Source organism: Vicia villosa, linkage group LG2 (assembly GCF_029867415.1).
Source record: "Vicia villosa cultivar HV-30 ecotype Madison, WI linkage group LG2, Vvil1.0, whole genome shotgun sequence".
In the NCBI taxonomy this organism is placed as follows: Eukaryota; Viridiplantae; Streptophyta; class Magnoliopsida; order Fabales; family Fabaceae; genus Vicia; species Vicia villosa.
The window spans coordinates 226,654,625-226,726,713 of record NC_081181.1 but is presented as its reverse complement, the minus strand read 5'-3'; the positions used below and the strand labels follow the sequence as shown (position 1 = coordinate 226,726,713).

At 34.4% G+C, this 72,089-nt stretch overlaps 2 non-coding genes across 2 annotated transcripts; one reads left to right on the top strand and one right to left on the bottom strand.

Moving 5' to 3' along the window:
* Positions 1 to 36,571: 36,571 nt before the first annotated feature.
* TRNAD-GUC (transfer RNA aspartic acid (anticodon GUC)) lies at positions 36,572 to 36,643 on the bottom strand. Its single transcript has one exon. It is a non-coding gene; the product is annotated as a tRNA-Asp (tRNA).
* A 27,842-nt stretch (positions 36,644 to 64,485) lies between these two features.
* TRNAD-GUC (transfer RNA aspartic acid (anticodon GUC)) lies at positions 64,486 to 64,557 on the top strand. The gene has a single exon. It is a non-coding gene; the product is annotated as a tRNA-Asp (tRNA).
* The last annotated feature ends 7,532 nt before the right edge of the window (positions 64,558 to 72,089 follow it).

Genomic DNA, 72,089 nt, shown 5'->3' with positions numbered 1-72,089 from the left:
TTGTTGTTTGCCCTATACTGCATTCAACAGCCTGCCCATGTTTGGACCGAGTTGTGGGTTTTATTATCAGATGGTTTTTTGCACAGACAAAAACAGTTGGCCAATAACACAGTTCAGGTTTACTTTTACTATCAATGCTTTTATTTTTTTTCCTGGAATATGGTAATATACATTGTAAATAATGAAAAATTATGTGTTATCACTATCTGTAACACCCGTATATTTTAATTTTAAATTTAAATGGAAATTTAATTAATAATTAGAATTATAGGTGGTTGTGGAAATTAATTGGAAAAGGATGGTTTATGGTGTTGGGCCAAGTGTGATGTTAAGGAATGAGGAGGTGTTATGTTAGTAAAAGTTTTATTCCAATTAAAAGGTTATTTTATAAAATAATAAGGAATTGAGAATAAGAAAAGGAACGTGAAAAGCAGATCAGAGGAGATGAGAGATTGGAAAGCTGGTACGTGAAGAGGAACAATGGAGGGAGATACCAATCAAGAATCTTTGGCTAAGGTAAGGGGGGACTCTCCGGTTATCATCTATTATCGTGTTCTTAGATAATAATATTGATTAGGGATGTTGTTGAGTCAATTGGATTATATGTTGGGTTTAGGGAGGTTATGAATTGATGAAAATTGCATGGATTATTGGTTGATTATGTGTTGTTTTGATGTGTGATGATGAATAATGATGCAATTGATGATTAACTGCCTGTATATGATGTTTAGAGTCAGTTGTGGACTCAAATTGGGTGAGATCGCAGGATCTGACGCAGACCTGAAAATCTGTGAAATCGCCAGTTCGCGCCGCGTCCTAGTGTTGGCGCCGCGAAGGCGTACTTGTTTCTCGCATCGCGCCGCGTGCATAGGTTGGCGCCGCGAACGTGTTTGTGTGCTTCAGGTCGCGCCGCGAGCCTTGGTTGCGCCGCGTGCTGTAGCGATAGTTGTTTTCTTGAAAAAGTTAAATGATGTGTAACTTTCAAACCGTAAGTCTGTTTTAGACGCCGTTTTGGACGTTGTTCCTTAAATTGAATACTCTACCCTAAGAAATAAATATAACAACAATAACTTGATTTTATTTTGAAAAGTATCGTTTTCTTCAAATCTGGTTTACTCTTGTTTTGCATAAATGAGGAGGTGCAATGGTTTGTTGCTTGCATAATTGAATATGTGCAATGATGGGTGTTGTTATAATATGATTGCTCCTGCTTGTTATGCAAAATGGATGTTGTTCATGGTAAATATGGTTATCATGTGTCTTGATGAATGATGATGTAAATGCTCTGCTATTGTTGGGTTGATTTGTTGTACTTGGTACACGATTGTGAGGGGTGCTATTGTTGTTGCACTGTGTGGTGAATGTTTTATCTGTTATGATGTCGTGGTTGTAAATGGTAATTGATATACATATATTGTTGATGTAAAATATGTATTTATTTATGGTTGAGAAATAGCATAACTGTGTGTGGCTATTGATTATCGTGGTAGTTGATGATTATGACATTTGGTTGTTTAATGTTGATGGTGAGCATGTTATGGTTGATACATGCATTTCATAATCATGTTGTGGGCTGTATCCCTTATGGTGGTGGGACAGCGGTAGCTAATTCCCATTGTGTGGAATTGGTGAGAGAAGTAGCCGAATCTTTATGGTGGTGGATCGGTGAGATGGGTTATCCCATGTTTGGTACCACATGCATATAGTTGCATTTGCATTAGGTTGTTGTGTATAATTATAACATGAATGGAAGATTGTCCAATGTTATAATATTTGATGATGGTGTAATTGTTATGGTGTTGCCTTTTGGTGATGTATTCTATTGTGTTGTGTGTTGATAAGTACTTCTTGACAATCTGAATATGATAAAATTGGGTGAATAATATAACTATGATGTGTTGTTATTTAAGATGCAATAACATTTGTTAACTGTGATGAGACTCACCCTTACTGTTGACATTTTCAGATTGGCGAATAGCGGCTTGTGGCTTTGGTGAGGATAGCTCATAGGCCAGTTTGTTTAAGTATAGCGTCGGTGTCATGCTCTGATATTGTAACACTGGGGAACGCTAGTTTAGAGTCTATGATGTTACTCTATTGTGTTGTTATTGTATTAATTTTGTGGGATATTGCATAGGTGATGTTATGCTTATCCGTATGATGAATATTCCGTTGTGTATAAACATGATTTTGTTAAATTGATGATTCGTTCCTAAGTGAAGCATGACAATTGATTTATGATGATTTGTTTTAAATTGAATTGTGGCACCCTTGTTTTCATGTTTTACTCTGAAAATTATTTTATAAATTTACGCGGGGTTTAGAAGGGTGTTACAATAGTGGTATCAGAGCCTGGTTGGTCCATCCGGCCAATTGTTGAGTCAGTTGAGTTGCGCGACAGTTGTATATTGTCGGCATTTTATCCCTTGGTACGCGACATGTGAGTGAATCACTGTCGGTACTTGGTTGTTTGTTGCAGGTGTTGGGTTGAAACAAGTGGGGGAGAAGTTTCGCTTCTCAGTTATGTTTCAGTTGTAAGATGATTGATTCAGTAGGCTGTTGTTGGCAACAGTGCAAGCGTTGTGGAAGTTTGTTGTTTCCCGAATTGAAGGTGACTTGGAACTAGGACTTGACTAGTAATTGAGTTGGGACATCTTGAAGGAAGATGATTAGAGTTAATTGACAATTATTGTAAGAGAAGGAAATTAGAAAGTTGCGATGTGTCAGCTCTACTGGTGTACTGCGAAGATGTCAGTTGAGTAGCCTTACGTCTCGGAAGAGATTCGGCTGCAAGTTTGCAAAGAGGGTTGCTGTCGTAATGTTCCAGAAATCGCACTTCGGCGATAGGATGTGTTGCTCAAGTTATAAGAATGTTTGGAAGTGAAGAGATACGATAAGGGGCTGTTTGGAATATGATAGAGTTGAAGAGAATGAGTTTTGGAGAGAGACTTTCGTAAGCAAAACGCAGGAAAATTGCTGAATAGCTGCGGAACTTCGAAAATTCATAACTGGAGTTCTGGACATCCGAATTGAGTTCCGATTGAAGCGTCGGAAAGCTAACGAAATGAACTTTGTTATAAAAATAGTTGCAGCAGCTGTAACATATTTAATTGTGACAGGATGACGTTGGAAAGAGGTGAAGTTACGGTTACTCTTGTTCTTATAACTAGACTTGTTTATTGGTGCTGCACGGGATGTCAGTGTCAGTGTTGGATGGATCGAAGGAATAATTAGAAGGTTTGTTGAGGAGTAATTTTAAGAATTGAATTTACCAATTGAGGAGTTTTGGATATATCGTATAGAGTTTCGCTGCATGATGTCAGTGTTGCATTTTTGGGCAATAATTGGAAAATTCATATCTTGAGTTCCGAGTGTCGGATTAATATGCCGTTTGAACCTATAAAGAGGAGAGATTATGTTCTACATTATGGGAGAGTTATAAATACAGTAGAGGTGATCCTATGAGAAGATATTCTGAATTCGGTTAAGGAAGCGTGAAATTTGTTGAATAGGAATGCCTACTACCGCGATTGTTTGAAACGACGTTGAGTAGAATATGTTGTTGATGAATAAGTTGATGAGAGGTTCGGTAATAAAGATGAATTGAGTACCGATGGATTTTAGTGAGAAGCGAATTAGTAGTAAAGATGGAATAAACTTTAGAACTATTGGAATCGTATTTGTGATGGCAAAGTAACGGTAAGTATAAAAGAAGAATTTTAGAGGATTTCTAACATCTGTTGATGTGCGGAAGACTTTGTTGAGATTCCGAGTGGAATGATATTTGGACGTGAAGGATGCCATGGAATTTGGATTAAAACCACGAGTATGAATGTTGTGTTACTGCGTTGAGTAGGAAGTCTTTAAATATGTCGGTGCTAATGGTGAATGAGTTGGATTTGATTGGACAATTTTGAGACTTGAGTTGGTATGTGAAGGCACTCCTAATAGTGTTAGATTGGGTATGCTAAAGATGACTAATGGTATTCTTGACGAGATTAGAGAAGGTCAGAAAAATGATGTTGAGTTGATCGATAGGTTAACTTTGAATTACCAAGGTAAAGGCGGTGAATTCAGAATCGATGGGAATAATATAATGAGGTTGAGTGATTGGATTTGTGTTTCTGATGTTTTGAGCTTCGGAAGAATATTCTAGAAGAAGGACACTGTAGTGGATTATTGAACTATGACGATGTTAATGAGTTTGGTGCAAACTCGGAAATGGACACTATTATGTAGTAACAACGGTTTATGCTTAAATATGATTTTTAACTATCTATTGATAAATTGAGGACTTGATCACCCTTAATCTCTTGTTGGTAGTAGACGGAAATCATATAAATGAGATGAACTTGTTTTGTTACCTTAATGGTATAAGATGTGATGAATACTAAGCCGTGAAGAATAATCACTCACTATGTTGTGTGGACTTATGAAGAAGTGAATATGAAAGAGTGCATCATGGTGGATGATGACTTAAGACGGGAAATCAGAGTCACGCAGCGAAAGTGTGATGTGGAGTAGTGTTATGAGTACTACTCGCGAGAAGTAAGGAATTAATATGTCGGAAGCCTACATAGAGAATATGTATTGATCTATATGTTGGATTTAGAATCCAGTGGATGTAAGGATGTCGTGTCGAAGAATTATAACTCTTTTGAATAATTGCCGAGATGATGAATATGTTATTACGGATGTACGTAGTTAACGAGTATGTATTCGGCGAAATTAAAACGAAGAGTTGATGCTATATGACGTTGTAATAATTTTGTGTTGTTGTTAAGGGGTTATTGTAGATTCTAGATATAATGAGGAATTATACTCTATGAAGGGAGGGATTGATTTAATTCTTAGAAAAGAGCGAAACTCAATTTGAGTTGTTTTGTAAGAAATGGCGTATTGAGGCTGATGAGCGTGATTATAATTACTTGTGTGCACTTGTTCCGATGGTTAGGATGTTTTAATAGATGTAGTAACTCAGGAATTTGTTTTTGGAGTGCGAGTAAGTATTACTGAGTGGTAAATTGGTACCATGAATGATGAAGAATGATTCTTGAACGAATAAGTAAAGAGAGTCGGGATCGGGTAAAGCTCAGAAGTCTAATTGGTATAGATGATTGTGATGAGTAATCAGAGTAGTGCGGAAAAAGCGAAATGTAAAGTGTTGGATAATTGCTGGTGTGACTTAAGAGGAGTCAGATAACTGGAATCCAATGGTATAAGAATGTGAGTATTGAGTTGAAGGAAACGGTTGGTGAAAAGTGTAAGTATTATTTTATCGCTCAGATGGAAGAGTATGTCTAAGGTTGGTATGTTTGGTAGATGGTATACATTACTGCAGTGTTGATCAATGTGATCATACTATAGATTGTGTAATTGTATTCCTCGGCTGTTGAGCGTATTGTATAGGTTGTACCTCAATGTTCTGTTGTCGTTAACCTTTTGGAGATAAAGCGAGTGGTATACTTTTGGATAGTCAAATGCGACGCAAGAACTGGGATTTGAATGTTTGAAACATGTTTCCTGTTGGTGATGTCAGATGGATTTTGAGGATTTACCGATGGTAATGTTAATTGGGAGCTGAAGAGTCAGGTGGAGGACTCTTATACGAGCTGGTTACTTGAGGTATGTTTTCGAGGACGAAAACTCTTTTAGTGGGGGAGAGTTGTAACACCCGTATATTTTAATTTTAAATTTAAATGGAAATTTAATTAATAATTAGAATTATAGGTGGTTGTGGAAATTAATTGGAAAAGGATGGTTTATGGTGTTGGGCCAAGTGTGATGTTAAGGAATGAGGAGGTGTTATGTTAGTAAAAGTTTTATTCCAATTAAAAGGTTATTTTATAAAATAATAAGGAATTGAGAATAAGAAAAGGAACGTGAAAAGCAGATCAGAGGAGATGAGAGATTGGAAAGCTGGTACGTGAAGAGGAACAATGGAGGGAGATACCAATCAAGAATCTTTGGCTAAGGTAAGGGGGGACTCTCCGGTTATCATCTATTATCGTGTTCTTAGATAATAATATTGATTAGGGATGTTGTTGAGTCAATTGGATTATATGTTGGGTTTAGGGAGGTTATGAATTGATGAAAATTGCATGGATTATTGGTTGATTATGTGTTGTTTTGATGTGTGATGATGAATAATGATGCAATTGATGATTAACTGCCTGTATATGATGTTTAGAGTCAGTTGTGGACTCAAATTGGGTGAGATCGCAGGATCTGACGCAGACCTGAAAATCTGTGAAATCGCCAGTTCGCGCCGCGTCCTAGTGTTGGCGCCGCGAAGGCGTACTTGTTTCTCGCATCGCGCCGCGTGCATAGGTTGGCGCCGCGAACGTGTTTGTGTGCTTCAGGTCGCGCCGCGAGCCTTGGTTGCGCCGCGTGCTGTAGCGATAGTTGTTTTCTTGAAAAAGTTAAATGATGTGTAACTTTCAAACCGTAAGTCTGTTTTAGACGCCGTTTTGGACGTTGTTCCTTAAATTGAATACTCTACCCTAAGAAATAAATATAACAACAATAACTTGATTTTATTTTGAAAAGTATCGTTTTCTTCAAATCTGGTTTACTCTTGTTTTGCATAAATGAGGAGGTGCAATGGTTTGTTGCTTGCATAATTGAATATGTGCAATGATGGGTGTTGTTATAATATGATTGCTCCTGCTTGTTATGCAAAATGGATGTTGTTCATGGTAAATATGGTTATCATGTGTCTTGATGAATGATGATGTAAATGCTCTGCTATTGTTGGGTTGATTTGTTGTACTTGGTACACGATTGTGAGGGGTGCTATTGTTGTTGCACTGTGTGGTGAATGTTTTATCTGTTATGATGTCGTGGTTGTAAATGGTAATTGATATACATATATTGTTGATGTAAAATATGTATTTATTTATGGTTGAGAAATAGCATAACTGTGTGTGGCTATTGATTATCGTGGTAGTTGATGATTATGACATTTGGTTGTTTAATGTTGATGGTGAGCATGTTATGGTTGATACATGCATTTCATAATCATGTTGTGGGCTGTATCCCTTATGGTGGTGGGACAGCGGTAGCTAATTCCCATTGTGTGGAATTGGTGAGAGAAGTAGCCGAATCTTTATGGTGGTGGATCGGTGAGATGGGTTATCCCATGTTTGGTACCACATGCATATAGTTGCATTTGCATTAGGTTGTTGTGTATAATTATAACATGAATGGAAGATTGTCCAATGTTATAATATTTGATGATGGTGTAATTGTTATGGTGTTGCCTTTTGGTGATGTATTCTATTGTGTTGTGTGTTGATAAGTACTTCTTGACAATCTGAATATGATAAAATTGGGTGAATAATATAACTATGATGTGTTGTTATTTAAGATGCAATAACATTTGTTAACTGTGATGAGACTCACCCTTACTGTTGACATTTTCAGATTGGCGAATAGCGGCTTGTGGCTTTGGTGAGGATAGCTCATAGGCCAGTTTGTTTAAGTATAGCGTCGGTGTCATGCTCTGATATTGTAACACTGGGGAACGCTAGTTTAGAGTCTATGATGTTACTCTATTGTGTTGTTATTGTATTAATTTTGTGGGATATTGCATAGGTGATGTTATGCTTATCCGTATGATGAATATTCCGTTGTGTATAAACATGATTTTGTTAAATTGATGATTCGTTCCTAAGTGAAGCATGACAATTGATTTATGATGATTTGTTTTAAATTGAATTGTGGCACCCTTGTTTTCATGTTTTACTCTGAAAATTATTTTATAAATTTACGCGGGGTTTAGAAGGGTGTTACACTATCCTCCATTTTTGTCCTGCCTCTAATTCCTCTTTTGATATGCTAACCACAAATATTCACATGTGCTGATTTGGAGAAGATCAGGTGTTGAGTGACAATGAAATTAAAAATCTCACGTTAATTGAGATTGAAAAACTACTACAAGCCAATCACAGAAGTCTTACAGACTTCAAACAAATGCCATATCTGAACAGATATGTTCTACATCAATTAGAAATCGTCTCATATATGAAGAACACAGTTACGACATTTAAACCATGAAGGATGATTTTCAATCACTTCACAATGCTCTAACAAGTTTTTCCCTAAACTTTTATTTAACATTTAATTGAGCCATCAACCTTACATTCTACCTTTTTCTAATGTCTTTGTAAAGATGAGCAACGCAAAATCTATGGAAAAATTATGTCCGCCGTCACCGATCAAAAAGGCAGAGTTTTCTTCCTACATGGTTATAGGGGTACCGGAAAAACATACATTTGGAGGAAATTAGCAAGTGCCATTAGATCTAAGCACGACATATGTTTAACTGTTACAACACGTGAAATAACATCTCTGTTGTTACCTGGGGGTATAACTGCACATTTTAGGTTCAAAATACATGTCCCATATATTCCTCTGTCCATCGAGGGGGGATGCGATAGCCTTGATTGTCTGAGGTCACTAGATTTGGATTTTTGGGCCGGGTGATGAAGTTGTGAGGACCTCATCTTGACATGGGTTTATTCTTACGGTCGTACTTTCCATTTATCATGGATGATTGAAATTACATATTTTTCTTTTTCCCCGACTTTCCATCTTGTAAGTTATTAAAAAATATTGGGACGTTAGTTTTCGTTCCAATAGACAACATTGTTGTTCCTTCTATCTATGGAGTTTCCTCTTGGATATGGTTCAGTTCTGTTTGTCACTGGTCTTAAAATCGATCCTCTCTTGGTTTCCGTATTAACTTGGTGGAGGGAAGAGTACATGCACACTGAAGGGAAATCGCGATATAAAACACATCAGAAAACAAAAATTTCCCTTAAGTTGATCCTTATGAATGAACATGCATGATCAGTAATAAAAAATTTAACTCTTGTGGTGATTAACACCTTTGATGAAAAATCAAAAGAACGGTCACAAGCATAGAACGAAGAAAAACGATTATATTCATTCCACGTGAATAAAGTGCCTTCAAGCTCAATGCTAGCTATTTTAAATGAAGACATTGAGAGAGAGAGTGAGAGAGAGAGAGAGAGAGAGAGAGAGAGAGAGAGAGTGTGTGTGTGTGTGTGTGTGTGTGTGTGTGTGATAGAGAGAATACATCTAGGCTTCAAAACTGACTTTCATCAAGTGTAAAAGCTTCTACATAAGGGTTTTATTTATAAAACCACTTTTGTGGACTGCAAGCTGAAAAACTTCACTTAAGTGCACTGTACTTTATGGTGTATTGTATCCACTAAGTACACGATACCTTACGGTATTCCGTACCTTATAATGTTCTACAATTCATTTAATCACATTGTACCTTACGGTATTTCGTATTCCACTTAAGTACATTGTACCTTACGGCGTTCCGCATTTTATTAATTCATTATATTTCTCATCAATTTATCCTTATGTGTGTAACCTTGTAGGTCCTTGTGACATTGAGAATTATATTAAACTGCACATTTAATATAATAAACAATGAATAGTATCTAGCAACACATAACTACTATCCAAGTCACGAAAATTTCATGTGATATGACAAAACATTTCCATGATAATGTTTGTATGTACAATTATCATGTTGCCTTCATGTCTATATTAAATACAAGACATAAACCATGTCATTCTTATCCAATTCAATATTAGACCCTTAAACATTTAACATATTATGCTAGTATGACGTCTCAAATTCGATCCTTACAATACGAGAATCAAAGCCATTTACATACCCAAAATTAATCATACATTTACCACTACCTAAGAAACATTTTTACTAAATTTACCAGTATTTTATTATTTATTTACACTATACAACATGACTCGTTTTGCAAAAATGCATTTTAATTCCGCCACTTTTCAACCACCAAGCATACTAAGAACCTATATTTAAGAACCTATATTTCTATATCAAACCAAAAACTCATATACTATAAGCATATTCCCAACACAAAAACATGGAAACTCCATAATAAAAAAAATACAATAATAACAATTAGAAAATAACATCATATAAAAATTATTACAATCTATAAACTATCATCAAACACTCCATGACTTCAGGAACATCTCCACTCTTCAAAACAAATGTCTAACTATATCTCATAATATTATTAGATTATAATTATAAAAGAAAAAGAAAACAAATATAATTCCTATGTTGATCAAATAAAATACAATGAGCTTACACACACACACACAAAAAACCATGAGATTTATTAATATGATAACAGAATATAGTACTTCCACATAATACAAAATTAATTTGATTGTGCACATTACAAATCTTTAATATCAAAACCAAAGATAACTGATTGATGTTCAAACCATGCATGTTTAACCGAGTCAAATGAGATATTAGAGTGTCAGAATAAGAGCTGGAGCAAAAGATAGACAATAAGACATAGCCGTCCAAATTAATCTATATATGTATATGTATGAGGCTCTTCTGTGTTTTTGTTTTTTAGTTTTGTATATAGAAAATGAATCAAGGTAAAGCAGAATCTATCCATATCTATTATAAAAAAGTGAAGGACATGCACTATCAGATTCTTACACAATCACTAGAGAACGAATTCCAACCAGCCATGTTTGTACAAGTTTGCTCCTTAATCGATGGGGTGTAGATCTATTCAGTAAAAATAGTACATATATTAATAATGTTTTTAAAAAATTATTAAAGGTTTAATTAATTTTTTTATAGTAAAAAAATATTATCAAGAGATTGAAAGTTGAACTAACAATTTACGGCCATCTAACTAACACTTTTTAGTTGAAGTTTTTAGCTCTTTAACTAAATTATTAATTTTATAATTGAATTTTGTTAGGGTTTATTCTCATAAAAAAATTCATGTTAATTAAATTAAGTCTTTTGATTAAACTTTTAACAAAAAAGTTAACTTTGTATCCATGATATTTATGACAAATGACTCAACTCAACTTGATATAAAAAAACTTATTATAATAATCGAAGCACTAAATCTTAAACTTTAAAGATATAGTATTTTAAAGATAATATTGTTTAATAATTTAAATATGTAATTGATATATATATATATATATATATATATATATATATATATATATATATATATATATATATATATAATTTTTTGGATTGGGTTAAATATAATTGTGATGGTTGTTATGATAACAATGCTAGTGGTTGTGGTGGTATTTTCATAAACTCTCTCGGTAACTTTTTTTTAGCTTTTGCCGAGTCTACTTCAGATCCTAATTATATTCCTTAGATGCAGAATTCTCCACCGTTTTTAGAGCCACTGAGCTAGCTAGAGATAGAGCATCGTTGAAGCTTTGGATTGAGAATGATTCTTCTATTGTGGTCCAAGCTTTTTCAAATGATACTTTGGTTCCTTGGCAGCTTAGAAATAGGTGGTTAAAGTGTAAAAGTATTATAGGGAACATGTCTTTTGTGATTACTCATATCTTTCGAGAAAGTAACTCTTGTGCTGACTTTTTTGCTGGACTTGGTCGCACGGTTCCTTCTCTTACTCTTTTTGATATCATCCCTCTAGCTATTAGAAGTGGTTTTGTAAAAAATAGGTTGGAGATGAGCTTTTCCATATTTATTGGTCCTTGAGAGGGTTTTGATCTAATCCCCCTCTCGTTTTTGTGTATCTCTTTTTTATTTTATTATATCACCTTTATTCAAAAAAAAAATTTTCCTTTGTTTTAATTTATGCAAAATTATTATAAGATAAAATTAATCTATATAATAAGTAAAACATTTATTTAAATTATATTAATAATAATAATAATATAAAGACTAGAATTAAATATTCAATCTACTACATAAATTTAATTTTAATATAAATCAATTTTATAAAGACTAAAATAAAAGACAAATACCAAAATAAAATAATTAAATATTTATAAAAACTGAAATAAAAAATGATATATTTGTAGAAACTAAATACAAATTAAAACTTAGTTATATTTTATTAAAAAAATATGATATATTACTTTTCAAAATTAAAAAAAATGTTTTAGGAAGAAATATTCATTAATTAAAATAAAAATTTGTCACTTTACAATTATTTCAGTTAAATTCGAATTTAATTTCTTAAAATTACTAGGAAACTATGGCACATCAAATACTCTATTGAGAATTAAAATAATTTTCATCTAGAATACTTAAACAAAATCATTAAGACATTAGCACGTCGGCAAAAAAAAAACAAAATTTAAAATATAAATCTAAATTGATTAAAGTAATGTGAAATGAAGTGGGGAATATATACTTGTAAATGATTAGAGTGATGAAATAATAGTCTGAATTCTGAGCATATTGTTCTCTGCAACCCACGTTGTTGCAGGTTCCACAGTTAATAAATATCATGGTCGTTGATTTCATCCTGTTAATTAAATGTTCAAATTGCATATGCTCTTGTCCCTATGTCTGTTTTGTTTGTTGTTTGTTTGGGGTTTTCTCTTTCCCTGCCATACCTAAAAACTTTCCTTCTTTTCAATTAATTTCTTGATTGGATTATGAAATCAACCATTTCATTTGTCCTTTTCAACTTTTTTTATGCAATCTCATATAGGAATATTGTGACTCATAAATCACACAATTATATTTTTAAAAATTTGGCTTATACTTAGCATCTTCTAAAAATTAAGTATCTAGAGTTTGAAGCAATTTTAAAATGAATATTTTATACTAAACTCATTTATTTACTTACAGTATTAAAAAAATTTGAGTCATGAAATGTTGTTCTTTGATGTGTTTTTCTTCAAAAACTTCAAACTTGTATCTACAAAAGCAAACACAATAATATTGAATTAAAAAACACAAGCACCAGAACTATCACAAACTGATTCATAAAGCTTATACGTGAAGTTAACATTGTGATAGAGTAGTGAAATAAAAAAATTAACCATTCAATTAATTAACACAATTCTACATAGTTATAATTGAACACCATGCATTAAACCCTATATATCATCAAAATAAATAGAAAAAAATAAGCGTCAAGAGAAAATAAAAATTTAACAATCAAAGATCGAAATACTAAATAAAATAAAATTTAAAGTTGATCTGATGATAAATTAATCGAGATTTCTCAGCTTGAATCTACTTCATACCCTTAAATCAATTTATTGGAAAAGAGGATTCATTCTTGAAAGCATATACATATTAGTTTGGGTGACAAAGTGGTTTTTCTTATTTTTGGTGCTTAATGATATCCTTGTGTTCTTCTTGTCGTTTTTAAGATACATGTAAAAGTTTGGAAGAAACTTGTTAGATTACAAAGAAGGTTTTTTTGAGAGGGGTGAAAGAAGCTTCAAAGATATACAAGATTAAGTCGGATGATGTTTGTAAGCCAAAGAGTAGAGATGAGGGGGCATTAGGATTTAGGGACCTGCGGTTGGTTAATCTAGCCTTTTGGTGAAATAGCGGTGAAGGTTGCTTACATGTGCCTTAGGGCTTTAGAGTGTTATTTTTGTAGCTAGATATGGTGCTCCAATCGTTTTCTCTCTTTGCAGGGAAGGGCAACAAGTTTTTGTTCTATTTCTTCTTGGTGGAAAAGGATATCTCATACTAGTTTGTACGGTATCCTTAAGGGAGTTTGGTCGAACATCCAAACTTCTTTTTAGAAGGACCCTGAGTTAGGTTTCATTCCCTTAAAAACTAAGTTCGTTGGTTTATTCTCTAATTCTATTCGGTCTGATGGATTGGTAGGAAATATCAGTTTGGTGGTTAATGGGAACATGGTTTGGAATCTTAGGTAGCGAAGACCATTTTCTCATGGAGATACTTGTGTACGAGGACCGTCTCTCTCAACTTCGAGACATCACTCTTTTCCTAGATATAGATAAGTGAATTTTGAAGCATTCTAGAGACGATGTTTTCTCAGTTGCCTCTGCTTACCATATTTAGAAGATTTTTTCTATATCTACTTCAACTTCTCTTCTAGCTGGGAGTTCGCCTTTCTCTCTTCTATGGACTAATTGAGCTCCTTATAAGATCTTGGTCTTCTCCTAACAACTTTTGCAAGACATACTCTCTTCTAGAGAGAACTTTCCTAAACGAGGGGTGATTATTAATTCTAGTTGGATATCTTGTCCCTTATGTGCGGACTTGGATGAATCAATTTCCCACCTTTTTTTACTTGTGAGCTAGCTATGTCTTTGTGGTATATGATATTTTAGTTGACAGGGTGGCAGGTAGTTATTCCCGAAGAACCTGAGTTTCTTTTTTTAGTCTTTTTTCTTTAGGGGCAAGTTTAAGTATATGGATGACTTTCTTATGAATTGCACATTGTAGTATGATCCATTTGAAAAAGTTCATAATGATATCATCTTTAAAGGAGTTATAAAAACAATAAAAAAAGGTGGAGGAGAAGAGTATTTTTATTTTATTTTTTTGCTTAAAAGTAGTTTTTAGGTAGATCATGGGTGAACTCTTGCACTTTCTCTGATTGCCTTCAGAATCCTATCTTTTATCTGTACTAATAAGATAGAGTGTTTACCTTGATTCTAAGATAAGTATTGGCTTGTAATTTTGGTGCTCTCTTGATGGATTCTGATTTATTGATTGCAGATTTGACAATATGAAATCTAGCTAGTTTTCAACGAGGTTGATTTTTAGTTGCTTAAACCTTTATCTGTAGGTTCACCTTTGGACGTTGTGTTTGTTGGACAATTTTTTGATTATTCTTTTAATGTATTTCATTTGTTTCTTAGGAAGTCCTTTAGACACTTTTTGTGCTTTGTGATTATTGTTTTTGTACTTTTGTGATTTTCACCCCTTATAATAGATTATTTTGCCATTAAAAAAATCGAGAGAAAATGAAACTTTGAGAATTAAAGTAGAAAATAGAAGTAGATTAGATGAAAACTTACTTAGAACTTGAATTTTGAGATTTATATATATATATATATATATATATATATATATATATATATATATATATATATATATATATATATATATATATATATATATATATTTGACTATTTGACAACAAAATATCAAGAGATATATTTTGACTATTTGGTAGTAAAATATTAAGAAAGTGAAAAGGAATCGATGTGAGAGAAATTTTTCGCGAGGAAAAATTCACAAACAACGTCCTAGAAAAAATTTATGGTCGTGACCTGAGACAGTGTCGACAAATAATTTTTTTATTTTGTTTAAATTTTAAATTAAAGATCGTTTTTTAATTATATAATTTTTTATTATAAATATAATTTTTAAATTGTTTAAGACAGGCTATATTAATTTAATATAGTATAATCTTATTTAATTTGAAAAATATTTGAAAACAAAGGGGTATTAATTTGATACTAGAAAAGATACTAAACTTGAAACTTTGAAAAGAAATAAAAATAAAATTATTTGTTGCTATGTTATGATTAAGATAATCATAAGAGAGGTTTAAATGACTCCATCATGGAAATGATTGAAGTGCCTGCCTCAAACTAAAAGACAACTAACTCTCAACTTCGAACAAATAATTGGTGACACCATTCATGAAAAGAAGTTGCAAACGAAATGTTAAGGAAATTAATCTCTAAATAAAGAAAATGACTAATTTTGTTCCTACATAATACATTGATTAATATTAGCAAATTAATTATTAAAATATCACATACGTGTGACTCTTTTCGATGTATGAATTAATCAAGGTTGATTATGTTTAAGTGTTTTAATCAAATATTAATCTTGATATCCATATCAATCTAAATCACATGAGTTACAAAGATCTCAAGAGTTAGCTAGATGGATTTGTATTAAGATTTTGTGAATAAGATGTTTTACTTACACTAATTGAATAATTAAGCCGAATGCTATCATCAATTCACACCTTTTCAAATGATTATTAAGATCCAAACTATGATCCCACCACACGAGCAATAAGTCTATTATCAAGATAGCAGCATATCCATGAGTGCCAATTAAAAGAAGGATTGCTCTTCAAAGAAAACAAAAATAATTATTAATAATCACTAGACCTTTGGGATCATTGATTAATCAGTGGGTATATATTGTTAATTAATTTGTTAAATTTTAATTGATGTGTGTAAACTTTGTGGGCCTGTCTATACTTTGATTCCAAAGAAAAAGGGTGTAAGTTCCAAAATTATTCATATCGTTTTCAATACCCCGCGCGTATTGGTTTTATAATTGGAAGCAACGTCATTAGTGGCCTTTTCTATACTTTCATTCATTCCTATCTTTCTTTTGTTTATGTGTATGTGATAACCTTTAATTAGCTTTAGGGTCTTCATGAGTATTAGAAAGATCTTAAAGTTCCACATTGGTTGGAGATAGAGCATTGAAAGAGTATATAAAGAGTGACACTCCTCACCTTACCAACCGGTTTAGTAAGGATGAGTTAGGTCAACCTCTACTTGTCCCACATTGATTGATTGGAGATAAAGTATTAAAAGAGTATATATAGAGTGACACTCCTCACCTTACCAACCGGTTTTGTAAAGATGAGTTAGGTCAAACTCTACTAATGAGTTGGATTTGAGTTTTGCAATTCACAAACCCGTTGACCCAACTCATTGATGTCAAACAAAAATTTATTCTCCACCAATACTACTAGTAGATCAATGAATTTACGTAATTCTAAGACTATGTTGTTTATTATTTTCTTTTGTATCTTTTCCAACTTAGGTATTTTTTAAAAATATTGTTTCTTGGGGAATTTTATACTATTATCAAGCGTTATGTCATGTTGATGAATATTATTAGATATTATATGACGTGCTTCATCTATTTTGGGTGTTAGAAATGAGTATAAATGTATTGAATTGTGTTACAAATATTTTTAAATTGATTTTTTTTAATTTGAAACACAACCCATGAACCCAACTCAACCCAATCTATAAATGAATGGGTCGGTTTGAGTCGGTTTTGATAATGAAATTACGGGTTAGACGATGAACCCAATCCATTAAAGTTTGAACGGGTTAGGTAACGGGGTAGGTCAAACCTGGCCCAACCCAATCCATGTACACCTCTAATTAGCTTCCATCATATTATGATGTGGTTCATGTAGACATGGCAATGGTATGGATCAAAGACAGTTTCTATTTCTCCCAAACTCAAATTCGAATTTTCAAATAATTCTTGTTTCTCATCCGAAATTTAAATGAGGATGAAAAATTAGAAAAAGATAATAAACTAGAAAAAACAAGGAACGCAGGATCGAGTTCATTAAATGATGTGGTGTGATCTAATGGTTCAGAGGTGATGATGCACCATGGAAATCCTGAAACGCAACACACAATGTCCAAAATGCAAGCTCCACAGAAAAATAAAACATTTGACGCTCTATCATTGGTTAGATGATGACACCTCATCATCTTCAACCTCCAGCCACCTGATTCAAACCAAAAATGCGTGATTCTCATTTTGGAATCATAGAAGTTGAGACTTATACCATTAGATCGATCTCTTCATCGTCTTCTCAACCATGTGCGCCAAGAAAATTTATTCAAAGTGTGTGATGTGTATTTGGTGAAAAACCAAAAGAAACTCAAAACAATTTTTTAAAAATAAACTATGTAAATGGAACAATTTAAAGCAACCAAGGATACAATTAGCTTCAGCTTGAAAAGGCCTACATCTCAGTGTTTTATTTTGCTCAAAATGATGCTTTAATCTACCTAAACAAAGTGTGGAGATTTTACTCTGAAACTGGACTTGGTTAGCTCGATTCAGTGCACCTTAAGCTTAGGAATTGTTGTGTTAGATTCAGGAGATGTCAAGGAAGCTGTATGGATCAAGAGTTTGAGTGGAGATGGCTTAAATCACAAATACGATCTCACAAAATTTTGAAGAAAGTTCAAGCTTCTACAAGGTTTTCTAGCTCTCAAAAGCTTATCAAATGAAGGAGAATGAGTCTCTATTTATAACAGATGATGATGGAATGATGAAAGGGTGAAATGATCATAGTTTGATTGAATTCGTGTGCACCCTTGAAGTGAGAAAAGTGTGACTCGCAATCCATCAAAACACAACAATTAGAAGTGTTTAAAGGTCGTTTTCATCTTTGGGCACTTGCTAAATATGACTAGAGTGCAAATCATGTGGTAATTGAGCTTATAATTGATAATTAAGTGAAACAAAATTTTAATCATGGTGAATTTTCAGATTTCAAGTCGCCATGTTTGAACACACGTATCCACTTGCTCAAGAGGTTTTATGACCTCATTCATTTTCCACTGTACTCTCTTCATGGCAAAGACTACAATGAGCCAAGAAAGGTTCCATTTGGATGCTTGTGGAAAAATTTATGATCAATTGAAAATGGCACAAAAAACTGTCTTGACACTTAGAAAATTTTCTAAGTAAAAGTCCTTCAAAATGACCCATAAATTTTTCAAATCTTTTATGGCCTTATAAGCAATTCAGTCTTTGACTCTTGAAGGAAACTTGTAAAGTAAATCACAAAGAGTTCATAGTAAAAAGAACCACGTTAAAAGGTTGAAAAATGAATGAGTTCTGGTCTTGGGAAATTGGACTAAACTTACGTGAATCCACAAAATAACCTCTAATGTTTCACCATCTTTGATGACTTTCTATGCATAATTATCTCTTACTTGTGAAGAGAGTCATTTGCAAAAAGAAGCACTAAAAATGTTGAAGTATGAAGGAGTTACATCTTTTTGACCATATACTTGAAATGTTAACTTTTTAGGTCAAAGTACTTGAATCAACTTGCAATCTTTTGATGTTTTCTTTCAATTCAAGCCACGATGATGAACAAGGTAATAAAAACTAGACCGGACCGACCGATTCAACTGGTTAAACCGCAAACTGGACCTGTTTCCAGTCCTAAACTATTTACAAACCGGGATGTCCAAAAACCGAGAAAATGCTGAAAAATCAGCGAAAAACCAGCTAACCAGGCGTACCCGATGGTCTAGCTGGTTACTCCGGCTGGACTCCATTTATTTTAAATCTAATTAAAATAATTGATATTTTTTAGTGTTTGTTTGTTTCCATGAAAATGGGTAGAAACTTGAAATGGAAGTTTAGATACTGCTACGGAATGAAAATGAAAAGGAAAATAGAAATAGAAGACTTCTTTTGTATTCGTAGCCGCGAAATATGTAAGATGAATAAGGAGAGGCATCTCTTGAATCCATTAACGAATTTAGGGTTAAGTTATATTACTAACTGAGTTTGTGCTAAATTACATTTTTTAGGCCCAAGTACAATTACTAAAACCACTTCACTATTCTTATTATTCTTATTATGCTAGTAATATCTAAATCATAAAAACCAACTATACAATATATAGTATTATCTAAAACATAAAAATCAACGAAAAAAAATTACGGATTTTTTTATCGAAAATAAATAAAATTAAATATTTTTTTTCTTTTTCGCTTATGCATGTCATAATTTAATAAATCATTTTTTTCTACAAATCAAATCTCATGCTAAAATGAAAATTAAATATTATAAAATAATAGTTTTTAAATTTTCTTTATTATTTTATATTATTTATTCTTTTTACTAGAAATTTATATATTATTTATAAATCATAAAAGCTATATTTAAGTATAATCGGTTGAACTTCAGTCGAATCCTATATCGGTTTAATCTCCGGTCCAATTTTAATTACCTTGATGATGGATATATCAATTTCAAATGGTGATATATTGATTGTGTTTTGAGGATCTTGCAAAAAAATTGGAATAATTTGATGAACAAGACATGAAAATAAACACATGAATAAAGTATGCGCCCTTGTATAAAAAATGAAAAATTCTTTAATATTTGTGATTTATGACATTAAACAAAATTACGAAATTTCATGTTTATTAAGTATGGTGATAAAATATATTTAATTATGTAATAAAAATATATGTATGAAAAATCATCCATAATAATTAGTCATCTTTTTAAGTTATTAAAATTAAGAGAATTTCTTTATCCACCTTTCTATCTTCTTGGTGACCCTCAGCGAAATTTCGTAATTGCCCCTATATTTCGAAAAGCATTTTCAAAGTTGAAAAAAAGACTGATTTCAGAAATACATTTTCGAAATCACCTTTTTTTTATGTAAAAAAAATTTCGAAAATACATTTCCGAAATCAACATTTCAGATGCATTTCCGAAATAATGCGCGTTCTGCTGTTTAAACAAAACAGCCTCCCCCCTCCCCCAAATCATTTACCCTAAATCATTCAAAAATCCAAAAATTCGTCTGAACCAGTTGCATAACCACCAAAGGCAAATGCAAAGACCATCAAAGGCTACTCCAAATGCTCGTAAACTACTTCTAAAGCACCTCCAACAACATCTCAAATCTGTAAGTTTTCTAAACTTTCAATGTACGATTGAAATTGATATTAGGGGTGTTATAGTGTAGTTCATTTAAGTTATTACATGTCACTGGTGTTGTTTAGATAGGAAAATTGAGATTTTAATGCACTTAGGGCAAGCTTTTGGGTTTTTTGCAAAAACGGTGTCGCAGGTGTTTTTCCGGAAGTGCATTTCCGAAAACACCTCCCTAACCAGTTTCGTAAATGCACTTCCGAAGTTGACCCAAATGTTTTTTTTAATTATGTTGATTGTTTAGCCTTCTAACCTGTTCGCTTATGAATTTCAATTGTTTCAGGAAAATGGCAAGCAACTCAGCTAGAATTAGACAAGGGAGAGAGACACAGACAGCGTCGGCTAGACGCGAGCGGGCGGCGCAGCTTGCATCGACGCGGGGACGGAGTGGAGTACGAGCACCCGTCCAGACAGATGAGTCTGGTTCCTCGTCTGTATCGAGGAGTCGGCTGGCTCGGGTATCTTCTTCCCGTCAGGTGATGCGGACGGTGCAGCGGCATATAGGAGGCAGAGGAGGTCCTAGGGAGTTAGGGTTAGGCATACACAGTAGGGGTTCCGAATTATTTTTCTTGAATTTTATTGTATTCGGGTTGTATTTCTTGACACTCACGTACATTTTCGCACACTATTACTATTTTATTCGTCTTGTATATATTATTCTGCCTGTATTTATTATATTAGTATTTTATGTTGATATGTTGTTTATTTCATTCGGCGTTTTCGTTTAATTAAAAATACGGGACTGTTATGAAAAACATAAAAATAAACAAAGTTTCTGCATAATTCGGAAGTGCACTTCCGAAAACTCCCAAAAATGTGAAAAAGATGTTTTCGAAAGTGCATCTCCGAAAACACCCCACATTTGACATTTTCGGAAGTGCATTTCCAAAGTCTAGAAAAATCTATAAAAAAAATACTTCGGAGATACATCTCCGAAGCAGGGCCAACTTAGAAATTTCGCTGGAGTCACGCCATAGGGGTCAATAAAGAAATTCTCTAAAATTAATATAAAGAAGTTTAAAAAAAATAACATTAAACTTGGATAGTCTAATAAATGCATTTTTTTCTTTTTATATATTACATAAAAGAAAAATGGATGTCGACCATGGAACTTTTATTTTTCAAAGGTGTAATGGTTGGATATAAAATATTAAGCTACAAACTTCTTATTAAAAATGTATTATAGGGTCATATAAATACAAACAGAAAGAGTATAAACCAAACATAATTAATGGTACTACAAACAAATGAACCTAATTCAAGAAGCAATATGTCTATTAGGTTCCCCCAAAAATCAATATATAGCAAGTGATTGAAGCAGCTATGAATAGATAAGAGACCAAAAGACAAGACTACATGGTGTACCTACATCTAGAATAACACAAATGGAACATCATATCTCAATTAACCAAGTCTAAGGCAACAAAATCTAATCCATAGACATTCAAAGCAAAAGCAAATAAAAGGGTTTTAATGATAATAAAGTGGCCTGAAATCGCCAATCAAGTTACATATAAGAAGCAAACAAAAATTGGTAGACAACATGCTGGAATTGTGGAACTGATCATATAACAAGATTGAAACCAATATTTTCTATATACGTCTCATCAATCAAGAAAAACAACACGAAATAAAGTCGTTTGAATCAGTTTTTTCTTTCACTTTTGAATGTAAAAAGAGTGACATAGAAAGCATAGACAGAGGAAATTAAGAGATGTTGTCAATTTCACTGTTAATAATGATAATGGTGAACCCTCGTGTGGTGCAGGACGTGGAGAGGTAAATTTTTTTTTCATTTTAATTTCTAATATTATAATATATGAGAGAAAAAAATCAATATAGAAAAAAAATATATACACAGACAATGTAAAATAATTTTACACTGTCAACCAATCACGACCATGTTAAGTGTCAACTCACTGTTATTTTTAAAAATATATATGTGTAACATGATTGATTGATGAATCTCAATTGAATGACAGTGTAAAATTATTTTACGATGTCAGTGCAGTAGTACCTTTAATCTCTTAAAGTATATTATAACTAGGAAATATTTATCTTAATAAAAAAATCATATATAAATTTTAATGGAGTTTATAAGAGTGAGCTTGGATAAGGTAATTGAAATTTTTTAGAGAATTTAGAATTCTAAGTAATTTAAATTATTCAATTTAAAATCATTTAATTTTCAATTATTTTGTTTTAGTAGAGTATTAAATTTTTCCTTGTTAAATTTTTGGAATCATTTTTTTATAAGGTTTAAAAAATTTGGAACAAACAATTTTTTTATAAATAACGACCAATTTATAATTTTAAATAATTTAAAGGACTAATTTGTAAATTTCAAAATTATTAGGGATTAATTTGTAATTTTTTAAAAAGTTTAAGAGTCAATTTTGAAATTTTGAAAACTATGAGGATCAACTTGCTAAATTTGAAATAATAATAATAATAGGAAAATTGACATTCACATTATATGGAGTATGAGAGAAATTTAAAATTCTTTAGTTTCATGTGTCGTTTTAAAATCATCATTTCTATCTTGGATAAAATACTCCATATATTTTCATAATTTTAACGATTCTCCTTTTTGTTATCCAAACAATGTATTTTGTCCAAATTATTTTAAATTCTATCAAAATATTACATTCTCTCGTTAAAATATTTCGTCCAAACACTCTCTAAGTTAAGTTTATAGAAAAATGAGTACTATAAAATTGATGAGTCAAAATGAATATCATAAAATTGATAGAAATAGCTTAAATAAAATACAATATTATCACCAATACTCGACTTATAATAAGATATTGTATTATTATTATTATTATTATTATTATTATTATTATTATTATTATTATATTTTTTTTCTTGGAAGAAAATATGTATAAGTTACATATTTATGATTTAACATAAATATATCATTTAACAAATCAATGGAGATGCCCTAAAAAGAAGTTAATCATACATCTATAGATGGAGAGAATGGCAATAGAGTTTGTTTTCTCTGTCGATCATGAGATCCGCCACCTCTAACTCACAAAAAACAAACTATGACATTGTTGGTATTGGTTGAAAATATATATGTTGAAAAAGTCTCATATCGCTTAGTTTTGTAAAGGAGAAGGGAGTCAAAGATTATATAATGGACTCAATTTCTTTATTACAAAATACATCAATCAAAAGAATATTTAATTGATTTAACGTTTTATATTCTCTTTTACTCTTGTGTTAAAGTATTGTGAGATGTAGTTAAATATTTGCTTTAGAAAGTGCGGATGTACTGGGCATGGGGTAGTTGAGGGTAAATTACATGTTGTAATATTTTTCACATTGTGTTATTCTCTGGTTATCATTTGATAACGACTGTGATGTTTTCTCAGGTTTTGAAGTTTTCACATTATGTTTTTGTGTTGTGATTGTACTCTTTTATTTTCTATATGTCATTTTTTCCATAACTAGTATTAAAACTCTTGGTTCGACCGGAGTATAGGAGTTCTTATAATTCTATGTGGTTACAACTTTGTTTGATCTTCCACAACATAAAAGAAGGATAGTGTTGTGAAACAGTTGTTGAGTTGCATTCACGAGTACTGCTGTGTAGTTTGAGCTAGAAAAAATTGATGGAAGAATTGTTTTTGACATGTGGAAAGTTCAAGTCAAGATGTTTTGATACAATAAATATTACACAAGGTATTGGTTAGTGATTAGTGGTTAGTGATCAATGATACTATATATGTTGGTGATTAAAGATCTTTATGCTAATATAGAAGTTGCACCATAAGTTTTCAACCTGATTTTCGACATGTGGAAATTATTGAAATGGTTTACCTTTAATTAAAGTATCCTCTTTTTTTTGGTGGAGTATGACTATTTTTGAATTATGATTGTCGGTGAAGACAATGTAAAAATTATTGAAGTGGTGTAACTTTAAGTGACTATACTCGTTATGGTGGAGTGTGACGGTTCTTTGTAACTATTTATCGGTGAAGATAATGGATGGTGATCTACCAATTTCAATCAAGGAAGAGATTTTTCGTAGTGGTTTAAAATATACATGTTAAAGAAATCCCACAATGCTTAGTTTTGTAAAGGAAGATAAAGTTCACAGCTATATAATAGATTCAATTTCTTCATTACAAAATGCATCAGTCCAAAGTACGTTAACCTTGTATTTGACTTTTTCTATTCTCTTATGCTCTTGTGTTAAAGTGTTGTGAAATATAGTTAAATATCTGCTTTGGGGACGTGAATGTATTGGGGAGCCTAGGAGTGGTTGAGGGTTTATTATGTGTTGTAATAATTTTCACATATTGTTATTCTCTGGTTGTCGTTTGACAACAAAAGTGGAGTTTTCTCCTGTTTTGGAGTTTCCACGTTCTGCCCTTGTGTTGTGATTATATTCATTTATTTTCTCTATACCTGTTTCTCCCAACAGACATATATAAGCCACCTAAAATATCCTACTGGAACAAGTTAATTTGTACCACTCATAGCCTAGTTGCTCGTGAAAAGGAGGACATGATCGCCAAAAATTAGGTCCGCCTGAAAGTGAATGTTTTCTCTAAAAAAATGTGTAGTCTCTGGATCAATGCAGTCGTAGTCAAAATTTTAAGAAAAAATGGCCTAAAATACTCTAAGGACCGCCTCTGAAGAGTTTAGAAATTACAAGGAGGGCTTGAGATCATGGATATATAATAGTTTTGATATGGTTAAATTTGATCAAGTTGTAGACAAAGAACAAGTTATTTCATATGGACCCTAGATGATTTTTGACCACTACCTCGTTTTCTCCCACTAGACACTTGAAATCGCTTCTCTTAATGCAAAGTTGGAAAGAACTATCGTCTGCATGCACTTTCTAAGATTAAACTTTATTTACTATGACAAAAGTTTCCTAATGATTGTGGCCTTCGCCATAGGTCACCCGATTAAAGTTGATAACAATACCTTGAAAGTCGAGTGTGGAAGTTTTACTAGAGTTTTTGTTCAAGTGGGTCTCACTTTCCTTGTAGTTGGAAAGTTTGGGTCAATGCACACTGCTATAAAATCCAATATGAAGGACATAAATTATGTTCACTCTGTATGGATGCTATGGCCATATTAGCCTCAATTATAGCACAAAAACTAGAAATAATGATCAATATCCGTATCTTATTGTCCAAAACCATAAAAATACAACCTCCAAAAATTCAAACGCATATATTGTGCCTCACACGCCTGCCATGCGCACTTCGGGGGAACAAGATGCTCGACATTACCATCATTGACCATAACAATCAATTATCATGTTTACGCTTACTATAGAGTATACCCTCACTATATACATAACCATATATTCTCCCCTAACACTATGCAAGTCCAAACCCTTTAACTCACACATATATCTTGAATTCCTTTGTAACCTTTCTCAAGGAATCTCTAACCTTTGGCTTTTCATTAGTGACTTCAACAAGACTATTATCCTTGGTTACCAAAAAAAGACACCTTCAACCCTTCTAGAGCTACAATATTTGCTAACTTTTTTTACACTTGCAACTTATTGGACTTTTCCACTACACTAGTCACACTTTAATTTGCATCAGGATAATCATAGGTATAGAATCCACTCGAAAAATTTAGAACATGGACAAGCTAATATTAGTTGGTGTCTGGCTTTCCCGAAGGCCCTTTTTGAAGGTCTTTGTAGACTTCACTATGACCATAACCCCATCATCCTTTGCTTTGGTAGCTTTCCTTTAGCGAGGGGATTGAGGCTCTTCCATTTTTAGTCATCTTGGATTGATGAAGAAAATTATCATAATGTTATTGTCTAGACTCGGTCTTCCACCAACCTTAGCCTGACGACTTCCCTGAATAAAGTGCGGGAAGATTGCATCGCCTTAATCATAATATCTTTGATAATATTTTTCATCGGAAAAACATATCGAAGTCATGCTCAAGGGGATCCAAAACTAACTAGAGAGAGTTGGTTCTCTTTATCATGTCCATTTCTATAAACAACTTCAAAGGAATTATAACCATGTCATCTTCCATGAGGAAATCCATTGGATATGAAATTCTCATGATAAATGCATCAAATTTAGTGATAAAAACACTTTGTTATTTATATTAGTCATGAGACTCCAAACACAAGAGAGGGGTGAATTATGTTGGATTGAAAATCCATTTTTAAAACAAAATTGTTTGCAAAAAAAAGAAGTTAAAATCCTTTGGTAAAATAAACAGAGTAAATAACAACGGAAATAATAAAATGAAAAAATTAATAGTTTAGGAATGAGAGAACTGCATCAGAGAATTATAGAGGTTCGGTCTTAATGATGTGACCCTGTCCTCTCCCCAAGATTGTATTACTCAAAGTTTCCAATATATTGTGAGCTTTTTACACGCTTTACCCACAAACCACTTTTTATAAGGACTGGAGTTTTTCAATTGCATACTACCCAACTGTAATACGGTGGGAGAACTGGCTTTTTGAAATGTTGCGGATAGCAAGAGTCGCCACCGACTTTTATTTTATCCAATATATAGAAAGGCTAAAAGAACAGAAAAGACCTTTTAAAAGACTTTGAGTTCGGGGGTAAGTTATACAAAGGGAAGGTGTAAGCACCATTTGTATCCATGGTTATCCATGGGCTCTTAATTGCTTAGCTCACTTTTGTTTTCAAAAATGTTTGTAGTGTGTGAATAAGAAAAGATTTTGAAGAAGAACTTTAGCTTGTAAATAAGCGTAGTCTTTTTGATTTTTGAAAAGAAGTGGGAAAATATTCTTGATTTTGAATTTGAAAAAGAGCAAGCAATTAAAAAGCAATTACCCTTAAGTTAGAAAAATTGTTCTTTTAGACTTTAATGGGAAAGGGCTATCCATACCATAAAGAGGGCAGGTAGTCCTTTCATTGGATTTGAAAAGGCTCATCGGAGTTATCGTTCGCCACAAGACTGTCCATGCCATAAAGGGAGCAGGTAGTCTTAGGGAAGGATATAATAGTCATTTTTGGCAGCATGCGAGGATACCTTAGCAATGGGGACAATCATCATTTATAAGGCAACCTCGAGGGACAAAACTGATGATGATAATGAACTGAGGGCAACATCAATTTTGCTTAGGTATCCTCGGAATCGAGGGACTTGATGATTCAGAATCATAATTAAAGGCAACAGATAATAAGGCAACAGACAACAAGGCAATAAGAGAGGTTACCCCAAAGATGTGTGTGTGACACAATCAAGTGGTTAAATTCAGATATTTATCTTATAATTTAGGCAAACTAAATTTATTAGCAGGCTTGTCACTCCCTAGATTATTAACCACGCAGTTGATATAAACAAAATTAAAGGCAGAAAATACAAGTTTCAACGCTATTACAATAAACACCTGTGGGCAGAAAAATAAAGGCGGAAATAAAATGCAGAAATTAAAGGCAGAAAGGTAGAAAACTTTACAAGGCTTTGGTAGCCTAATTTAAATTAATTATTTGACTAAGAATATTAACCTAAATTAAATTTCATTAAGAAAAAATATTAATCCTAATTAACTAAGTAAAAAACTAAACCTACTTTAAACCTAATAAAAAACTAAGATCAAAATTTTTAGGGTTAATGGTGGTTAATATTAAAAACATAAAATAAACATAAATAAATAAAAAGGAAAAACCTGGAGGCGCAGGATCCAGTGTGGTGATCTCATGAGTGTCCATGGTGGAAGCGCTACTGTGGCCCTTTAGATCTGGTTTTGAAGGCATCTACCGGTCAGTGTCTGGAGGTGCATCATAAGTGTGCGCGCGCGTAGTGTACTGGATTGGCAAACGTGAAAATACAAACAAAAATTTTCACATGCCAGGGTTCGAACTCGCGTCCATAGGATGACAAGCAAAACCACTTACCTTCTGCACTACGCTGTTGTAAATAGGAAATAAAGTATTAAATAGAAAATTCCAAACCAAGTCAAACTGGGCCCCAGTGTTCCTTGCGTTCAGCCAATGAGAGAAGGAGGGAGGTGTTTGACGTTTTGACCAGCCAATGGTCTTCACGCGCGTGGAGGAGAGAGGAAGTAGAAGGGTGGACCGAGCAATAAAACCATGCCACGTACGGTCACGCATTCAAGGCCTACTGTTCACCATCTTCAAGCTCCAGCCCTGCGGATTTTTTTATGGAATATGCTTTGGACTTTCCTGCGGATTTCCTTATGAATAATTCTGCACTTTTGGAACCTGCAAAAATCAATTGATCTACACAAAGTAACAGCCCAGATATACTAATTATGGAGTTTTGAATCCAATGGTACGGTCGATGGGATTTAAAAGAGGCTGCAAATACAAGAACGAAAGCTTAGCTTTCGTGAGCCCTAGCCATGGTGTTTTGTGATCCCGACGTCTAAGCTCATGCCCAAGGGTTCAAATTCGCTCCAAATAACATTAGGAACTCATACATATCAACAAACCACGTTAAAAATCAAAGTTATGTGAAACATGAAATTTGAAAAATAAACCAAAGGTGATGAACATGGTGCATGAATTTTACACGTAATTAAGTGATACTAATTACCTGGGCTTACTGTATGGTCACTCAGGAGTTGATTAGGATTGATGATGGAGCCTGAAACTTGCTAGAAGCACTGATACGATTATTTGGTTGTTCTTGAATTTTACACCTTTTAGAACCCTATTCTCCTTGGCTTTTTTCTTCCTCCCCTTATTTTGATCTTGTAGAGTGTATATATGGGAGAAAATTAGGTCATGAGTGGGCTTGGGTTTTTAGGTTATTTCATGAGTTGGAATTTTATAAAAAGATATGATTTTCTTTCTAAAATTGGATAATATCTCTCATGACAAGGGCTGCATGTTTTTGGACCTTTAATGGTGATTATTTGGCTCTCCCAATGATTAACAACAAAGCCATATGAATTGATTCCATAACTTTATATTTTTATTTAATTTATTTGCTTTTTTAATTGAATAAAATCCGAATAAATATAAATAAAAATGATAAAAATATGGGAATGGGTTTAGAGGTCCTCATTTAGGTCAAGATCATGTTTGAAGTCCAAAACTTAGGCCCATTAGTCAAGAAACTCAAAATTGTCCAATTAGGGTTTCATGTTCTTCTTGAATTTTGCCCAACTTGTGCAAGCCATAACTCATTCAATATTTATCATATGGAAATGATCTAGGACTTTTTGGAAAGCCCAAGATGTCCTCTACAAGCCAATTTGGAACCTTTTTTTCATTTGGAGATTTCATCTTGAAGATATGGCTCCTGACAAAAAACAGTTTTTTGCGAGCTTCTAGAAGGACCTGTAATGTTTTGACTTATATCTCTTAGGCGGAAGTATTTCTTGACCTTGGGCCCAACATCAAAGTTGTAGATAATCAAATTTTCTTGAGAATGAGATTTGGTTGAGGAATTTCTGAGAAAGTATGAGAGAGATATGGCTGGTCAAAGTTCAGTTGACTTTTACCTAGAAACCCTAATTTAGCAACTTTGTACTTTTGTGGATTTTTTATCTTTTCTTGATGAATCATGATCAACCTTTGATCAAATGATGAATATAACATTAGAATGTTGATGTTGACCAAAAATCAGGAATTTTGACTGCAAGTTGACCACAATTGACTTTTAGGTCAAACCAGTCGACTATTGATCATTTGAGCAGTTGACTGAGCAATCCTATGAATCAGAGCTTGAAACTTGGCATGAGGACCCTTTGAAGCATATTAGAGGCCATGGGATCAATTTGAGGTCTTAGAAATTGATTTGATCTCGAGAGAAACAAAACCCTAGTTGTGGGTTGATTGCTTAGGAGATAAGTAAGTGTGCCCAATTCTTGCATATGCTTGATTAACTGAAGATCATATGAGTCAAGATATATTGAAATATGATGGGAAAATTTTGGGGTATGACACCAACCAATTCGGAGTTTTAAGTACGGATACATCCATGATAAACCGAGATATTTTAAGATCACACTAAGCTCACGTACCAACTAGGAGTTTTAAATATGGAGACCTCCCAACCAATATGTAGTTTTAACTAGTTTTGCTCAATAAACAAAAGAGAGCTTTTAATGGTTAAGCTTACAACAAAGCAACACCTTTTTACAAGGAAAATATTGCACAACGGATAGTACACTCGTGAGAAATTTACAAATTTACCCCCCCCCCACCACCACCACAAACACATACACAAGAAACGGTAAGGCTTAGAGTTACTCTCAAAGCACTAAGGCAAAACTAAAGTGGGAAATGAGAGATTTGTAGAAAAAAGAATGAAGAGTGAGAAAGAAGAATAAAAACCCATTTTTTGGATGATTTAAAATGATATAGGAGCCCACTATTTATAGGACAAATCATGGTGTAAATTAGGGAGAAACTCATAGGCTAATTAAGCCTCATAATCGATTATGTTAAGTGCTTAATCAATTATGCCCCCCTAAAATGGAATGTTAGGATTTCTACTCATTTACATCCATTCAGGGACTTCTCCAATCAATTTTAAGCATTACTAAGTGACATAATCGACTTTGCCAAAGGCCTAATATATTATCCCTTTGTAAAATACAATTTTAATTGATCAAACAGTTCCATAATCAATTGGCTAGACTTTTAAAATAATTTTAGGTCATTTTATAAAATCAAGATAGGCTTTACAAGAGTTTTATTTGTGTGTGTGTGATTTGTTATTGAGCTATTCATATGTGCAAGTATACACAGTCCAATAGTAACAAGTGCTTAACAAGTGCTTAAAAGTGCAAGTATACACAGTCCAATAGTAACTCATATCTCACATAGATTGTATTAACTTAAGTTGATTTTTAAATTAAAAAACTATGAATAGTCATGAGCAAAGGATAATGATAATTACTTGTTGTCGTAGATTCTAATTGACGAGTAACGAGTAAGATAAGAGAATTTAAATAGATATACGAGATATGTTGAGAAATAATGCATTCAATGATTTTCATCTAATGTGTTAGTGTGATGAGACATGTCATGACAGCTGAGGTCGGAACATGATTTAGTGGTGTATGTCTGCAACATAAAATAAATGCAACTAAGCTAAGGTACAAATTATAATCCTCACAATAACACTAATGCACATATTTATTGAGTTATGTATTTTCCAATGATTCTACCTCTTTATTCCTAAAACATCTAAATAACAAATATTCCTATTTACTTTTTTATCCATATTTATTATGAGTTCCACTAATTAAAAGATTCCTGAATATTAATATATTTTTAGTTATTTCTAAGATGATCAGCCAAAAAAATAGATATATAAGAATAAAACATATGATAAAATGCATCACTAAACCCACATTACATTGCACAAAAGATTGAAGGTGTGAGAAACACAAGAAATGAGGGGGTTTGAATTGGGTTGCACCAAATACAATCTTTTTGCAACACAAAATACAAGGTTAACAAGTGAATAAAAATAAATGACACAATTATTTTTATCCTGGTTCACTGTTAACGAAGTTACTCCAATCCACCCGCCAAGGTGATTTTTCCTTATCAACAAGGACTTAATCCACTATAATACAGTGATTACAGAATACCAAAATAAGCTTATAATCAAACTTGCTGACAATCCCAGCAAGTTTAGCTGATCCTTATCGTGAAACCATTTTGAATGCAGCCAAAGTCTTCTTGAGAATTCTGACTATCACTTAGTCCCCCAAGGCATCTATCAACCAACTTTGATTACAAGTGTGTACATAAATCTGCTTCTAATGAGTAGATTACACAATGTTTAAGTACAGCAACACAAAAGTGTTGAAAGTAAGATACGAGCAAAAGCTTCTTGCTAAAATACAAAACTATACAAATATTTTCTCAATATATATTGTGTAGCGCTTTGGTGTAGTTTTGTAGAAGTGACTCGTTGATTTCAAATTCTTCAAATGACTTCCTTTATAGAAAATGATAGATCCATTGAAGGGTAGAATAGGAAATACAAAGTAGAAATGTAAAGTCTCCAACGGTCATGGTGGGAATGGTAGATAACAAGTACAAGTTGGATTGTCCTTACATCACCCTATAAGAGTAGAGGTTACATTTTACATTATTACTTGTATACTCACCATCACACGCAAGCCTTTCTTGATCCTCTAAGTCTTCTGAGGCCTTTAACTGTATGTTGATTGAAGCATGTTATAAATGATCAGAACTTGAGTCTTCAAAACCTAAGTCTTTGAGTCTTCAGAAGTTGTTCAACAGAATATTGTCTTCGGAGTCTTCAACACATGGTCTTCAGAAGAGATGTCTTCAGATCTTCAGAACTTGTTCAGCAGAACCCCGTCTTCACCATCTTCAGAACATGGGACACAGAAGCAAAGCTTAGAAGGCGTCCAAAGTTTCATTACAAAGTCACGATCAGAACCTCTTGTACTAATGTTCCTTAGAAATGTTGCAAAAATAGCAATTCAGAATCTTTACTTCCATTGTAACACAACACTAGTATTTTTCTAAAGTGTTGAGTTCAGAACCTGATGACGTCACACGCCTTCTTACCTGAGTCAGAACCTGCAAGGAAAAATCCACACACTAGAAAGAAATTGTTCGTGTATACAAATGTTCTTTGAGATAACATGTAAAGTTATCATCAAAACTTAAGATCGGATGCAGAACCAATCTTGTTTTTACAAAGACTACTTTTTATTAAACTTCACATTGCTCAATATAAAGAGTTTAGGTCATGGTGAGCATGATAAATACAAAAAAAAAATGAATTCTTAAGCTTAACATTTCTAAATACAAATGAAAAAATATATAAACCTAACATTGACACTTTTACTTCTTGCAATCCTCAATAAGCAAGAGGCGATTTTTGTCACGCTAGAAGGAACATTATTATTCGAGAGGTAGGAGTAGAAAATGCCTCAGAATCTAACTAACCCTTCTTCTTCTCCAAGTAAGTTATTCCTTTGATTTTTCTTAAGTTTATATATAGTTTTGAAGCTCTATTCATTCCTCCAAGATGGTCCTTTTGTAGCCTTTTATGACATTCCATCATCATTGAGTTTTATCAATAGTTTTAGTGTTTGTAGTAGTATTTAAAATAGAATTACATGGTTTAAAGATGAATTTTGGAAATATTTAAGACAAAGAAGAAAGTTGTGAAATTTCAGCACATTTTACATCTTGACGTCTATAATATATTTTGATCATATCTAGAGCTCCGTGATTCAAATTAAGGTGGACCGAAGGAAAATCAAAGCTAATATCCAAAGCTATAACTTTAATGGATAAGTAAAAGTCTAAATCAGAATATAAATAGAAAAAAAAATTGTGAGTAAAATTCTGACGATGTTATAATGTTTAATTTTGTACTGGGTTTTTTCTCTCCATAATAAAAAGCCCAATATCAACTCATATTTAAAGATAAGTAAGAGAAGGGTTCAGAGTATGATTGAAATTAGATTTTAGAAACATTGATAGCTACAAGAGTTTTTGGAGTACAGATAGAAGCCTTTTCTTAATTAAAGATTAATTTTCATCTCCAAAGTCATGTATCTTTCACTAAATGTTTCGCTATGAATAACTAAATTATGAGTAGCTATGTTTTTTTAGATTAGGCCTTTTGAGAAGAATTTATTTTATATGTTTGAACCATGTAATTGACCAAGTACTATTCGATTAATTTGCAATTCTATGATTATTCAGTTGAATTTGTTCTTAATGTTTTTGTATGTTAACGAATATATGAATTGATCTAGGTTTTGATGATTATTGACTCTAACTTTTGAAATATGACCTAATTATCCTATGGTTCACCTGAAGGGATATCACTCATAATGAGTCCAATTTGTTACTCAGAGTGAAACACCCATTGTTACTCCAGTTTCAGTCATAGGAACTTTTTCACATGTTCTTTTTACATTTCTATTTATGTTTATCTTATTTTTTAACATGCATTATTAATGCAATGCCTTTCTTTGTTAACCATATTTTCCTCTCCTAACTAAATCCTACAGTCAATCGTATTTCATATTTAAAGGAATGACTACTTCGATGACTTCTTTTGGCATGACAGGGGTTCATTACTTGTAAAGTTATAATATATGCAAAGTTCTATTTAGTTTTCTTCAGGCTTTGTTTTTAACATCTTTCAACAGTCTATTTTTTTTTGAAGACTTTTGGTATAAATTTGAAATACGGATGATTAGGTCATTATTTATTATTATATTTATTTTCTAACACACGTGCAATAAAACTTAAATAGAAATTTTAATTAATCACTAAGAAACTTAAAGATAACCAAGTAAAAACTTAAGGTTTGAATAATGAAATGGTGTCCTTAGACGTCTTTGCTTATTTTTCTTGAGAAAACTGTGTTTAGAATACCTTGGACATGTTTCTTGTTATTGTATGGCTCTGTAGTACGGCCATGATTCTTCCATTAGGATCTAGAATGAATAATTTCCCATTGGGCGACAAGGATTCATCCGTGAGGATCCATCATGAGTATTGCCTCTTGGATGGGAATGATTCTTCCATGAGGATCCAAAATAAATAATTGCCTTTTGGGGGGACAGGGATTCCTCCATGAGGATCCATCATAGATAATTGTCTTTTCGCGGCAAGAATTTCTACATGAGGATCCAGCATAAAAAATGATTTCTTGGGCGGTTTTTATAAGATTCTCAATTCCACTTCTCAATATTCTCAATTCCACTTCTCAATAACAAGGGTCTACAAAAATTCAAATAATAACATGGAGCGCCTCATTAAAAACCCCAATGCCTTACTACAAAATGCAGGCGAAAAGAGTATCCCTCCACTCAAAATAAATAATGTCTTAAAATAAACCGTGCAATCGGTACAGGTGATACCCCACCTTAACTAATCCAAATGATAAACTTAAACTAAACAAAATAAGGCGTAATGCCTACAGAAATTAGTGGCTTTTGAATGGACTCTTCTTCAGCCACCTTCGTGATCCTTTGGAACATAATGGCACAATCTTCACCATCAAGAGCTATCTCTTGTGGTTATGCTTCTGGCTTTAAGTTTACAACATTCATTTCCCTTGCGCCAGGCTATTGGGCGTGGACCACAACCATAGTCGCCCTCTTTAGCTTTAAACTATTCAAATAACACTTCTTGATGGCTTCCTGGTTCCCCTGGATAACCGTTAACTCTCTCATTGAGTAACAAGTACTTAATGCATAGGTATAGTGTGGACAGGGCGACTCCTAACTAGTTAATAGTAGGCATTCATATGATCATGTTATAAGAAATTATGACCCAAAATAATTATCTCCCTCACCATGAAATGTCAATTTTTCAAATTCAATACCAGATTATCAGAAAACATGGACGTCACACACCTTTGAAAAATCGCAAGGGCATTGCATAATTCGGAAGACATCCTCTTGTAAGAAAACATCTCACAATGATAGATGAAAGTTGTTTTCTCTTGATCTCAAGTGGACGCGACAATATGTGTGTAACCGACCGTAATAAGCATCTAGGAAAAAGTATAAGGCATGTCTTGCCAACCTTTCTTGTTTGTTAAATTTATTTGTCCTAATTTTTAGGAAATAATTTCTCATCTAGTTAAGTCTTTCTTTAGAAAATTCTAGTCATTTCGTATGGATTATACTCTTGAAAAATAAATATGAGATTCAACGTGTACAAACTTTTATTTTTATTGTCAAGGTCAAAGTTGTTTGAGGTGACAATGAGTTTTCTATTGATAAATGTATTTGAATAAATAAATAAATAAAAATTATGCGCATAATTATCGTTATAATATACATAAAACTAAAAGAAAACACCTAAAATAAAACGGAAAGAATATATATTCATTTAAAAAAAATTATTAACTAAGTTTAAAAATTTGGAAGCTCATGAACCAAGGTTGTTTTAGCATATTAAAAATTAGTTTAAAATAAGTAGTAGTATTTTTGTAGAATTTTTCATAAAACATATTTTAAAAAATATAAAATGAGTTTCTTTTAATCTATTACAAAACCCATACATTTATAATAGTTCGTAAATGATTTGATAATTACAATTTTAAAATATACGAAAAGAGGTAGAAACATATTTATCATTAATATATAAAGAACAGGGGTATAATTTTGTTTAATGTTGTAGTTTATTTGTATCAAATGAAAGGAGAGAGTAAATTGAGCCCAGAATAATTGAAAATCCGGCCCAGTATGGTTGTAAAACGATTGAGCCCAGAATAGTTGAAAATCCGGCCCATTAAGGTTGTAAAACGAAATGATGGAAAAAAGAATTAAAAAAGCGCCGTTGCCGGGGATCGAACCCGGGTCACCCGCGTGACAGGCGGGAATACTTACCACTATACTACAACGACTTCTTGTTGTTGCAGTTGTGGTGTAGTATTATAATCATCATTTATTCCTTATTAACAGCTGAAACCAATACCATCCCATCTCATCCCCTTATTTCCTCTATTTATGTTTATTATAATAACATTTTCCTGTGCTTTTCTTTTTTCTGCTCATAACTCACTCAATAATTTCAATGTTGTATTTCTCGATTAAGATGTATATTACTATAATTATATTTTATTCATTTCTTTTTATCAATACTATTTAATATGTTTAATGTAAATTTTAAATCTATTTACTTTCAATAATAATAATAATAATAATCATTTTAAAGTATAACTTGTAAAAATATAATAGACTACTAAATTTAATATCTCACCCTATATTATTTAAAAAATCTTTTGTTACAAAATAAATCTTATTACTTTTTTCTTATAGTTGTTATTTAAATATACATTACAAAGTTTAAATGGGTCTTGTTTATTTTTGCATGATATTTACATAATAATTTATTTATAACTTTTACGTAATTTTGTTACTATCAAAGTCCAAAAGGGTCTAATTTAAATCTATCTGCATTATTATTATTATTATTATTATTATTATTATTATTATTATTATTATTATTATTAAAAATAATAAATCAATCATGTAACAATTATATTCTATTATATCTTTTTTCTTTAAATTTTTAATTTGTTATACAAATTATTATATTCTTTCTATTTTACAAATAATTCTAAATTATTTTAAATAAATTCATATAACATATTCAAAACTAAATAACATGTGCTCGCTTAATATTGATGTAGTTGATTTTGCTTGTGGCTTTTAGAAACATTCCTTCTAGGGGTCCAATAAAATTATCCTAGTACACAGTTCCTCAAACACGAGGCATTGAAAGGGAAAAGTAATTTACAAGTTTGGAGAAATCGATCCCCTCAAGGTGACCTCAAGGTACTCTTTTAGACTCTTCTATGAAAGAATAAGAGTTTTCTCTTCTTATGCCTCATTTTTAAGGGTGTCTCACAACCCATCCAGATCTTGGACCAACTGCCTCACAAGCTCTCGCCCTTTGGAAAGATTTTCTTTGGAAATGGCGAGTTTGGACTTCAACTCGTCCAGGGCTTGGGCGTCGTTTTTACTGAATATTTGCTTTATCAGTAAGCCCATAAGCATTATATTTTCCATCAAGTTAGAAAACTTGTGAGGCCCTGTAGTCACCAGGAGAATCTTCAGGGAAAGGGAGGCGGGCGCTAGTAAATTTTATGTCGTCAAATGTTTGATCGGTCCTTATCAAGGAATGAGGGGAGGGTCATCCTTGATTGGCGAAGGGTGTTCACCATATTTGTCATATTCTAGGACTATAATAGCATCATCCATTGGGATTGGAGAGGAATTTTCGTCTTGCTTCTGGCTTTTAGAAATATTCCTTCCATGTCCCAATAAAATCATCTCAATACATCGTCCATCTATCATGAGGCATTGGAAAGGACAAAGTGATTTTATCTAGGAGAAGGTAATTTCGTTCTAGGCATGACTGGGAAAATGAACTCTCTCGGGCGAGACTTTGTAAAGTCTCTCCGGTGAGACTTAGAAAGTTGAGTACCTCACACAAGACTTGATAAAAACTAGTCTCTTGGGAGATACTTAAATAGTCGAGTCTCTCTGGCGAAACTTAATAATCGAGTCCCTCTGGCGATACTTCGTAAAGGCGAGTATCTCGTACTAGGCTTAAATAACAGAGTTCGTTAGATGAGTTTGTAAACCTCTTGGGCCCTTGCTTTTGTTATCTTGCCACATTATAGGAGCTTTGTACTATTATGTTGTATGTTTATTGGTTTCATTGTGTAGCAACCTGCCCTAAAAATGAAGGTTTTAGAGTCGCCACCTATTCTGAAGGGCGAATAGGAAACCCTACGCAGTTTTAAAGATTCGGGGTAAGTTATTATAATCAGGTTGAGGGAAGGTATTAGGCACCCTCAACCCTTTCCTAAAGGCTAACATTGCAAAGATAAGGGTTTATGGCAAGGTTTATAGAGAAAGGTGACAGAGAGTAATAATAAGGCTAATTATATTGACATGATTAGAATTTAGAGGAAGTGGACTCGCCTTGTTACCAAGTGCCTACGTACCTCCTTATGGAGGATCAGAGTCTACGTAGTTCAGGGAGGGTTGTACACCCTTAGAGTTGAAATTTGATTTGAGATGGTTTTTAGAGGCTTTTTGAGTGGCCTATCGTAGTTATGATAATCCGTAGTTTGATATTGTGATTTTGAAAGGGTTTGAGAAGTATTTTAGGGTTTGGGCGTACAACCCTGATTAATTTTGTACTATTAACCGCAATGATCAATAGATTCGATCACCATAGTTAAAAGATTTGAAATTGTATCACTACCAATTTTAATCGATTGATTCGATTATTACTAATAATGAATAAGAATATTTTTAACAATTTTATAGTTTAGTTTATATCGTTACCCCTCGTAATCGATTAATTCGATTAAAAAGAATAATGAATTTGAAGTGAGGAAATTAATAAGTTAATCATCACAACCAATAAGAATGGTTGGAACCGTTTAACTAAATAAAAATCGATTACATTTTAATTGAATAACATTTTAATTAAAATTATTATTGACCATAGCGATTAATTGATTTAATCGGCACGAACAATAAATTATGATTTTAATATTAATATCATATGTTAATTTGATTTAACAAAATAATTATTATTTATATTAATAAATATATTCAAAAAGAATTAATTAAAACAAATAATTAAAATAATTTTTAGTTTATTTAGGGGTTATGATTCTGTGTGGCTAGGCTGAGGGCGCATGTTATAGGGATTAGTTATGATACGTTGGATCTAAGCTGAGTGGAGGTTGGATGGCTAGATCTGGAGGGTGTATGGTGAGTTACCTAGCTGGCAGCGCATGGAATCAGGGGCTGAGAAATTCAGAAAAAATAAGTGTTGGAGGGGGGTCTCGAACCCGTGCCCTCTCACATACCCCCATGGTTTAACCACCCCGGCTAAACATTTCTTGCGTTTAAAACACGCGTTCAATAAAAGAAATAGCAAACGTAAACAAGAACCAGAAAACGCGTGCGAAATTTTAAAGGCCCCGATGACTAATTGCCACGTTATCATCTTCCCCATTCAACCTGTAAATTTCAGAAACAATAGCTACGAAATAACTGCGCTTTTGTTCGTAGCAAACGAAGACCTGGAAAATAGCGAATCCAACATATGCATCTATAAAATTTTCGCACCTATCTGATTCTCTTCGTCCTAATCATGCGAACACGTTTATGATATTGATTTACCTTAATTTTACTCCTAATTAAAAACCCCAAATTATACCCTAAAAACCTAACTCGGCCTTCAATGGCCAAACACGATTTACACGTTTAAACAAAGATTAAACAATCCAGATATGTTCAAAGCATCATCATCAACCAAAATATGCAATCAATTTCTAATGAAAGTGCATGGATTACTCTAATCGATCAATGTTTCAGAACGACATACCTTAGTTAAATGGAGAGTGTTTTGGGGGTGTTGAAGCAGAGCAAGGATCCAGACACGTTCAGAATCCCTCGATGAAGCTTTTGCAATGCCTGAATCTCTTTGAAAGCTTCAAATTCCTTGAAACCGAATCTGAGTTCTTGAAGCTTTTTTTCGTTCTTGCACTCTTGCCCCTGATCAGAATTGTCAACCCTTATTCCTATGCCTTGTGTTAAGTACTTATAGAGGGACGAAATTAGGTTAAACAAATAGCCCAAAACTCCCTTGAATCCAATCTTGCCATTTGAGAAAATTGATGTTATTTTTTGAATATAATCTTGCTATTTTTGGCCAAAATTTGATTCACTCTTTTCCAATCTTGCTAGCACGAAAATTAGATTATATTTAGCCATTAATGTTGATTGGAATCAATCCATATACACCTCTTTAACAAAATATTTGATTTTCCACTTAATTAAATCATTAAAAATGAAATAAAAATCATATTAAATCAAATAATAGGTTAAATTTCGTGGCATATGGTTTTGGGCATGCTAATGACTTGTGGACCAAGATTTAATCATAATACCATAGGCCCATTTGCAAAAATTTCCAATTTGAACCTTCTTATTTCACATTTTGCCTCCAAAAATTGCTCAACTTTGATCAAGCATACCTCACTCAATTTTTTATCTATGAGGGAGTTCTAAGACTTTTTGGAAACCTCAAGATGTCCTCTATAAGCCCCTTTGGAACATATTCTTCATTTGGAGCATTTATCTTGATCATATCTTCTTTGACAAAAAACTACTTTTGAAGGATGCCTAAAAATGACCTGTAATCTTTTGCATCATACCTCTCAAATGAAGCATTTCTGGCCTTGGCTTGTGAGAGACAAAGTTGTAGAGAATCCAATTTCCTTAAAAATAGGCTTTGAGTGGGGAATTTTTGATGTTCCATGTGAAAGTTATGCCCAGTCAAAGTTGGGTTGACTTTCTCCTAAAGAAACCCTAATTTGAACCTTTTTGCACTTGTTCGTTTCTGAGTTTCTATTAATGGAATCATGATCAATCTTTGATCAAATGATGGATATACTTTAATTCACTCGGGGTTGACCCAAAATTGAGAGCTTTAGATTGTGCTTTGACTGTGGTTGACTTTTAGGTCAAACCAGTTGACTGTGGATCATCTGGACCATTGAGTGAGCAAAGCTTTGGAATTGAATCTTGAACTTTGTTATGTAAGCACCTTAGAGCATAACGAACCATGGGGGTACTTCATTGGGGCTTCACTTATCCCATTACCTTAGGAGAGTACCCAAACCCTACTTTCAAAGGAACCTTGTGTGAGAGAACTCCTTAATGCAACCCTTGAGCATTGACTCGTTGTGAGTGAAGTGTGGGAGGCAAACTTTAGGGTATGACAGCTGCCCCTATTTGATTACCTTGGATCGAATAGCGTGAGAATACGTAGGTCTCACGTTGTTCGCATCGAAGAGTTATTAAATAATGGAAGATCCCTAAATTTATCCCGCGCTTGGGTGTGAGAGAGAGGATCGTCCTGCTAAAGCCTGAGTCTTACATAGCGAGGACTTGTAGTTAGTTGTATGATCAGCTTGCTACCATTGGTAGCAAACTTTCGTAATTTGTGGACCCCACTTACTATAGTTCTAGTAAGTTTCTGTAGTTTGTGAACCCCCACTTACTATAGTTCTAGTAAGTTTACCTGCACCAATAGGATTACTTGTCATAGCTCTGACAAGCTCGCCTGCACCATTCGGATCATCGGTCCTGGTTCGGACACATTTCACCTGCACCATTAGGATCCTTTATCCTTGTTCAAACAAATTCACCTGCACCAAGGGATCATTTGCTATGCTTATAGCAAACTTACCTGCACCAATAGGGTCCTTTGTGAGGGTTATCGCAAATTCACCTGCACCATTAGGATCCTTTATCCTTGCTCGGACAAACTCACCTGCACCAAGGGATCATTTGCTATGCTTATAGCAAACTTACCTGCACCAATAGGGTCCTTTACGAGGGTTATCGCAAATTCACCTGCACCATTAGGATCATTTGCGAGGGTTATCGCAAATTCACCTGCACCATTGGATTGCTTACCCTGGTTCGGGCAAGTTTACCTGCGTAGAAGTTTGTTTTGTAAATGTGTATGCATCATGCTTATGCATTATGTGCATGCCCCTGTTGTTTATATAATGTATATGTATGAATGTTTACACACGTAAATGTTGCATGTATGCAAATGAACATGTATGATAATCCCAACGTCTTATCTCCTTATCATCCATTGTCTTTGTTTAACCCCTTTTGAAGTGTTTGTGAATCCTAGCTCGGATTGTATTTGAATGACCTACTGATATTATCCTTTGTGAAAGAGTTATATTAGATCAGAGTGATCGCAGCGTAGGGCGTATGTAGCCTTCCGGAGATTTCGTAGTTTTATCCTATTGCTTTTGTGTTGAAAGTTTGTAAGTTTCTCATGTTAGATCCAAGTTAAAGCTTATGAAAATAATTTATCCTTTGCGAATGGTGTTGAAATGAGAAAGAAAGTGCAGCATGCAAGAAAGGAAGACTTTATTGATATTGCCTTGAATTGGCGAGTGTACAAAAATGCGAGAAAAGAAAATGACAAATAGAAATGATATTAATACCGCCGTTGCTCCTTTATTATCGAGGGTCCCAGTAATCCTTCGATCTTAGAAGTAGATGATTGCACGAATCCTTATCCTTCGTAGTTTGCCTTTGGCTTATATCCGGTAATCCTGCCTTTGCTAGGCATAATACTTCTTGACCGCATCAGAGTTGATTGGGTGCGGTAGCTCATCCCCATCCATTGTAGTGAGAACTAATGCTCCTCCTGAGAACACCGTTTTTACAATATATGGACCTTCGTAGTTAGGTGTCCATTTTCCACGGGCGTCCAGTCGAGGTAAAAGTATTTTCTTGAGAACAATATCACCTTCTTTGTAAGTTAGAGGACGGACCTTTTTATCAAATGCTTTTTTCATCCTTTTCTGATAGAGTTGCCCATGACACAAAGCTGTCAGTCGCTTTTCTTCAACGAGATTAAGCTGATAAAAACGAGTTTTTACCCATTCCGATTCTTCTAACTTTGTGTCAGTTATGACTCTCAATGAAGGAATCTCCACTTCGATGGGGAGGACTGCTTCCATACCATAAACCAGGGAGAATAGGGTTGCCCCTGTGGATGTGCGCACCGAGGTTCTGTAGCCGTGTAGGGCGAAGGGAAGCATTTCGTGCCAATCCTTGTATGTTTTCACCATCTTTTGTATTATCTTTTTGATATTTTTATTTGCAGCTTCGATAGCGCCGTTCATTTTAGGCCTGTATGGTGAAGAATTGTGGTGTTCAATCTTGAACTCCTCGCACAGCTCCCTCATCATGTTGTTGTTTAGATTCGACCCATTGTCGGTGATAATCCTGTTTGGAACCCCATACCGACATATGATGTTATGCTTGATGAACCGAGTGACTACTTGTCTCGTCACGTTGGTGTAAGAAGCAGCTTCAACCCATTTGGTGAAATAATCTATGGCAACCAATATGAATCGGTGTCTGTTGGAAGCTTTCGGTTCGATCATCCCTATCATGTCAATCCCCCACATTGCAAACGGCCACGGTGAACTCAGAACGTTCAACGGATTTGGCGGTACATGTACTTTGTCAGCGTAAATCTGGCACTTGTGACATGTTCTTGCATATTGGAAACAGTCAGCTTCCATTGTTAACCAGTAATACCCTGCTCGTAGTATTTTCCTAGCCATTGAGTGTCCATTTGCATGAGTTCCGAAGGTTCCCTCGTGTACTTCTCTGATAATCTCCTTGGCCTCATTTTTATCCACACACCTTAGTAACACCGAGTCGTAATTTCGTTTGTATAGGATATTTCCGCTCAGGAAGAACTTAACCGCCAATCTCCTTAGTGTCTTTTTATCAATCGTAGAGGCGTTCTCCGGGTATTCTTGTTTCTCCAAGTACCTTTTGATATCGTGGTACCATGATTTGTTGTCAGATTGCTCCTCGATTGTGAGACAATAAGCCGGCTCATCAAAGTGTCTAACCGTTATCCGTGGTTCGTGGTTTGGCCAGGTCACTTTGAACATAGAGGAAAGTGTCGCTAATGCGTCAGCCATTTGATTTTCTTCCCTTGGGATATGAGTAAAAGTGATTGTCTCAAACTCAGCCATTAACTCCAGTATAAGGTCTCGATATGGGATTATCTTTGAATCTCGAGTATCCCATTCTTTATTGACCTTGTGGATTACCAGTGCTGAATCCCCGTACACCTCAAGTAGTTTAATCCTCAGGTCTATTGCGGCTTCTAACCCCAATATGCATGCTTCGTATTCTGCAATGTTGTTGGTGCAGTCAAAGCACAGTCTTGCAGTAAAAGGTAAGTGACGATTGTCAGGAGATGTTAAGACTGCTCCTATACCGTGTCCATATGCATTTGAGGCTCCATCGAACGTAAGTGTCCATACCAAGCCCGGTTTGGGTCCTTCGTCGGGTCCTGGTATTTCGTAGTCTCTTACTAGCATGATGTCCTCATCGGGGAAGTCGAACTTCATAGACTGATATTCTTCGATGGGTCGGTGAGCTAGATGTTCTGCCAGTACACTCCCTTTTATTGCCTTTTGAGTGACGTATTGTATGTCGTATTCTGACAAAAACATTTGCCATCTTGCGATTCTCCCCGTGAGGGCTTGTTTTTCGAACACGTATTTCAAAGGATCCATCCTCGATATCAGCCATGTGGAATGGTTCAACATATATTGCCTTAGACGTTTGGAGGCCCATGCTAGGGCACAACATGTCTTTTCCAATGGTGAATACCGAGATTCGCAATCCTTGAATTTCTTACTAAGGTAATAAACAGCGTGATCTTTTCTGCCTGTTTCATCTTGTTGCCCCAGTACACACCCCATAGATCTTTCGAGAACTGTGAGGTACATGATCAGCGGTCTTCCTGGCACGGGAGGTAAGAGTATCGGTGGTTCTTGTAAGTAGTTCTTTATAGTTTCGAAGGCTACTTGACAATCGTCATTCCACTTGATAGGTTGATCTTTCCTGAGCAGCTTGAATATAGGCTCACATGTAGCCGTCAGATGTGAAATAAACCTTGAGATGTAATTCAATCGACCCAAGAATCCACGTACTTCCTTTTCTGTCCTTGGAACAGGCATTGCTTGTATAGCCTTTACTTTGTCGGGATCAACCTCTATGCCTCGTTGGCTTACAATGAATCCCAATAGCTTTCCTGACCTTACACCAAATGTACACTTGTTCGGGTTTAACCTCAGCTTGAACTTCTTTAAGCGCTCGAATAACTTATGTAGGTGTGTGATATGCTCTTCTTCTGTGCAAGACTTGGCAATCATGTCGTCTACATATACTTCGACCTCCTTGTGAATCATATCATGGAATAGTGTGACCATGGCTCTTTGATATATTGCCCCTGCGTTTCGCAACCCAAAAGGCATTACTTTGTAGCAGAAGGTGCCCCAGGATGTCATGAAGGTTGTCTTTTCTATATCCTCGGGAGCCATCTTAATCTGTTTATATCCGGAGAACCCATCCGTGAAGGAAAACACCGAAGCTTGCGTTGTATTATCCACCAAGACATCTATGTGTGGTAGTGGAAAATCGTCTTTTGGACTTGCTTTGTTTAGATCCCTGTAATCCACACACATGCGCACCTTCCCATCTTTCTTAGGAACTGGCACTATGTTGGCAATCCATGGTGGATAGTCAACAACAGCAAGAAACCCGGCGTCAAACTGTTTGAGCACTTCTTCCCTGATTTTACTATCCATATTCGGTCGAACTCTTCTGCGCTTCTGCCTGACAGGTGCACATCCTTCTTAGAGAGGTAACCAGTGTACCACGATATCCATATCCAACCCCGGCATGTCACGGTATGACCAAGCAAATATCTCTGCATACTCGTGGAGTAGCTTAATTAGCGTCGCTTTCACATCCTCGTTCAGTGTTGCCCCAATCTTGATGTTTTTAGGTTCTTCGTCTGTACCCAAGTTTATGGTTTCAATGGCTTCCTGAGGAGGGAGCATGCTTTTGGATTCCTTGTCCATTAACCTTGACAACTCTTCCGGAAGTTCATCGTCTTCCTCATCCCCTTCTTCGGACTGATTAGCGAGAGCCTCGAGTTTATATAGAGTTTCAGCAGTATTATTACCGGTAGTGTTAGAAGGTGATCTGCACATGTTTTTATGTTTTATTTTCAGTATGCAGATATGATTGTGCTTTTGTGTGCGAAATTTATTTGTCATTTTTGAAAAGAAAAGAAATAAATGCGAGAAAAGACGATGTTTTCGATACCAAATGCAAAGACAAATTTTATTAATAAACTTTAAACTCTGAAAGTAAATGGGGCCCTTACAAACAAACTTTATGCTTCGGGAGAGGCATGAGCGTTACTGTTTTTTTTTAATACGAAAGGAAATAAAACACAAAAAGCAAATTACTTCGAAATGAAAACTATCTCCGATATCCCCAAACTTGTCCAATTCTGCAGCTGTTCTCCTGGCCTGATCTCTCGGATGAAGTTGGACGTTCCTTCCTGAGAATCCTTGTTGGACACCATAGCCACATGTTCATACCCGCCGGTCACAAAAGTCTGCATAATTGGGGGGAATCGTTGTTCCTCCTTCTCAGTGCTTGTGATCTTTGATGATTGGTATCCTAACCCCAGGCGATCTTTCTTCTCCAAGACCTCTGGTAGCTTGCCCCAGCCCTCCATATCCGTGTCTTGTAGATCTTTCCAAGATGTTACCGCCCTTCGCATCTTCTCCACAGGCAGCGTAACAGCAGTTTAAATTTCCAGCGCTTGGAATGCAGTAGCCAAATGCTCCTTCTCCAGCCTCGATATATCTGTATGAATTCAGGTTGCTGACAAATATATCCTCTTCTCCATTAACGGTCACTATGGAGTTCCCATCCACAAATTTTAATTTCTGATGGAGGGTGGAGGTGACTGCCCCAGCTGCGTGAATCCAAGGACGCCCTAGTAGGCAGGTATAAGCTGGTTCAATCTCCATCACTTGGAAATTGATGCAGAAGGTGTGAGGACCAACTATAACAGGAAGGTCCACTTCTCCAAACACCGGACTCTGTGATCCATCGAAAGCCTTAACCACTAGACGACTTGGCCTAACCACAAGTCCCTCCAAGGCTATTTTGTCAAGTGTAGCTTTTGGCATCACATTTAACGATGAACCTGTGTCAATCAAAACTCTAGCCAGATGAGCCTTTCCACATTGTATGGAGATATGCAAGGCTTTGTTGTGTGTCTTTCCTTGTGGAGGCAACTCATTATCACTGAAACACAGGCATGCCCCAGCAGTTAAATTAGCCACCATCCCATCGAATTGATTGACTGTGATGTCCTTAGTTACATGGGCGGCATTCAGAATCTTCATCAAGGCATCTCGATGCCTCTCGGAGTGTATCAGTAGTGATAAGAGTGATATTTTAGATGGTGTCTGTTGCAACTGATCTACCACCCTATAGTCACTCTTTATGATTAAAGCAAGAAACTCCTCAGCATCCTTGTTAGTAGCTTCTTTATCCTTGGCCTCAGCCTCGTTATTCGGTCTCATAACAGCTTGGTCACCAGATTGTGTCAAATTTTCATTAGACGTTGGTTGTGCTTGTGCAGTTTTGAATATGCGCCCACTACGGGTCATGCCCCCAGGTCCAACAATGCTCGACACAGCAGTATTGGTATCAGCCTCGTACTCCCATGGTACTGCTTTCATCTTGTCCAAAGGATATGGTTCTTTGATTGGGATGATCTTAGTGCGCTCTTGCGTAGGTATCATCAATGGTGGTCTAGAGCACGGGATGATTAATGTCTTTCTTGCCCCTTGAGTGGGTATCATTAAAGGCTCGTTTCTTTCCACCATAGCTACATACTCTTCCTCAGGATGTTCCTTCAGCTGAATCAACCCTTGGTCCATGAGCCTCTGCAAAGTGTCTTTAAAAGCCTCGTTATGTTCTAGGATAAACCCCTTTATAAGAAGATACCTCTTAAGTGCATCTATGGGGGAGTTCCTTTGTTGAACCAACTCTTGCTCATTGACGACTTCTATCCACAATAACTTCCAACCCCAAAATATGATTTCAAATGCCTTAATCAAGCTTTCATCCATTATGAGATATATGTGAGAGAGCGATGCTGGCAATCGCTAGAACCTCCACTTCAAACAAGGTGAAGAGGATCATAACCCCTAAACCTTTTTAAATAGGGAGGTGCATGTAGAAGTAGGGATTAGCCGAGTCAACTAGGACAGCCATATTAACCATTTTTTTCTTAGCACACACCTAAAAAATAACACCATCCTCGTAGTCAGAGTTGGAAAATCTGATTTATCATCGAAAGGCAACAACCATCCCTATATTGGTGTATAGGGTCACAAAAGCTTTGCTATTTGAGTATTTAATGGCCATAACTAACATAATTTTCTAAGAGTTTCCTAATAAAGAACATGAAGAAAGATATTCATTTTTGCTAGCAGAATTACTAGTTCGCTCGTAACTCCTCAATACATATAAATCTAAGAGCATTTAGTTAATGGAACCATCCCCTTATAATTAGGAACATAAGGGAGTTACGAGAGAAGTATTAGTTCTCCGAGTAATAATGAATCTATTTCTTCCTATTATTTACCAAGAAACTCCCAACAAATGATGGTGGCTACGAATGTTAAATACTCAAATACCGAAGATTTTATGATCATTTACACCAGTGAGGAGGGGTTATTGTCTTTCAGCGATAAATCAGTTTTTTCCAGATCTTACCATAAGGAAAATGTTATTTGAGAGATGAGAGTTGAGAAAGAAAGGTTCTTGATTTTATCCTGATGTAAAAGCTCAACTTGGTTCGAGATCAGCCTGGTGTAAAATCTCGGTTCGATTTGTGGTCAGCCCGTGTAAAACCCCAACTCGATTCATAGGACAGCCAGTTCCAAACTCCACATTGGTTTGAGATAAGTCTATATAAAATATTGCTTTAGCTTGGGTACTAACCGCTCGAATATTTATTCGTGTTTGGAAGGAAGACTAACTGCTTCAATCCATTGTCCATTGTTTGGATCGAAGTTAACCTAAAACTTCCTTTATCCTTGTATAGGGGGGACCATGGGCTTAACCCTCTAAAAGCTCATAAGGATTATTTGATACTCTCAAGATCAAGTCTTGGAGAGAGGATTAAGTTTCTACATTTATACCGAGCCTCTTTAAATCCAAGTATCATCTCTTTTGCCTTATCTTTTACTTTCTGCATATTTTCTTACTTTGATTTTCTGCTGTAATATTCAAACATTTTCTTGAAAATGGTTTTGAACTTTGATTTAGAAAGATATTTTATTTTACATTTTCATTTTTCAAACCTCCCACAATTCACCCACCTTTTATGTATGTAGTCACATGTTCAACAAGTGGTATCATAGCCTAAATCTTATTTAAAGAATAATTGTCTCTGGTGGAGGATGACTTCTAACACTATTTCTAACAAGAGATCTTTCCTAAACACGCCTCCGTCGTTCAATGGTGATAGGTTTAAACTATGGAAATTTAGATTTAAAATATTTATTCAAATTTTAATTTTTAACTGTGGAAAACGATAATTAATGCTTCATTCATCCCTACTCACCACATAAATGGAGAAGTAGTAGTTAAACTCGATTTCCTTTGGACCTTGGAGGAAAAGATAAAGTTTGAAATTGATTTCAAAACTAATAATTTTTTAGTTATATCTTTATATGATAATCAATTCCTTTATGTTTACAATTGCAAAGGTGCTAAGGAAATGTCAAACATTCTTTAGATGATATATGGAGTTTCTCCAAGTATTTAACAAGAGCAAATGAACACACGAGACGAAGAAGATGAATGTTTTATTTGTAAGTGTTTCTCTAAATTTAGAAATTTTATAAATAGTATTAGAACATTTGTCACTAACAAATATCTAAGAGCTAAGAATTGGAAATCGGATCCAATCCTAAATCAAGACATGTGAGTGGTTATGACCTTTAGGAAAAATCAAATAGAAATAAATTGTAGAGAAATTGAACGAATTAGTTCAATTACTTAAATATGAATGCATAAACTCAAAATTTGAAGATTCCTCATCAACTTCATCAAAATTCTACAAGGCAACTTCTGTGATTTCCTTCTTAATAACTGTCTCAATAGTCGAACAATCTTCGGAGAATTCAACATCAAGTAAAGGAACTTCATCTCCAAGAGGATGTGAAGAAGAAAAAACCTCATCTAGTGGAATATTCGAGAGAAAAGGAGAGAATAAATCCTCTAAAAATGATGGAAAGTCAACCTCAAGAAGAACTTTCAAAGAATCTTCTTCCAACGAATATGATGAAGTCTGCTTGAAAGTGTCTCACGAAGATGACCATGGGATAACAAAGTTATAATACAATTTTTCGTATAAATTAAGTGCTAAGTTAATTCAATAAAATGTAACTTAGACCTTAAGAATTATCTTGAGTTTTTAGAAAAGATCAATGGAGGGATTAAGTTCGAAATAACTAATATTAGAAACTTGGATGGAACATATGATACATGTGTCTCAATGTAAAAGGAAGTAACAAAGTTGCATGAAACCCTAAGTAAATTTACAAAGGAGAGAGAAAACATTGACTTGATTCTATCAAGTTAAAGACCTTCCTTAAATAAAACTGGATTAGGGTTTAAATCTGGTAGATCACATAGTAGATAACCAAATAGGAACTACCAACGCATTGGGACCCGTGAAAATTTGGGTACCAGAGGTGAAACACTAACATGTTTTTGCAAGGATGCTTTTTAGCTTTTATGAAGCCTTAACACATTAAATGAAGCTATGAAAAGAAAATATTATATACCCTTGAGTACAAAATATTTTTCAATAATTAAGCTTATAATCGAAGGATGTGCGTTGAGTGTGTATATCAATAATCATGATCAAAGCAAGTTTCTATTGAGGATGGACTTGATATCTATGAACTATGATGATCTATTAACATCTTAGTAGGATGAAAAGATAAGTCTATGGTAGAAATATCTATCTCGTGGTTTAACCAACTCTGGTATCCAATAATCTATAGAGAAGGACATGCCACATTATGTTGGTGTTCTCTCGGAAGGGGAAGTTTTGTCACGGTTACTTGATAATCAAGGTAGTAAACTATCTTAAAGGTTGAATGATCGGAAAAATCCGATTAATCCATTAAAATAGTGCATTCAATATTTTCTCATCAATTTAAAACATTTTTTGCTAACCAAAAAGATGATATTTCTCGTGTTTCTCTAAAAAGGGTGCAAATAAGCAGACCATGTAACACCCGTATATTTTAATTTTTAATTTAAATGGAAATTTAATTAATAATTAGAATTATAGGTGGTTGTGGGAATTAATTGGAAAAGGATGGTTTATGGTGTTGGGCCAAGTGTGATGTTAAGGAATGAGGGGGTGTTATGTTAGTAAAAGTTTTATTCCAATTAAAAGGTTATTTTATAAAATAATAAGGAATTGGGAATAAGAAAAGGAACGTGAAAAGCAGAGCAGAGGAGATGAGGGATTGGGAAGCTGGTACGTGAAGAGGAGCAATGGAGGGAGAGAACCAATCAAGAACCTTTGGCTAAGGTAAGGGGGGACTCTCCGGTTATCATCTATTATCGTGTTCTTGGATAATAATATTGATTAGGGATGTTGTTGAGTCAATTGGATTATATGATAGATTTAGGGATTTAGTCGAATTGTATGATGTTTGATCCCTATGTTTGAATCCATGATACCTATGTTGTTTTGGTCCCAATTGGTGCGTGATTGATGTATTATGAGGTGCTTTTCGTGTTGTTGGTGCATTCGATTTCCCTAGGTTCGTACTGGTATGAATTGGGTGAGTTTGGAATGTGTAGAATGCTGTTTTCTGCAGGTTGGGGTTTCTGAAATCGCCGGTTCGCGCCGCGTGCACAGGGTTGGCGCCGCGAACAGGTGGGCAGAATGACAGGAAATTGTGATACGCACAGGTCGCGCCGCGTACCTGTGTTGGCGCCGCGAAGGCGTACATGTTTGATCGTATCGCGCCGCGTGCATAGGTTGGCGCCGCGAACGTGTTTGTGTGCTTCAGGTCGCACCGCGAAGTCTTGGTTGCGCCGCGTGCTGTAGCGTTAGTTGTTTTCTTGAAAAGTTAAATGATGTGTAACTTTCGAACCGTAGGCCTGTTTTTAGTGCCGTTTCGAGCACGATGAATCTTATGAGATAGCCTATGTTTTAAATGATGGAATGAGGCGTGAATCCAATTATTTTTAAATATGATTTTATTTCTTGGTGATTGATGTATTGTACATATATGTGATGAGGTATGTTAAACACATGCTATGTTGAAATATTAATCATGTGACGATCTGTTTAATTGGATGATGTATTGTTGACATATATGATGAAATGTGACAATATATGATGTTGTTTTGAAAACATTACGATGTGATGATTGTTGAGAACTATATGATGATGATTGATGAATTGTGAATATTAATATGCTGTTAATATTAATATGTTGATTGTGGTGAATGCATGTGAATGATTGAATGATGCTTGGACATGTACATACTTGTTTGTGATGATATTGGTGGGATGAAATGAGACGATGTTAAGCATCGGATCGGTGATGATATCAGTATGTGATATGTGTGCATTCATTCATAAATCATTTACATTGGATCCCGTTGATGAGTGGATCGTTGGTGACTAATTCCCATTGTGCGGAGATTAGTAAGCAGTCATCGTGTGCCCATGGGGGTGTGAGCGATGAGGTTAGTCGTGTGCCCATGTGGGGTGGGAGCGACTTGAAGGGCAGTATCGCGGAGAGAAGTCCTGTGAATATGATTCACGAATTTTGGTACCACATGCATAGTGTCAGTTCATACATATGCATACGTTTATAACATGATTGGAAGTATTCCAGTGTTATAAATATTGATGATGTGTTGGTTGTGTGTTTGTGTTGAAATAATGTTGAGTATGCTTATCTGTTTGAAAGATGTGTTTTGTTGACGTTTGTGTAAATGATGGATGTTCCTGATAATCTGAATATGATGAAATTGGGTGAATGATATAACTATGATGTGTTGTTATTTAAGATGCAATAACATTTGTTAACTGTGATGAGACTCACCCTTACTGTTGACATTTTCAGATTGAGGATAGCTGCTTTCGACTTGGTGAGGATTAGCTCATAAGTCAGTGTATTAGTGTAGCGTCAGGTGTCATGCTCTGATATTGTAACACTGGGAGAACGTTAGATTAGAGTTTTATGATGATACTCTATCGTGTTGTTATTGTATTAGATTATGTGGGATATTGCATAGATGATGTTATGCTTATCCGTATGATGAATTTTCCGCTGTGTAAACATGAGATGTGTATGTATTATGACATATTGTTTCTTAGTGAAAGCATGACAATGAATTTATGATAATTTGTTTTAAATTGAATTGTGGCACCCTTGTTTTCATGTTTTACTCTGAAAATTATTTTATAAATTTCCGTGGGGTTTAGAAGGGTGTTACAATAGTGGTATCAGAGCAGGTCGGTCCGTCCGGCCAGTTGTCGAGTCAGTTGAGTTGCACGACGGTTGTATACTGTCGGTGTATTATTCCTTGGTACGCGACATGTGAGTGAATCACTGTCGGTACTTGGTTGTTTGTGCAGGTGTTGGATTGAAACAAGTGGGGGAGAAGCTTCACTTCTCGGTTATGTTTCAGTTGTAAGATGATTGATTCAGTGGGCTGTTGTTGGAAACAGTGCGAGCGTTGTCGGAGTTTGTTGTTTCCCGAGTTGAAGGTGACTTGAAATTAAGACTTCACTGGGAATTGAGTTGGAACATCTTGAAAGAAGATGATTAGAGGTAATTGACAGTTATTGTAAGAGAAGGAAATTGGAAAGTTGCGATGTGTCAGCTCTACTGGTGTACTACGAAGATGTCAGTTGAGTAGCCTTGCGTCTCGGAAGAGGTTCAGTTACGAGTTTGCAAAGAGGATTGCTGTCGTAATGTTCCAGAAATCGCACTTCGGCGAAAGGATATGTTGCTGAAGTCATAAGAATGTTTGGAAGTGAAGAGATACGATAAGGGGCTGTTTGGAATGTGATAGAGTTGAAGAGAATGAGTTTTGGAGAGAGATTTTCGTAAGCAAAACGCAGGAAAATTGCTGAATAGCTGCGGAACTTCGAAAATTCATAACTGGAGTTCTGGACACCCGAATTGAGTTCCGTTTGAAGCGTCGGAAAGCTAACGAGATGAACTTTGTTATAAAAAAAATGGTTGCAACAGCTGTAAGATAATTAATTGTGACAGGATTACGTTGGCAAGAGGTGAAGTTACGGTTACTCTTGTTCTTATAACTAGACTTGTTTATTGGTACTGCACGGGATGTCAGTGTCAGTGTTGAATGGATCGAAGGAATAATTAGAAGGTTTGTTGAGGAGTAATTTTAAGAAATTGAATTTACCAATTGAGGAGTTTTGGATATATCGTATAGAGTGTCGCTGCATGATGTCAGTGTTGCATTTTTCGGGCAATGATTGGAAAATTCATATCTTGGGTTCCGAGTGTCGGATTAATGTGCCGTTTGAACCTACGAGGAGGAGGGATTGTGTTCTAATTTATGGAAGAGTTATAAATACGGTAGAGTGACCCTATGAGGAGAGGTTCTGAAGTCGGTTATAGAAGCGTGAAACTTGTTGAATAAGAATGCCTACTACCGCGATTGTTTGAAACGACGTGGAGTAGAACATGTTGTTGATGAATAAGTCGATGAGATGTTCGGTCACAAAGATGATTTGAATACCGATGGATTTTAGTGAATGAGTAAATTAGTAGTAAAGATGGGACAGACTTTAGAACCCTTGGAATCGTATTTGTGATGGCAAGGTAACGATAAGTATAAAAGAAGGATTGTAGGGAATTTCTAACATTGTTGACGTGAGGGAGACTTTGTTGAGATTCCGAGTGGAATGATAATTGGACGTGAAGGATGTAATAGAATTTGGATTAAAACCACGAGTTATGAATGTTGTCTTGGTCTTGCAGGCTAATTGTATGGTTCAAAATTCGAAGTGTTTAGTGATCATAAGAGTTGAAGTACCTCTTTGATCAGAAAGGGCTTAATATGAGGCAGTAGAGATGATTAGAATATATTTTGGATTAGGATTTTGGTTTGAATTACCATCCTAATGAGGAAAATGTTGTGCTATTGTGTTGCGTAAGAAATCTTTAAAATGTCGGTGCTAATGATGTAATGAGGTTGAGTGATTGGATTTGTGTTCTGATGTTTTGAGCTTCGGAAGAATATTCTAGAAGAAGGACACCGTAGTGGATTATTGAACTATGACGATGTTAATGAGTTTGGGTGCAAACTCAGAAAAGGACACTGTTATGTAGTAACAACGGTTTATGCTTAAATATGATTTTTAACTATCTATTGACAAATTGAGGACTTGATCACCCTTAATCTCTTGTTGGTAGTAGACGGAAATCATATAAATGAGATGAACTTGTTTTGTTACCTTAATGGTATAAGATGTGATGAATAATAAGCCGTGAGAATAATCACTCACTATGTTGTGTGAACTTATGAAGAAGTGAATATGAAAGAGTGCAACATGGTGGATGATGACTTAAGATGGGTAATCAGAGTCGCGCAGCGAAAGTGTGATGAGGAGTAGTGTTATGAGTACTACTCGCGGGAAGTAAGGAATTAATATGTCGGAAGCCTACATAGAGAATATGTATTGATCTATATGTTGGATTTAGAATTCAGTGGATGTAAGGATGTCGTGTCGGAGAATTATAACTCTTTTGAATAATTGCCGAGATGATGAATATGTTATTACGGTTGTACGTAGTTAACGAGTATGTATTCGGCGAAATTAAAACGAAGAGTTGATGCTTTATGACGTGTAATAATTTTGTGTTGTTGACAAGGGGTTATTGTAGATTCCAGATATAATGAGGAATTATACTCTATGAAGGGAGAAATTGATTTAATTCTTAGAAAGAGCGAAACTCAATTTGAGTTGTTGTAAGAAATGGCGTATTGATGCTGATGAGTGTAACTATAATTACTTGTGTGTACTTATTCTGATGGTTAGGATGTTTAAATAGAGGAAGTAAATCAGGAATTGGTTTTCATTGGATGCGAGTAAGGATTTCTAAGTGGTAGATTAGTACCATGAATGATGAAGAATGATTCTTGAAACGAATGAGTAAAGAGAGTCGGAATCAGGTAAAACTCAGAAATCTATTTGGTATAGATGATTGTGATGAGTAATCAGAGTATTGCGAAAGAAGCGGAATGTAAAGTACTTGATAATTGATGGTGTGACTTAAGAGGAGTCAGATGATTGGAATTCAATGGTATAGGAATATGAGTATTGAGTTTCTTGAAGGAAGCGGTTGGTGAAAAGTGTAAGTATTACCTTATCGCTCAGATAGAAAAGCGTGTCTAAGGTTGGTATGTTTGGTAGAAGGGATCCATTACTGTATTGTTGATCAAGTGTGATCATACTATAAATTGTGTAATTGTATTACTCGTTTGTTGAGCGTATTGTATAGGTTGTACCTCAATGTTCTGTTGTTGTTAACCTTTTTGGAACTATAGCGAGTGGTATACTTTTGATGGTCAAATGCGACGCAAGAACTGGGATTTGAATGTATGAAACATGTTTCCTGTTGGTTATGTCAGATGGATTTTTGGGGATTGACTGATGGTAATGTTAATTGAGAGCTGGAGACTCAGGTAAAGGACTCTTATACGAGCTGGTTACTTGAGGTATGTTTTCGAGGACGAAAACTCTTTTAGTGGGGGAGAGTTGTAACACCCGTATATTTTAATTTTTAATTTAAATGGAAATTTAATTAATAATTAGAATTATAGGTGGTTGTGGGAATTAATTGGAAAAGGATGGTTTATGGTGTTGGGCCAAGTGTGATGTTAAGGAATGAGGGGGTGTTATGTTAGTAAAAGTTTTATTCCAATTAAAAGGTTATTTTATAAAATAATAAGGAATTGGGAATAAGAAAAGGAACGTGAAAAGCAGAGCAGAGGAGATGAGGGATTGGGAAGCTGGTACGTGAAGAGGAGCAATGGAGGGAGAGAACCAATCAAGAACCTTTGGCTAAGGTAAGGGGGGACTCTCCGGTTATCATCTATTATCGTGTTCTTGGATAATAATATTGATTAGGGATGTTGTTGAGTCAATTGGATTATATGATAGATTTAGGGATTTAGTCGAATTGTATGATGTTTGATCCCTATGTTTGAATCCATGATACCTATGTTGTTTTGGTCCCAATTGGTGCGTGATTGATGTATTATGAGGTGCTTTTCGTGTTGTTGGTGCATTCGATTTCCCTAGGTTCGTACTGGTATGAATTGGGTGAGTTTGGAATGTGTAGAATGCTGTTTTCTGCAGGTTGGGGTTTCTGAAATCGCCGGTTCGCGCCGCGTGCACAGGGTTGGCGCCGCGAACAGGTGGGCAGAATGACAGGAAATTGTGATACGCACAGGTCGCGCCGCGTACCTGTGTTGGCGCCGCGAAGGCGTACATGTTTGCTCGTATCGCGCCGCGTGCATAGGTTGGCGCCGCGAACGTGTTTGTGTGCTTCAGGTCGCGCCGCGAAGTCTTGGTTGCGCCGCGTGCTGTAGCGTTAGTTGTTTTCTTGAAAAGTTAAATGATGTGTAACTTTCGAACCGTAGGCCTGTTTTTAGTGCCGTTTCGAGCACGATGAATCTTATGAGATAGCCTATGTTTTAAATGATGGAATGAGGCGTGAATCCAATTATTTTTAAATATGATTTTATTTCTTGGTGATTGATGTATTGTACATATATGTGATGAGGTATGTTAAACACATGCTATGTTGAAATATTAATCATGTGACGATCTGTTTAATTGGATGATGTATTGTTGACATATATGATGAAATGTGACAATATATGATGTTGTTTTGAAAACATTACGATGTGATGATTGTTGAGAACTATATGATGATGATTGATGAATTGTGAATATTAATATGCTGTTAATATTAATATGTTGATTGTGGTGAATGCATGTGAATGATTGAATGATGCTTGGACATGTACATACTTGTTTGTGATGATATTGGTGGGATGAAATGAGACGATGTTAAGCATCGGATCGGTGATGATATCAGTATGTGATATGTGTGCATTCATTCATAAATCATTTACATTGGATCCCGTTGATGAGTGGATCGTTGGTGACTAATTCCCATTGTGCGGAGATTAGTAAGCAGTCATCGTGTGCCCATGGGGGTGTGAGCGATGAGGTTAGTCGTGTGCCCATGTGGGGTGGGAGCGACTTGAAGGGCAGTATCGCGGAGAGAAGTCCTGTGAATATGATTCACGAATTTTGGTACCACATGCATAGTGTCAGTTCATACATATGCATACGTTTATAACATGATTGGAAGTATTCCAGTGTTATAAATATTGATGATGTGTTGGTTGTGTGTTTGTGTTGAAATAATGTTGAGTATGCTTATCTGTTTGAAAGATGTGTTTTGTTGACGTTTGTGTAAATGATGGATGTTCCTGATAATCTGAATATGATGAAATTGGGTGAATGATATAACTATGATGTGTTGTTATTTAAGATGCAATAACATTTGTTAACTGTGATGAGACTCACCCTTACTGTTGACATTTTCAGATTGAGGATAGCTGCTTTCGACTTGGTGAGGATTAGCTCATAAGTCAGTGTATTAGTGTAGCGTCAGGTGTCATGCTCTGATATTGTAACACTGGGAGAACGTTAGATTAGAGTTTTATGATGATACTCTATCGTGTTGTTATTGTATTAGATTATGTGGGATATTGCATAGATGATGTTATGCTTATCCGTATGATGAATTTTCCGCTGTGTAAACATGAGATGTGTATGTATTATGACATATTGTTTCTTAGTGAAAGCATGACAATGAATTTATGATAATTTGTTTTAAATTGAATTGTGGCACCCTTGTTTTCATGTTTTACTCTGAAAATTATTTTATAAATTTCCGTGGGGTTTAGAAGGGTGTTACAGACCAGGAGTGCAAAAGGTGAGAAGGCCAACGAAGAATCTAGCACATGGCCCAAAAATCACTAAGGATGTTGAATTTCAAAATCCCAATCGATTAGGGCCATAAGCCAATCGATTTGATCACCTTGGCACTTCAATTTTCAAATCAAATTTGATAGAAAAGTTTCCTCAAGTCAACCAAATCCGTGCATTAATAGAAATTGCATAAGATCCTTGAAAATTTGATGACCAAATCGATTTAATCCTTAATGAAATCATTTGGATAACCTATTTTGGGAAGTTTTTTGGTTTTGATCTTCATTTGTCATAATCCTTAATGATTTTGTGCAAGTTTTATATGCCCAAAATTTCCAGAAGCTCTATTATAAATAGGTAACCCTTTTTCATCCTTTTGCATCTCATTTTTTTCTTGTATTCTTATGTGAGTCTCTCTTTACATAATAAGTATCATCATGGCCTCATCAAAATGCCTTCAATATGAAGATACCTCATAAAAAATATTTTTGCGAAGGGAATACTAGAAAGAACTCAAGAAAGAAAGATGATGACCAACCAAAAAGTGATTCGACCATCTTTTATGGAGGAAAGATTCATTAGGAGCTATAAATCATATATCCATATATGTCAAGGATCGTTAATAGAATTCTTCGCTAAGATACCTGATCAAAATTTTCTAAATCTTGTGAAAGAATTCTATTGAATTTTGATGATTGTTGGAACATCCTTGAGATCAACCGTAAAAGGAGTTGAAATAGATATCCATAAAGATCAGTTTAGAAGGATGTTTAAGTTGTCCTTCCATTGGGTAACCTACACCTACAAATGACTAATAAAGTTTAAAAAGTTTAAGTAATATATTGTCACTTGCTTCTTCATTATGAATCCCATGAAGGATAGGAAACTTCCTATTAAGGTAAGCTTCCTGAAACCAAAAGTTCATATTATTCACTACCTCCTTACAAGGATACTCCTCCCAAGGAACACCAACCTTGACATTATCATCTGGAATGAAGTCTTCCCTCTTTGGATTCTAACAAAAAAAGTTTCAAACTAATTGGGTTGAAGATATACTTCTTTTCATGAACCACTACAAACAAACCCGGACAACGAGACTTCTATATGAAGCTCTCATTACAAAAATCTTGGGTGCCTTTGAAATTGATACTATGAGAGAAGCAATGGAGTCATCAAATAACAAGATTGATTACTTCTCGCTCATAAAAATGAAGATTCACATCAAACATGTTTAGTTGAGACATTATTCAATATACAAAGAAGAAGAAGACTCAGAACAACCAGTCCCAGAAAACACATTAATAAACAATATCATAGAGACGTGTCAATAGAATGGAGTATGTAAGTTCTGTATTTTTAGAGTTGATATTAATTTTTGTAAAACAAATACTAGCTACAAGAATGGAATATAGTATGTCTGTATAAGAACAGGTACACGAGATGATGAAACATGTTGAGTTGAAGGTATTCAACATCTGGAACAACATGTCCTAGAAGATGTCAAGACTTGTTGCATTTGACATTGCGCCTGCTGAGTTGGATTCAAGAAGATTCAGTTTGATTTAAACAGATGCAGAATATTCAGAAGAGCATTATGCAAATCCTTATTGGCGTGGAATAAAAGGTAAAAAAGAATCGAGAAGAATATTGAATAATAAAGACTTTCTATAATTGGAGACAATTTAGAAAGATTTGATTGAAGACCTAATTTTTAGCAGTTGATTTTACTGAGTTGTAACAACAAATATGATACGATAAGAAGCCCAAATCTAGTTGGGAATAGGTTATAAATAGAACCATTGTAACCTAAGTTTAGAAGCCAGGCGAGAATATAAACTATGTAATCATTAGGGCTAGGTTAAGTGAACCTCCCGGGTTGTAGGAAGGTCACCGTAATCCTCGAAGCCTGTAGGTAAGAGGAGTGTGTATTGTTCTTGGAGGAAGCTTTGAAGTAACTCCAAGTTAGTGTTCATAGTCAAGAGTCTTGGCTAGGGATTATCATGGAAGTGTGTCTTCCAAACTGTTTGTCTGTGTGATCATAATGCATTGGGTATTAGGTCGTTGCTATAGCTCTTGGGACTGGCGAACTGTACAACATTATTGCGGTAATAGGAAGTGGAATGGGGATATTCCAGATCTATAGAGGATCTGGGTAGAAGGGTCATTGGGTAGGGATTTAGTGAGGGGTTATAAACCGGGATGTTTAGATCTGAATTAATACTTCTAATAGTGGACTTCATTCCTGGCTTGGTATGCCCCCAAAGTAGGTGTGTTTGTCACCGAGCTGGGTCGACAATTACTAGTGTCATTTATATTTCAGTTTGGTCTAAATCTGTGTATATACCTTGCTAATGTTTCTTGACAGATCACATGTCTCGACATCTCTCAAGATATATGGATCTATTATACCAAAATTTCAATTGGTATCAGAGCAGGCATCCTGTTCTGTCTCTGGATGAGATCCTGGGAGGATACTTTCTGGTTTGGCAAGGAAGGATTATAATGAAAAGATGTTTGAATGTCGTTTATTCACATTGATGTGTACATGGTCCCTTGAAGTGGGAGGATGGACTATGTTGAGCATCGAAAGTCGTGGTATATTTTGGTGTTGGTTTAATTTATTTTCAAACCTAAGGTTATGCTGCCAGTTCGGTGGGATGCAGTGATTAGGTACAAAATAGTGTGCCTAAAGGATGATGAAGAGCTGTTAAAGTAATTCCGTTGCATTCAAACCTGGTTTTCTTAGCATTAGAGTTTGGTCTCCTCAGGAACTGCACTCATGATCGGGCATGAACAAAGCTGGTTCAGTCGATTGATTAAGGTGGCCAACGATACTTGAGTTCTTGTTCTCAAGTCCACTCATAAAGACACCTTGGTATGGCTGATGGGTGCTTCTTCAAAGAACATGAAGAAAGAATTGAATCAAGTTATACTGGTTTCAAATAGAGTCCTCAAAATTCTTGATCTCATTCAGGAAGTAACTCTAAATCTGGCTACTCTTGGTGAAGCTAGGTCATCTGCATTGGAGCTGATCAAGGGATGTTGTTGATACAGTAATATCTTTAGGATCAAGGCCAACTATATATTCCAAGAAGAAGGAATACGTGTTCTATAGGATGTTAGAACATTACTTCAGCAGGTATGTAGGTACCAGTTGAAGAGCAGATGTGTTGGATGCTGAAAAAAATGTTATTTATAATGAGATCAACATCCCTTAGATTTAAAATCACTTTGCCCTTTCGAAGCATATTTTAAGGGGCTGTCTCGTTTGAGTTAGGAGTAAAACTTATAATCGCCCCTCATGGCTAAGCCTCACATGGTGTCTTCGACAACTCAAGGAGCAATAATCCAATGAAACCAATAAACATACAACATAATAGTGCAAAGCTCCTATAATGTGGCAAGATAACAAAAGCAAGGGCCCAAGAGGTTTACAAACTCATCTAACGAACTCTGTTATTTAAGCCTAGTACGAGATACTCGCCTTTACGAAGTATCGCCAGAGGGACTCGATTATTAAGTTTCGCTAGAGAGACTCGACTATTTAAGTATCTCCCAAGAGACTAGTTTTTATCAAGTCTTGTGTGAGGTACTCAACTTTCTAAGTCTCACCGGAGAGACTTTACAAAGTCTCGCCCGAGAGAGTTCATTTTCCCAGTCATGCCCAGAACGAAATTACCTTCTCCTAGATAAAATCACTTTGTCCTTTCCAATGCCTCATGATAGATGGACGATGTATTGAGATGATTTTATTGGGACATGGAAGGAATATTTCTAAAAGCCAGAAGCAAGACGAAAATTCCTCTCCAATCCCAATGTATGATGCTATTGTAGTTCTAGAATATGACAAATATGGTGAACACCCTTCGCCAATCAAGGATGACCCTCCCCTCATTCCTTGATAAGGACCGATCAAACATTTGACGACATAAAATTTACTAGCGCCCGCCTCCCTTTCCCTGAAGATTCTCCTGGTGACTACAGGGCCTCACAAGTTTTCTAACTTGATGGAAAATATAATGCTTATGGGCTTACTGATAAAGCAAATATTCAGTAAAAACGACGCCCAAGCCCTGGACGAGTTGAAGTCCAAACTCGCCATTTCCAAAGAAAATCTTTCCAAAGGGCGAGAGCTTGTGAGGCAGTTGGTCCAAGATCTGGATGGGTTGTGAGACACCCTTAAAAATGAGGCATAAGAAGAGAAAACTCTTATTCTTTCATAGAAGAGTCTAAAAGAGTACCTTGAGGTCACCTTGAGGGGATCGATTTCTCCAAACTTGTAAATTACTTTTCCCTTTCAATGCCTCGTGTTTGAGGAACTGTGTACTAGGATAATTTTATTGGACCCCTAGAAGGAATGTTTCTAAAAGCCACAAGCAAAATCAACTACATCAATATTAAGCGAGCACATGTTATTTAGTTTTGAATATGTTATATGAATTTATTTAAAATAATTTAGAATTATTTGTAAAATAGAAAGAATATAATAATTTGTATAACAAATTAAAAATTTAAAGAAAAAAGATATAATAGAATATAATTGTTACATGATTGATTTATTATTTTTAATAATAATAATAATAATAATAATAATAATAATAATAATAATAATAATGCAGATAGATTTAAATTAGACCCTTTTGGACTTTGATAGTAACAAAATTACGTAAAAGTTATAAATAAATTATTATGTAAATATCATGCAAAAATAAACAAGACCCATTTAAACTTTGTAATGTATATTTAAATAACAACTATAAGAAAAAAGTAATAAGATTTATTTTGTAACAAAAGATTTTTTAAATAATATAGGGTGAGATATTAAATTTAGTAGTCTATTATATTTTTACAAGTTATACTTTAAAATGATTATTATTATTATTATTATTGAAAGTAAATAGATTTAAAATTTACATTAAACATATTAAATAGTATTGATAAAAAGAAATGAATAAAATATAATTATAGTAATATACATCTTAATCGAGAAATACAACATTGAAATTATTGAGTGAGTTATGAGCAGAAAAAAGAAAAGCACAGGAAAATGTTATTATAATAAACATAAATAGAGGAAATAAGGGGATGAGATGGGATGGTATTGGTTTCAGCTGTTAATAAGGAATAAATGATGATTATAATACTACACCACAACTGCAACAACAAGAAGTCGTTGTAGTATAGTGGTAAGTATTCCCGCCTGTCACGCGGGTGACCCGGGTTCGATCCCCGGCAACGGCGCTTTTTTAATTCTTTTTTCCATCATTTCGTTTTACAACCTTAATGGGCCGGATTTTCAACTATTCTGGGCTCAATCGTTTTACAACCATACTGGGCCGGATTTTCAATTATTCTGGGCTCAATTTACTCTCTCCTTTCATTTGATACAAATAAACTACAACATTAAACAAAATTATACCCCTGTTCTTTATATATTAATGATAAATATGTTTCTACCTCTTTTCGTATATTTTAAAATTGTAATTATCAAATCATTTACGAACTATTATAAATGTATGGGTTTTGTAATAGATTAAAAGAAACTCATTTTATATTTTTTAAAATATGTTTTATGAAAAATTCTACAAAAATACTACTACTTATTTTAAACTAATTTTTAATATGCTAAAACAACCTTGGTTCATGAGCTTCCAAATTTTTAAACTTAGTTAATAATTTTTTTTAAATGAATATATATTCTTTCCGTTTTATTTTAGGTGTTTTCTTTTAGTTTTATGTATATTATAACGATAATTATGCGCATAATTTTTATTTATTTATTTATTCAAATACATTTATCAATAGAAAACTCATTGTCACCTCAAACAACTTTGACCTTGACAATAAAAATAAAAGTTTGTACACGTTGAATCTCATATTTATTTTTCAAGAGTATAATCCATACGAAATGACTAGAATTTTCTAAAGAAAGACTTAACTAGATGAGAAATTATTTCCTAAAAATTAGGACAAATAAATTTAACAAACAAGAAAGGTTGGCAAGACATGCCTTATACTTTTTCCTAGATGCTTATTACGGTCGGTTACACACATATTGTCGCGTCCACTTGAGATCAAGAGAAAACAACTTTCATCTATCATTGTGAGATGTTTTCTTACAAGAGGATGTCTTCCGAATTATGCAATGCCCTTGCGATTTTTCAAAGGTGTGTGACGTCCATGTTTTCTGATAATCTGGTATTGAATTTGAAAAATTGACATTTCATGGTGAGGGAGATAATTATTTTGGGTCATAATTTCTTATAACATGATCATATGAATGCCTACTATTAACTAGTTAGGAGTCGCCCTGTCCACACTATACCTATGCATTAAGTACTTGTTACTCAATGAGAGAGTTAACGGTTATCCAGGGCAGGGCCGGTCCTTTGAGTTTTGGTGCCTTGGGCGAATCAAAAGAGTGGTGCCCCTATAATTTTTTTTAACAAGAAATACATAAAGATAAAAGAAATAATTGGATAAAAAAACACATTTTCATTTGATATTGTCCACAAAGAATAGAAATATGGATCTTTCAATCAATGTTTATACTACATCAAAACATAAACCACTATAAAGAGACTTATTATTCTTCTTCTTGATCCGGTCTTTTTTCCTATAAAAAAATTGACCAAGCCTTTAAAATTATTTAAATATCATCCTCTTAGCATTTTTTTGTTGGAAAATCGTTAATAATTTGTTCATAATCAAGGTTCTTCAAAAAACTATTTTCAATTGAAATTTACGCATGACTATTTAGTCAATAATCCTCTATAATATATGCATGCATTAGGAAAACAATTAAAAGTCTTTGAAGAACTCAATATTATATAGTTTAATTTTGATTCAACTATTAACACTTCTCTAATAAATTTCGGTTCTTCAAACAAAATTATTTATGATCTAAGCCTTTCAATACTAAACAAAAATCTAAAAAAATATTTTCATATGTGCTATACTGCTTAAATCGTCTATCAAGTGAGCCTATTGTTTGATCTATAATATATAAGAAATCATGATTTCGAAAAGAGTCTTCAGCAGACTCAAGATTCAGCTACCAAATAATCATAGCTACTAAAAATTTAAAGTTTCTAATTCCATGAGTTGCTAAAGATTCGACTTCACTCTTAATTTTGAGATTATTATCTTGTTCAGGTAGTTGAAGTAGTTCACTCTTAATTTTGGGATCAATAATATAAAATATTTTCTATATCATTATTTTAATTTTAGTGCCTCAATTAAACTCTATAGTTGCTAAAATTATGGATAAGTTAATTAATATTATTTTAGAGGAATTAATTGATTTTATTTTTTTATATTTTATTTATGAGAAATTACATTCTTTTATTAATTTTAACTTTGTAGTGCCCTTATAATTTTGTTAACCAGTATTTTTTTAAAAAAATTTCTAGCAAGTATTTTTGTAATAGAAAATTCCTTTTTAATATATGTAGGGGTAAGAAAAATATATTTGGTGCCCCTAAAATTCTGGGGCCCTGGGCTCCCGCCCCACGAGCCCGTGCTCAGGGCCACCCCTGATCCAGGGGAACCAGGAAGCCATCAAGAAGTGTTATTTGAATAGTTTAAAGCTAAAGAGGGCGACTATGGTTGTGGTCCACGCCCAATAGCCTGGCGCAAGGGAAATGAATGTTGTAAACTTAAAGCCAGAAGCATAACCACAAGAGATAGCTCTTGATGGTGAAGATTGTGCCATTATGTTCCAGAGGATCACGAAGGTGGCTGAAGAAGAGTCCATTCAAAAGCCACTAATTTCTGTAGGCATTACGCCTTATTTTGTTTAGTTTAAGTTTATCATTTGGATTAGTTAAGGTGGGGTATCACCTGTACCGATTGCACGGTTTATTTTAAGACATTATTTATTTTGAGTGGAGGGATACTCTTTTCGCCTGCATTTTGTAGTAAGGCATTTGGGTTTTTAATGAGGCGCTCCATGTTATTATTTGAATTTTTGTAGACCCTTGTTATTGAGAAGTGGAATTGAGAATATTGAGAAGTGGAATTGAGAATCTTATAAAAACCGCCCAAGAAATCATTTTTTATGCTGGATCCTCATGTAGAAATTCTTGCCGCGAAAAGACAATTATCTATGATGGATCCTCATGGAGGAATCCCTGTCCCCCCAAAAGGCAATTATTTATTTTGGATCCTCATGGAAGAATCATTCCCATCCAAGAGGCAATACTCATGATGGATCCTCACGGATGAATCCTTGTCGCCCAATGGGAAATTATTCATTCTAGATCCTAATGGAAGAATCATGGCCGTACTACAGAGCCATACAATAACAAGAAACATGTCCAAGGTATTCTAAACACAGTTTTCTCAAGAAAAATAAGCAAAGACGTCTAAGGACACCATTTCATTATTCAAACCTTAAGTTTTTACTTGGTTATCTTTAAGTTTCTTAGTGATTAATTAAAATTTCTATTTAAGTTTTATTGCACGTGTGTTAGAAAATAAATATAATAATAAATAATGACCTAATCATCCGTATTTCAAATTTATACCAAAAGTCTTCAAAAAAAAAATAGACTGTTGAAAGATGTTAAAAACAAAGCCTGAAGAAAACTAAATAGAACTCTGCATATATTATAACTTTACAACTAATGAACCCCTGTCATGCCAAAAGAAGTCATCGAAGTAGCCATTCCTTTAAATATGAAATACGATTGACTGTAGGATTTAGTTAGGAGAGGAAAACACTAGCAAGTATGGTTAACAAAGAAAGGCATTGCATTAATAATGCATGTTAAAAAATAAGATAAAAATAAATAGAAATGTAAAAAGAACATGTGAAAAAGTTCCTATGATTGAAACTGGAGTAACAATGGGTGTTTCACTCTGAGTAACAAATTGGACTCATTATGAGTGATATCCCTTCAGATGAACCATAGGATAATTAGGTTATATTTTCAATAATCATCAAAACCAAGATCAATTCATATATTCGTTAACATACAAAAACATTAAGAACAAATTCAACTGAATAATCATAGAATTGCAAATTAATCGAATAGTACTTGGTCAATTACATGGTTCAAACATATAAAAATAAATTCTTCTCAAAATGCCTAATCTAAAAACACATAGCCACTCATAATTGAATTATTCATAGCAAAACATTTAGAAGAAAGATACATGACTTTGGAGATGAAAATTGATCTTCAATTAAGAAAAGGCTTATATCTGTACTCCAAGAACTCTTGTAGCTATCAATGTTTCTAAAATATGATTTCAATCATATTCTGAACCCTTCGCTTACTTATCTTTAAATAGGAGTTGATATTGGGCTTTTATTATGTAGAGAAAAAACCCAGTACAAAATTAAACATTATAACATCGTCAGACTTTTACTCACAATTTTTTGTCTATTTATATTCGGATTTAGACTTTTACTTATCCATTAAAGTTATAGCTTTGGATATTAGCTTTGATTTTCCTTCGGTCCACCTTAATTTGAATCACGGAGCTCTAGATATGATCAAAATATATTATAGACATCAAGATGTAAAATGTGCTGAAATTTCACAAGTTTCTTCTTTGTCTTAAATATTTCCAAAATTCATCTTTAAACCATGTAATTCTATTTTAAATACTACTACAAACACTAAAACTATTGATAAAACTCAATGATGATGGAATGTCATAAAAGGCTACAAAAGGACCATCTTGGAGGAATGAATAGAGCTTAAAAACTATATAGAAACTTAAGAAAAGTCAAAGGAATAACTTACTTGGAGAAGAAGAAGGGTTAGTTAGATTCTGAGGCATTTTCTACTCCTACCTCTCGAATAATAATGTTCCTTCTAGCGTGACAATAATCGCCTCTTGCTTATTGAGGATTGCAAGAAGTAAAAGTGTCAATGTTAGGTTTATATTTTTTTCATTTGTATTTAGAAATGTTAAGCTTAAGAATTCATTTTTTTTTTGTATTTATCATGCTCACCATGACCTAAACTCTTTATGTTCAGCAATGTGAAGTTTAATGAAAAGTAGTCTTTGTAAGAACAAGATTGGTTCTGCATCTAATTTTAAGTTTTGATGATAACTTTACATGTTATCTCAAATAACATTTGTATACACGACCAATTTCTCTCTAGTGTGTGGATTTTTCCTTGCAGGTTCAGACTCAGGTAAGAAGGCGTGTGACGTCATCAGGTTCTGAACTCAACACTTTAGAAAAATACTAGTGTTGTGTTACAATGGAAGTCAAGTTTCTGAAATTCTATTTCTGCAACGGTTCTAAGGAACATTAGTACAAGAGGTTCTGATCGTGACTTTGTAATGAAACTTTGTAGGCCTTCTAAGCTTTGCTCCTGTGTCCCATGTTCTGAAGATGGTGAAGACGAGGTTCTGCTGAATAAGATCTGAAGATCTGAATACATATCTTCTGAAGACCATGTGTTGAAGACTCTGAAGACAATATTCTGTTGAACAACTTCTGAAGACTCAAAGACTTAGGTTTTGAAGACTCAAGTTCTGATCATCTACAACGTGCTTCAATCAACATACAATTAAAGGCCTCCGAACACTTAGAAGATCAAGAACGGCTTGCGTGTGATTGTGAGTATAAAAGTACTAATGTAAACTGTAACCTCTACTCTTATAGGGTGACGTAAGGACAATCCAACTTGTACTTGTTATCGACCATTCCCACCATGACCGTTGGAGACTTTACATCTCTACTTTGTATTTCCTATTCTACCCTTCAACGGATCTATCATTCTCTATAAAGGAAGTCATTTGAAGAATTTGAAATCAACGATTCAGTTCTACAAAACTACACCAAAGCGCTACACAATATATATTGAGAAAATACTTGTATAGTTTTGTATTTTAGCAAGAAGCTTTTGCTCGTATCTTGCTTTCAACACTTTTGTGTTGCCGTACTTAAACATTGTGTAATCTACTTATTAGAAGCATCTTTATGTACACACTTGTAATCAAAGTTGGTTGATAGATGCCTTGGGGGACTAAGTGATAGTCAGAATTCTCAAGAATACTTTGGCTGCATTCATAGTGGTTTCACGATAAGGATCAGCTAAACTTTCCGGAGTTGTCAGCAAGTTTGATCATAAGCTTATTTTGGTTTTATATAATCATTGGATTATAGTGGATTAAGTCCTTGTTGATAAGGCAAAATTACCTTGGCGGGTGGATTGGAGTAACTTCGTTAACATTGAACCAGGATAAAAATAATTATGTCATTTATTTTTATTCACTTGCTAACCTTGTATTTTGAGTTGCAAAAAGATTGTATTTGGTGCAACCCAATTCAAACCCCCTCATTTCTTGTGTTTCTCGCACCTTCAGTCTTTTGTGCAATGTGATGTGAGTTTAGTGATGCATTTTATCATATGTTTTATTCTTATATATCTATTTTTTCGGCTGATCATCTAAGAAATAATTAAAAATATATTAATATTCAGGAATCTTTTAATTAGTGGATCTCATAATAAATATGGATAAAAAAGTAAATAGGAATATTTTTTATTTAGATGCTTTAGGAATAAAGAGGTAGAATCATTGGAGAATACATAATTCAATAAATATGTGAATTAGTGTTATTGTGAGGATTATAATTTGTACCTTAGCTTAGTTGCATTTATTTTATGTTGCAGACATACAGAAATACACCACTAAATCATGTTTCGACCTCAGCTGTCATGACGTGTCTCATCACACTAACATATTAGATGAAAATCATTGAATGCATTATTTTTCAACATGTCTCGTATATCTATTTAACTTCTCTTATCTTACTCATTACTCCTCAATTAGAATGTATGACAACAAGTAATTATTATTATCCTTTGCTCATGACTATTCATAGTTTTTTAATTTGAAAATCAACTTAAGTTAATACAATCTATGTGAGATCGATCCTCTTACTTTTAAGCACTTGTTAGTATTGGACTGTGTATACTTGCACATATGAATAGCTCAATAACAAATCATACACACACACACATAAATAAAACTCTTGTAAAGCCTATCTTGATTTTATAAAATGACCTAAAATTATTTTAAAAGTCTAGCCAATTGATTATGGAACTGCTTGATCAATTAAAATTATATTTTACAAAGGGATAATATATTAGGCCTTTGGCAAAGTCGATTATGTCACTTTGTAATGCTTAAAATTGAATGGAGAAGTCCCTGAATGGATGTAAATGAGTAGAAATCCTAACATTCCATTTTAGGGTACCATAACTGATTAAGCACTTAACATAATCGATTATGAGGCTTAATTAGCCTATGAGTTTCTCCCTAATTTTACACCATGATTTGTCCTATAAATAGAGGGCTCCTATATTATTTTAAATCATCCAAAAAATGGGTTTTTATTTTTCTTTCTCACTCTTTACTCCTTTTTCTACAAATCTCTCATTTCCCACTTTAGTTTTGCCTTAGTGCTTTGAGAGTAACTCTACGCCTTATTGTTTCTTGTGTATGTGTTTGTGGTGGTGGGGGGTAAATTTGTAAATTTTTCACGAGTGTACTATCTTTTGTGCAATATTTTCCTTGAAAAAAGGTGTTGCTTTATTGTAAGCTTAACCATTAAAAGCTCTCTTTTGGTTATTGAGCAAAACTAGTTAAAACTACATATTGGTTGGGAGGTCTCCATATTTAAAACTCCTAGTTGGTACGTGAGCTTAGTATGATCTTAAAATCTCTTGGTTTATCATGGATGTATCCGTACTTAAAACTCCGAATTGGTTGGGTAGTATGCAATTGAAAAAGTCCAGTCC